Source organism: Nestor notabilis, unplaced genomic scaffold (genome assembly GCF_000696875.1).
Source record: "Nestor notabilis isolate BGI_N333 unplaced genomic scaffold, ASM69687v1 scaffold9199, whole genome shotgun sequence".
In the NCBI taxonomy this organism is placed as follows: Eukaryota; Metazoa; Chordata; class Aves; order Psittaciformes; family Psittacidae; genus Nestor; species Nestor notabilis.
Window position 1 is genome coordinate 1 of NW_009943225.1, and position 72,089 is coordinate 72,089.

Sequence of the window (72,089 nt, forward strand, 5' to 3'; positions counted from 1 at the left end):
GGGCGACGCCTGGGGACAGCCAAGCAGGATAGGGCCCTTGGATAACGTGGCCATGGAACTCGGATCCCACTTGCTTCAGGTAGTGAACCCCTTCTCTCTTCTCGTCTTGGAAATCTGGTGTTGCGGTGTGATCAACATCCCACCTCTCCTCTTCCTCTCAGCACCACGAGAGGAAGCTGGGTAAAGCCTTCCTCTTACTCCCGATCCTCACACCGGCTGGGGGGGGAGAAAAAACAAGACACCAACCACTTCAATTATTATATCCCTTCCGCCTCTCCGCCTTTGGTATATAGTAGAGGTTACAGCTTTCCGTGGCACTGATCGGCTTTCTGTGCACACAGTGTCCCCCAGCCGCAAAAGCGATAACCAGACCCCTCCGAGCTACTGAGGATGTCCCGCCGGCAGCCCCCGACCAGTGGCAACAGGGAGCGCGTTTTAGGCTGGAAGGCTGTTGGACACGCGGGAACGGGATCGCCGTTCTCCGCCGATGGCTTAGGAGAGGAAATCCGTGAGGGAGGGCAGGGCTCCCAGGCGGGGGGCGAGCGTCGGGGTGAGATTCCCCGTGGGAGTCAGCACCTGAACATATCGCTGTTCGCAACCCCGCTGATCTGCTCTGGAATTCCTTTGAGTTTCCCCACGCACACGCCGCTGAGTTCCCCCCAACACTCCGCATAGGAGAGTTTAGGAAGTGGTAGCCAGGGAAAAAAGGTAAAATACGTTTAGCTCCATTTATTTATATGTGACCTTCATACAGCAATGGTCCTTCACCCCCGATTTTAAAGACCTAGTAAACCGTAACCATTTAAAGGCTGTTTTTGTTGTAGGAGGTTAATTCCTGGTCACAGAGCTTCAGCTGTTGTAGCTTCTCACTCTGCTGGGGATACAAACCTCAACACAAGCCCCGCTTGGGCTCTGTGGCCGTTCCCCATTCCCCAGGGTCGCGAGCAAGCCGGGAATGCCGGCGGAGCTAAAAAGGTGGCCGGGTGGGCTATACCGGGACCTGGCTGTGCAAGGTCCTCCGGCATTTGAAATTAGTTGTTATGCAGCCCTGCAAAATATCGCCCCTTCTCCTGCGCTTTCGGCAGCGTGATGTGAAGCATACGTTACTGACCACATACAGTCCATGGAAACCGATAAAGTTCAAAGTTACCTCATGTGGAGGTATTCAGAGCCTTGAAAATGTTGTTGTAAGTAGCTGTTGTCCCACCAGCCGTTTCAGAATCACTAGTCTACCTAGAAAATAAATATCTAGCTATATCGTAACTGTTGTCATGCTTGTGCCTCCTCCCTGTCAGCTATTTCACATTCTGGCTGGCATTAAGTGAACTTCAGTAACATTATATGCTAATCACCTGTAATACTCATTTTACAGTTCAGTTATTTCTGAATTATGAATGCTTCACATTTTAATAAACCCACATTTGCCATAAACTTCTTTTAAGGGTTTTTAGAATGAAACCTTACATGCAAAGTTTCAGCTTCAACGTGCTTTTCTGCATAGGCAAGTTAGAGACCTACTGCATCATGTAACGCAGTAATGGAAGCATTGACACGATTTTAGTTATGATACTGGGTAGCGCAATTGCAAAATGACTGTTTAAAAGCAAAGTTATGGCTAAAGGTGCAATAATTTATTTCCCATTATAATACTTCTACAAAACTTAATTTATGTTCAAAAAACAAGCAAAAAAAAAAAAAAAAGAAAAAAGAAAATGCAAGGAGTAATCTGTTTTCAATTACATGCTGTAGAATGGTTAGTAGGCCAGAGAATAATTTGGAATATTTTCTTATTGGGGCAGCACTGTAGAAGCATGAAGCATACAGGATTTTACTGCTTCTCTCCTGGTTCTGTAATTTAAACGACAAATTGAAATAGGCATTTGTTTTATCTGTGTACTGTAAAAATTATTTTCTCATCCAAATATATTTTCCAGTAATGTTCCTATGTATGTTAATCAGAGCTTCCTGAACTGGTTAGAGATAATGGATACTTTTTGACTGAGGAAATAAGATACTTCCAAAAAAATGCCTCAAATTGGGCCCTGAAAAGCAAGGTACTCCCAAACTGAAAGTTTGTATGTCCAAATCATGACCAGTTTTGCCTAACCTGTACTATTTGCATCCTATTATTTTTCTTGTATGGATCATATAAAACTTCAAATTAAACTTCAGTTTTTACTCACACAAGTAATAATCACCTTCCAGTCAATATCCCATCAATAAGAATTAGAAGGATTGGATCTCAAGTCTACATTGTGTGTAACCTATCTTTAGTCCAGATTCACAGAGTGTATGGATATACCTTAATGAGCATAAATATCTCTCTTCAAGTGTGATAAGTTTTGAATGCTTATTTATTTTACTCTCTTTTTCTAAGTTCACATAGTTACATAGCAGATAGGCCTCTGTTCAGAGAGCCATTATTGAAAATATAGTCAAAGAAATTTAAAGCATTGCTTGCAGTATCACTAAATATTGCAAATAGTGATAAGCTGTGTCTGCCAATTATACCATAAAAAAATGGCTTGTGTAGTACTAGACTTTCCCTTAAGTACCACATAGCTCAGGATTTGTGCTAAGTACTAAAATAGCTAGAATCAACAGGAGAATGTTAACTTAAAGTGAAGCAGTAAAGCTAGCATCTGCAGGGGGAATGAACTGGGTTTTACAATGTGTGCGTGTGTCACAGTGTTTGTAGGAACAGCATCAGATAAAGGTTTCTGTTCCTTAAATTTTGCTGCTATTTGCTGCTATTGAAGTTGGATGGCAATCTCCCTCCAAAAGACTTCAAAACCTTTTTTCACTGTAAATGGTTTAAACAGAGTGCTTGCTTTTTAACCTACATATTTTGTTTTTCTTTCAGACTTTAGATGGCTTTGTTTTCGTGGTAGCATCAGATGGCAAAATAATGTACATCTCAGAAACAGCATCTGTACATCTTGGTTTATCTCAGGTATGAGTGATTTATACTGTTCATCTATTAAATACAGATATTAGATTTGGAACCTAACACTGGTATGTTGTCATGTATATAATGACATTGTTTTCTAGGTGTATTTGAAGGTTCAACTTTATTCTCTGACAAATGGCCTTACTTAAATATTCAAGTTTCCTTTACTTACAACCACATCATGACTGTCTTTATATCTTTTCTTGTTCATTGTATTTTACTCCTCATTACCTTTAAGAAGGGTAATAAATAATATGATATTGCAAATTGCAGATATACACAGAGCTTGAAATCCAAACCTATTGCCTGCGTGGTAACGCTATACGTCTGAAATAAAGTTTAGAATTCAAGTCTATATGTTTTAGATTGTGTAAGATATTGAGACTTGCTATGAAGTAGAGAGGAAATCTGATGTGGAACATGAGTTTTATGGTATATGTGCTTTAGGAGAAAAAGAAAGGGGGGGGGGCAGATTTATGAGTGTTCACATGGAATTCAGGGTAGTTTTTCCTGAGTTTTTCCAGCTCAGTGGTCTTTTCAGTAAAGCGTTTTATATGGTTGTGATAGAACTCATAAAACTCAGTTTACTACTGTTCTGCACAAGAAGTATAAGGGGGTTTTATTGTGGGTTTTTTTTTTTTTTTTTTTTTTAGAAGGACATTTCTTATTTTTTGCCTTTTTGGGATAGGCACAAGGGCAAATAGCTTGAATTTATTGCAGAGTGCAAGTTTCCATATCTTTGTGCGTAAATGTATTGCACAAATTCATTGGCAGCACCTGACAGAAAGCTTGCCGAAGTCCAATAAAAAAGCTTCTAATTAATTTCACTGGGCCCTGGATGAGACTTGCAAGAAACAAAAGTGTTTCTTCAGAACCCATCATAGCTCAAACACTTCCCCCAAAAAAAAAGTGAAATAAAGACTTGCTAGCAGGGGAAAGGAGGAGATGAAGGTGACAGAGAGCAGGATGTTCTGAAAATGTCTGGGGAATATAACTTGTGGTTCTTCAATAAACAGAGAAGGGTCTGAGTTGTGGAGATTATGTGTGTACTTCAACTTTGGTAGGAAGTAATATTTTTTTAGTTTAGAAAAACTGTGAAGTCCTTTGGATGTGTGTTTGTAATAGTGATATTAGGATTAGTACCTGTGAGAAAAATAGAACTCTAAATACCTAGAAAATGCAAGTATGTAATCTCATAAACACTACTTCTAATGTCAAGTAAAGTCCCTGTTTTTGTAATCTCTTATAGAAAAAGTAATTTGGAGAACCTATATTCTGTGTGGATACTTTTTTTCTGCCAACTTTAAAAAATGTGTCCAGGGAACATTCTTAGTCCAAGCAGTTTGCTCAGCTGCGTCTGTTACAGTATAGTATTAGTTTTTTCATAACATTTAATGCATGTTCAAATTACTTTGAATATTGCTTTGTTTTGGAACAAATTGTCCTATAGAGTGGCTGTGTTTTCTACTCTGAATCAACAGCCTTATTAAGAGTTCTTCTCGCCCTAACTTTTTGAAAAGATCCACCACACTGCTGGTGGCTAGAATAGATTCATTTAGTCAGTACAATTGTTCCAAAGCACCAAGTGTTCCCATCTGTCCTTGCTGAAGTAGAGTCTCATTGTCCCATGCTGCTTGCTGTTTGAAGTGCTAACTGATCTTCCAGGTTTTGTCCTGAAATTGTTTCTTTCTTTTCTTTCCTTTTGAGGAACATCAAATCATCAGATCTTGTAGGTCTCAGTATTATCCAGTGATTTGGTAAAATTAAAGAACTATGGGATCAGTAGGGCACTAAACAGACTTTGCCACGTTCAACGAGAGGGGACTGAAAGCATCATACAGGATTTAGCCATGTTTAGCCCTCATGCCCTTCTGGCTATTTGCACAGACTGAATTCCATGTGCATTGCATATGTAAATACCTATAAATCCTCAGTGCAAGAAGTGCTGAAAATTAGAGGATTTGGTCATATTGCTTATTGAAGTCAGTTTTATAAGGAAAATCACAAATATTTTACTTTAGCGGAGATTTGTAAATGAATGGGCTGTATCCTTGAACTCCCCAGAGAGCTATAGATCAGGAAGGACAGAGGGATGTTAAATTTAAGGACATGTTTTAGACTCTCAAAACACCAAGTTCTCCAGCAGTTTCACAGTACATAGTTTCTGATTTATAAATACAAAACCCCAGCTAAACAAGGCAGTGGGTTTCTCCCCCCGTCCCTTTCCTCAGACTGTTTTATCATCGTACCTCTTCTTGCTGTGTCTCAATGTTCTATTTTTGAAGGGACAATTTTGCTTTAAATAGTACTAGCATTAATACTAGGCTACTCATAAGTACTAGGATATTAAAACATTAACACTACGATATTCCTGTAAGCTTCCCAGGGCTCTAAATGAGTTCTTGTTCCCACTTCTTTGGAAATCACTGGGAGTTTTGCCACTGCCATCAACAAGAATGAGATTGGCCTGTAGGAGCAAATTCTACAAGTCTCTCTCACCAAGTCATAATCCCACACTATATTCTCAACAAGTGCTCTCATAGAGCTCCAGCCAATACAAGCTGAGACCAGAGTGATGATGATTGTAGAAAATCTTTCAGGGTGTGCATAGAAAGGCCCTTTTATTAAATAATTTGACAATTAACTAGTCCATGCACCAATTTCCAGTTAAAGTGCAATTTGTTTAAAAATACGTATTTAAACTAAATTAAAAAAAATCCATTTAAAAATATTTTGCAGGATATCTTTGGAGACCTATAACAGTAGTCTTTATCTTCTAGTTGATCTTGAATTTAACTTCAGCAGAAAGAAATTAGAGCTTCTGAATAACCTTTCACCAGCTGGTGTAGTTAAGCTAGTTTAGAATTCAAAAACAACATTAAGGATTGTTTTTCAGCACTGCTTTGCTCACTTCTGTCTCCAGCATCAGAGAATCAGAAACAATACTGAATAGGCTGCATCTTCACTTGTGGAACTATCACTTAATTTGTGGCTTTGGATTTTGATCTGCTGTTGCTCTCAGCTGTAATGATAAATATGGTAAATACTGATAGTTAGGACCCACTCCTCCGTCGAAATTTAATTGGCCTCAGACTAGTGTTGAACTGACTTACACTGGCTGAGAGTGCCAATTCCTTCTCTCTTTTTTTTCCATGGATAACAAATAGGTTCAAATTCCCCAAATATTTTTTCCCCTTAGGGTCCAAAGACACAGAATGGAGAGGAAAATCCTCTTAGGAAGCAATGGTGAAAGATATATACTTACATATATCTATATCTATATCTATATATCTATATCTTAATTTGAAAGTCTGAAGCTTATTCCAGCCATTTTCCGGGTCCATGAGTAAGCCAACCTTATCTTTGACTTCTGATAAGTCTTGAAATATTTAACCACAAACATCTGAACTTTTCAAAAGTTTATTTTTCTTTCATCAAGTAAGTATATGAAAGGCAAAATATGTAATTATTTGCTCTAGAATCCATCTACTTGGTCCTCTGTGTTTATTATGAATCATTTCTTGGCAGGAAAAAAATGTGCAGCTGAGTTACACATAAAAAACCTCTCAGTAGGAAACAGCGATATTTGGTAGTAAGCAGGTATTTACAGATATTAAAAAGCTGCATCAAGGAAGCTGGTTTAATAAGCCTGAGGTTTATGAATTCAACCATATAATTTATTTTTGTAAGTTTTCAGTGTTTCATTGTAGGCTTTAAAAGAGCATGCATGCACCATGCGTAACAGGAGACTGCGGTCAGCTTCCAAATTATGTATACATATCTTGGTTATTTGACTCTTACGTAGCCCCCATCTCTTCGCTGACGGCTTTATGTTTCCACTCACATTTTTACAGTCAATTTTGGTTTCAGTGTTGTATGTTCACCTCCCGCTGATTTTGCTGGGGTTGCAAATGTATACATCAGAGTAGAAAATATTTCTATGTGTGTAATGAGAAAACTAGTCATTAGTTTAACAAAGCACTTTAGTTCTGAAATTTAGATATAAGCCCTGGAATACAAATTACAGTTTGGATAAAACTGTGACCTTGGGTTCAGTCCATGAATGTTTGGATTTTTTTGGAAGCTGTATTCTCTGACACAACTGTTTTAATTTCAAAGGCAAAACATACACTTCAGCAAAAATCACTATTAGCCATAGATAAAGTAAAAAGAATACGGTGATAAACGATACTCCTTTTGGTTTGAAAATTGACCACAGCCTTACTTTTTTCAATGATCATTTTTTTCCTGTTCTGGTTTACCAAGCATCCAGGCCATTGAAATGTGCGTCACCATTAGAATTATTAGAACCTTTTTTTTTTTTTTTAATTGGGTTTATGTCTCTGTAGGTGATTATGATATTTATGGGAAAGCCATGGACATTCACCATATGTTTTTCCCATGTTGTTAAAAACAAACAGAAGCATTGAGAAGCATGACTCACAGTGAGATTGTATATTCTTCTTCTTCCCCTTCCAGTAAAGTTTGAATATGAGGCGTTACTATAACAGGTCCCCACCTGCTACAGTCCTGAAAAGGAACAGCCAGTGCTTTTTAAAGAGAACTTCTAGAGAAAATTATATAAATGAAGCAAAGTAGATAATCCTTTCCTTTTCCTTTTCTCTTTGATAATCCGTTCCTTTTCCTTTTATCTTTCCCTTTCCCTTTCCTTTCTCCTTTCTCCTCTTCCCTCCTCTCTTCTCCTTTTTCCCCTTCTGTCTCTCTCCTCTCTCTCTCCCTTTCTTTTCTTCCCATCTCTCTTTATCTTTCTTCACATCTTTGTCTTTTTTCTTTCTTTCTTTTTCTCTCCATCTCTCCATTTCAATTTTTTTCCTCATTCTCTCTCTGCCCCCCCTTCCCTTCCCCCTTACATAGTGAAATTTTATTTTGGTTAGACTATCAAATCAGTGTTGGTATTTCTGGTTTTGCAGGGAGGATGTGTTGGAGAGAAGCACTGGGGAATAGGTGGCTAGAAAAAGAAGTTAGTTTGCATAGTCTTGGGAAGAGACATTCCATGAATAATGCAGAAAATGGAACGATGAGAAACATTTTCGGAAAAAGATTGCTTTGTGTGGTAGACAACTTCATTTATTCCAAAGAAAAGGCAACTCACACATCTTAGCAAATCAGTAGGATTGGCTGAGAATAATAGGTTAAATTACTTCACTTCTCAGCTGTCTCTGATCTTGGGGGCCCAAGGCACATCAGGCCACACGGAACAATTGGGCAGCCTGACACTAATTTAAAACACAGGCTCAAAGTGTTGGTTCACTCCTTAAATCAATTCTTGTGTCTATCTGGAGACTTTTGTTGGTGAGTTTTATACGTGGCAAATAGAGTTAGCAAAAAAGACATATGGTGCGCGTCATTCATTTTTTTGTGTAACAGTTATTATGGGTACTACAGCGGGAAAGACAGAAATACATTCTTGTGTGAACAATGTTCAAGTGAGAAGAGGGAATACACAGATATTTAAGACAGATCTAGTCTTTACTGAGCATGTTTGTTTAAAGCAGCAAAGGCTCAATCCAGTGCCCATGAAAATCTATGGAAGTCTGCCTTTTGAATTCACTGGCTACTGTTCTGAGCCCTTCGCACTACCATGGATTGAATGTGGTGGATCATCTTTGAAAACACACAAAGGAATTGTGTGAGTAGTGGTTTGGCTCTGAAATCTCAGCTGCCAGCTGAATGCAGGTGATAGTCTCTGGGAACCTGTAGAAACTTCTTTTTTTTTACATGTCTTTCTTCTCAAGAAACATTAATACCATTCACAGAGATTTTATCCAATTTTGAAGCAATCTAACATTTCGGCAGCTGCTCTAGTTTATCACTTCATTTGCCAGCTCTCCCTAATAGCACCTTTTCTGTATCTGGATCATCACCAGAAATCCCCACAGAAGCCCCTTTAATATTAGTTACTGCTGAAAAAGGAATTAATTTAGTTTAATGTGTATAATTAGGAACATGGTTTTGGTACTTTGAACTTATGTTTTAAGAATGGTGTGTAGTTACCCAGATGTGGTGTATGCAGGTTACTTAAGAACACTTTTGGGATAGGAAAAAAAAAAATCAGCCAGCTGCACTGCTTCATGTGTTACATGTTTCTTCACAGGTGGAGCTTACTGGTAATAGCATTTATGAGTACATACATCCTTCCGATCACGATGAGATGACAGCTGTTCTTACTGCTCACCAGCCTCTTCATCCTCACCTCTTACAAGGTACTTGTGTGATCTGTGATCAACCTACCACTGAAAAACTAAAAAAAGTTATAACCCGAGGCTGAAATGTGACAAGTTCATATTTATTCAGTATGAAGCTATGTACATGACTGGAGGAGGAGCATGAACTTGAAACTGTGACCCAGGATTTTAGTTCATTGTAGTAAAGGGAATAAGGTATCCTAGATTAAATAATGCTTTTCATGCCATGCACTCCATGCAGTTTTAAACAGGTTTTTAGATTTTGGTCAGTGGTCATTTCATCTCTTTTATTTTGTCATCACTGCTGAGGTTGCAGGAATGTTGCGAAGGTCTAGCTGTGCACAGCTGCAGCTGTGTGGTCTTAGAGGGAAAAAAAAAGACCATTTGGGAAATTGGGAAGAAAAAGGACACTTTTAATGTTTTAAAAACAACTGTTTAATTCTAAGCTTGGACAAAAAGCCAGACCTAATACACTCCACTGTAGGAAGAGCAAAAATGGGTTTTGTAAAAGACCCATTTACAAAATGGGTAGATTCAGAAACTCTCATAAAAGGCGATCTCTCCAGGAAAATAATGTCCTCTTGCCTTGATACTGGATCACTGATTCACCAAGCCTCTTCACACATCCTGTTCAGGTGCTGCAGGTGATTCACCCACGCGTACCCATACAGTATGATGCTAAGCTGGATGAAGTGTCAGGGAAGACAGCAGAGCTCTTATTGATTATGTGAACGTCTGGATCAGTTTGTCCACCCTGGCTGTGCTCAGCCACCACACATAAATATTAACATAACCCTTTGTGTATTACATTGTTACCTCAGTGTTGTAACTACTATATAACTAACAAACATATGCTCATCTTTGCACTATCTATTTCAGTAGCTTTTGTTTCCTTGGGGCAATTCTTTGAACTTTAAAATATCAAAAATAATCTAGCTCCATCATGTAAAATGTGTTTTCACATCGGGGCTCACATCCTGCTAGGTTTTACTGGCCTTCTTGTGCAAAAGTTTAATGTGCCTGGAAGCAGCTGTACTGCTCTGAGTGGTGTAAATGGTAGAATTATTTTAGCAGCCTCTTCCCTTCTTCCTCCCCAAAAAGGTTGTCTTGTGTACCCTTGGTATCTTGAGAACCAAACTCTAATTTTTCTTGGACTCTTTGATTCTAGTTGTTACTTGGTTATTTCATAGTTTGCCTCATTCCTCTGTCAGGGAGTTTGTTGGGGTTTTTTTAATTTTTGACTTAAAAAAACCCCAAACAAGCCCAGCATTTTTTCCCTTTTTCCTACCTTACTGATAAGCAGAGCTGACACTTCTGGTATGTATCTGTAACTTTTCATGCAGTTCTGCTGATACATACTCACTGTCTTGCCAATGGCAACAGCCTTCTGGTTTTATTACAATTAAAAAAAGAATTTAATTGGATATTTTTTACAAATTTGAAGTCGTGGGCAAGTGATCAGAATTAATTAATTTCTGTGTCGAATGCACATAAGCTTGAGGCTCTTCCTGTTCTCTGTTTAGTATCATGACTCTGGTTTGCTAGAAGCAGTGAGATATCACACTAGTACTTCATTTCCAGAAGGTTTTGGGTTTTTTGTCCAGAACTGGGTACTGCCTTTTTCTTGCTTGCATTTGGATGTCTCTGAACGCTTATCTTGCCTGTTAGCATTCGTTTTCTGAAACAGTCGCGTCTCTCTCATTTTTGCTACCTATGGTCAAATTCCTTATTTCTTAGCAAATCCTCATCTCTGCGAAGTGTAATTCTGTTCTGGTTGTGTTTGAAAAGACTTTACACACAGTTTAAACTGTTAAATTCAGTTTACTTTCAACTGTTTCCGTCTGAAGCTCTGCTGATGGTATAATTAGCACCAGATATATGCCTCATTCTCTGTAGCTTTACCTCATTCTACATAGATGCTGTTTGTTATTAACATCAAACTCTGGTTTCTCAATAGTGCAAAGGTACAGGAAAATTCACTTTGAAATGTGACCCATTTACATATGTTTTGTTTTCTGTAAAATTTTGAGTAGCAGAGGAAATTGATAAAAACCTCAGAAGAACAGCATCTTATTTGGATTCCTAGACTTGGGGAAGATAAATAAAGGAGTTAAGCTGTGTTCTGGTTTGTTTAGGGATTATTTTATGCAAATCTTCTGCGTGTCTGTTCCCCACACGATGCATGTGTGTGTGAGTGTGTTAAAATACCCAGAATCCATAGCTAAATCTTTTTAAAATGAACAATGACCAAAGATTTATTTATATTTGTCTTCCCTATGCCAGTAGTTCCTTTTTTTTTTTTTTTGCAGGATATACATTTTATATATACATATCTGGAGGTATAACCTGAAACTACCTGGCCTGTGAAACTCAAAGCAGGTTTCCTATTTTTCTTCAGTGAAGCCCTGAAACCTATTTAGTAAATGACAGGAATGAAGCAACTTCTGTCTGTATCTTAATAGGTATTTTGAATATTTAAATGAAACATGGAGTTCTACAAATAACTTATGACAGAGGGAAGTTGAGTGAAAGTGGCTTTGTTTTCTAATAAAAAGGAAACCAGACTTTTTAAAGAGTATTTTTCTGGTCATTTTTATCTCTTCTAATATTTTAAAACACGTATAAATCATCAAGTCACTGGGTCTAATAAAAACTTTCCTTTTATAACTTTATTATGTTATAGATCTCTCCAATCTGTGCTATTACTCAGGAGTTGTCTGTGTCTGCAGGGCAGTATTCATTTGTCTATAACACAAATTTACAGCTTGGCTCATGCAACTTTACTTGCTCAAGATGCGTTCTCAGCTAATTCTCAGATACGTATACACATTTCTAGTTCAGTTGCTGTTTCAGCAGTTGTAGCTAGATGAGATCTGTTATGATAGAAATAAAATCACAGACATGAACATACATATCTATACTTTGTGATATTCTGTTATTGGTACTGAATAACGCAGAGTACAGGTTATTTTTGACCTCCAGTTTTACAATCTTTGTAAAGTTTGATGCCGTCCCTTTACTGATTTTTTCACTTACTTTTAATCTTCCTCATTGTCCTTCATTATTCTCTTCAGACCTTCCCTTGTAGTCTGGTGCTTCATCAGTTCCATAGAAGCTTTCCTGAAAGACCAAATCTGAAAGTCATGAGAAAGGTAGAAGCCTTGCAGCTGTTGAGCTCTATAAAGCTTATCTGTATGAGTTTTATTTCTCAGGGAAATGCAAATTATTTCTCACTGCATAAAATCAGACATAGTGTGGGTTTCTCTGTTTTCCTTCAGATAACTGAGTCTGGGACTCAAAAAAGATGCATTAGTTTAAAAGGCAAAAGTCTTCTTAAATTATAACTTTCATGATTTTTTTTTCATTTGCCTTGGAAATCCTAATATTCCAGGTACAACAAAGCACATCTGCAAGCACAGAGATCAGATACTTTTTTTTTTTTTAAGGACAGTAAAAATTCCTGAATAATCATATGCTTTCAGACTTCATAGGGATATTAAATGCAATAAAATTTGGGAAAATGAATGTTGGTGAACTGGCTGTTGAGTCATCACTCTTTAGATGAGTCCAGTGTGGTGTTGTGGCAAGTTACGCTGAGGAAAGATTTTGGGGCAAGAAATTGGAAGGCAGTGATGCTGAGAAGCATTTTAAAGTCATACAGGACAAACAGCTTGGTGTGAGCTCCTGTTGTGAAGCTGTGGCAAAAAGGGGATCAGGAAATCCTTGGTCATAGAAACAGGGGAATAGTGATCAGGAATAGCAAGGATGAATAATTGTAATTTTGAATGGAATGAATAACAGTATTAGTGAAATGGACACTGGATTTTTCTGTATAATTCTGTTGTCTGCTTTAAAAAAAGAAAAGGCAAGTTGGAGGAAGTCCAGAAGAGAGCCACAAAAATGATTGAAGGACTGGAAAGGCTTATAATGAGAGATGAAAGAACACCATCTGTTTGGCTTATCAAGAAGAAGACTGGGAGGTGACTTGATTACTGTGTATGCATACTTCCAAGGGAAGAAAATACTGGGAACTAAAGGACTGTTTTAGAAGAAAAAAACATATCAAGGGCCAATGTCTGTGAACTGAAACCACAAAAGCTCAAAGTAGAATAATGCATACATTTATAACTAGGAGTTTGATTAACCACAGGAACAAAATACTGAAGGAAGCAATGGTTTCTTCCTCTTTTGATGTCTTCAGATCAAGGCTGTATGTCTTTATAGAAGATATGCTTAAGGCAAACAGAAGTTACTGAGCTCAGCACAGGAGTAACAGACTGAAGTTTAGTAAACTTCAGTGTACAGGTTTACACGTATGATCTAATACTTCTTTCTGGCCTTTAAAGTGTGCAAGCTATGATGCAATGAAGCCATAAGCCCCATGAACTGTGGAGGCTTTGGAGAATTTCAGCTGTAACTTGCAAAGTCTTTAAACTGCCTTTTTACTTGCATGACCAGCATTGAAAATGTAAAGCAATATGTACTGATCCCTTGCTATGAAAGAAACCAACAGCTGGACTCTCTTTCTGAGGGGATCTGGAGTTGGGAAAAAGAATAATCTCTCTCACACAGACATTAAAGGTAGAGTACGCCTTAGCGAATCACCTCATATGAGACTTTAGGCCAACTTTGCACCAGTTGTAACAAAATTAATCCATTAGATTCAACTCAGATGGACTAGTAAGGGGGAAAAAAAAAAAGAAAATAATTTGATCTTTTCCAAATGATGTGAATGATACGTACTTGCTGTGCTCAGATCGCAGATGACTTCGTTGGCCCTTCGTACCTTTCCAAACATTGCTTAATGAATTTCTGGTGTGTAGCATTTTAGTGTCTTCTGGCTTAGTTTTGTACCTGTGAAGCCTTACACCTCAGTTTTCCACTCCCTATACCATCTTTATGTGCTGCATAGGCTGATATCAGGTTTCTTGCATATCCTAAGATATGCAACACTTAGCTAACAGGAATGTGGGAATTGTTCCATGGTGTAGGGCTGAGAAACTGGTTTCTTAGGATGTAGAGAAGCTGTGGTGACATATGCTGTCTCTCCTTGTGCACTTGCAACTCTGAAAGATTTTCTTTTTTTGTTTCTTCAAGAAAAAGCAAACTGAGTCCACTGGATGTGATTCTCCTGCTGGGGCAGAAGATGATAGTCATCCACCAGGGTGGTTGGGCTCCAAAACGTGGGGATGGTGAGATAACAGTAGTTTCTGAATCGTAGTTTCTGAATCTTGGAAGACTGCAAGGCTACACTTATGACTGACTGTGGAGACTCAGTGCATGCTGCACATCTCCCCTGCTTAGTGTAGGAGACCTAGTGGGTTGTGGTGTCATGCAAAATTCTGCCTAGCCAACAATTGCTCCAGAACTTCCTGGAGGCATGTGAGGAGTTTACCATTGACCTGACCTCACCTCACCCCACCTGCAGCATACGACTAAATGTCTGTCAGGCTAGTAAGTCTAAGCTGCTACAGCTCAGCAGCAAAGAATTTTGGTACTAGCATGGTAGGGGGAAAAATGCTGACAGAGGATTGTGAAGCAACTGTTACAAAGTGCTTTGTCCAGAGCTGATAAGCATTTTGAATGTGTCTGAAAAAGTGGCTGGTTTTCAGGGACTGAATGTTGAGGACCATACTAGGATTACTGACTTTGCCCAGCTCCCCCTAGCATGCTCTTTAGAGGAAACAACATACTGACGCAAGCTGGGATGCACATACTATGAAAAGTCACGATCTTAAGAACTCAAATGATGATGCTGTCAAAAGTGTGTCTGTAACAATATTTTAGCAGAATTTTTTCTTTAACCGCAGCATAGAGTGGTAGGCTTGTAGCAGCAACATTTACGAAACCTTCTGGAGGTTACCAGAAAATGCTGTACCTCCCGGACCATATCTATAAGAATAAATAAGGAAACTTTAGTATGGAATATCAGGGTAGTGCAAGCTGGGTCTGACTAGTCAGTCCATCTGTTGTCATTGCAGCTGAGTACAAGCAACCAAACAAGCGAAATAAGAGATACTTGTACTGCAAGTTAACTGAGACAAGCAATGAAGCAGTGCTGAGAGGGATTCAGCATTGTGTGCTGCTCTTCCATGTATGTATTTGGAGTCAGACATTGTGTGTCTTTTTTATTAGTTTCATATGCTTTTTCTGAGATTTCAATCCTTTAAAATGCCTATAGCTTCCCTTGACTTGCACGTCAAGGCAAGGTATACTAAAAGCAGTATGTATTAACATTCCCCAGAGCAAAAACGTAGTGATTGTAGACATCCCAACCGTCTGCAACTGACTTGATAATTCTTATATGATTAGTTATAAGCCTAATGTAAGTTACACAAGAAATGTGGCATACATTGTGGCAGGCTTTCCCGCTCTGGGTGGTGCATAAAGGGCTCCATTTCAGCCAGCGAAGAAGTAAATGCCAGTGCACACTTTTCCTCTCCAGGAAGAACCTCTTCCATACATGCATTCTGTTCAGTATTAAAAAAAGGCAGTAGAAAATTGTACATCTGGAAAGTTATTTTTTTATCCTAAGTTTAAAAAAAAAATTCAAAAGACAAATGTTGATAAGAATATTCGTTTTAATTATTTTAAAAATATTTTATAGGAGAACCATTATTGAAAGAAATGGTTCAACATCATGATTTTGTTACCACTATTTGTTAGTGCTATTTTAAACTAGAAAAACCTAGAAAGCACTATTTTGAATGTTCAGAAGTGGAAAAGAGTGCAGACTCTGGCACCCCATTATTTTATTTTTCTCCATTGGTAATTAACAGTAAAATATACCAAAGAGAGCGGAGTGTCTCAGATTGCAAAAGCTGTTCTTTTCCTTTCTGCCTACTGTCCTGTTAAGTTTCTTCACTAAGAAAAGTTTGGAAGCATCACTTACAGGAGTTAAGGAAAATTCGGGCAAATACTAGCAAATGGCTGAATTTGGATGACAGGGATGACATAAGAGACAATTTACCCTCTGCAGCACCGACAGGATTCTGCGTACAGTCACAACACAGAACAAACTGTACAAATGGGGAGGATATTTGGGCAGCTCGTGCAAGCTTGGAACTCTAGGACACAGGCTAACAAGAGAACTGATTGCTTTCCTATCGCACCAAGAGCATTTCTAGGGTAAACCAACTCAGCCCACAAACCCGTTTTCTATTTAATGTGTGCATAGGAACTTGCTCTATCTCTACATATAATTTGCAGTTTTGCCATGTAAGGCATTTATATTTTATCATTCAACTCATGCCACCCATTTGCTAAAAAGATGAGTATTCTCGAATACTTACGCCTGAAGCCTGCATGTGTATGTATGATGCTGCAATGTAATAGGGAGAAGGAAAAGGATGTCTAACTATGTTTTGTTTCTTCTCTCTTACTTGTATTCAATTTTGACCACACGTACCAAGGAAGGATAGGGGAATGTTGTTTTCATATATCTCTTTGCATGCAGTATTTAACATTGAAGAATAGTTTCAGTTACAACCTCACTTTTGCCCTGTTCTTTCTGGCATAGCAATAATAAAGATGGTCAGTATGCACCAGGCTATCTTGGGTTCAGCTACAGCAGTCATTTTTTCTCCTCCTTAGTAGCTGGGGCAGTGCTGTGTTTTTGACTTTCAGTCTGGGAACAATGCTGATAACACCGATGTTTTTAGTTGTTGCTCAGTAATGTTTACTCTGACCAAGGACTTTCTCAGTCTCATGCTCTGCCAGGGAGGAGGGGAAGCCGGGAGGAAGCAGAGACAGGACACCTGACCCAAACTGGCCAAAGGGCTATTCCATACCACAGCACGTCATGCCCAGTATATAAACTGGGGAGAGTTACCCGGAAGGCCCAGATCGCTGCTCGGGTCGGGCTGGGTATCGGTTGGCGGGTGGTGAGTGGTTGTGTCCTTTTCCCTTGTTATTCCTCTTATCATTACTATTGGTAGCAGTAGTGGTTTGTATTATACCTTAGTTACTGGAGAGCTGTTATCTCAACTCGTGGGAGTTACATTCCTCCGATTCTCCTCCCCATCCCTCCAGGAGCAGGGGAAGGAAGAAGTGGGAGAGTGAGTAAGTGAGTGAGTGGCTGCGTGGTTCTGAGTGACCAGCTGGGCTTAAACCGTGACACAGGCTTACAGGTCCAACTCCTCATTTTCTACCAACTCACCTCCAGGCCTGCTTCTGAACTTGTCATAAAGAAAGTCTGCCAAAGGCATTTGCAAGCCCCTTGTCACACTGGCCCTGTTGATCAATCCTGGATTCCCAGCTTTAAGGACTACCTTAAAGCTGTATATGCTAACATGCAAGCATTTCTTTTGTATGCGCCATACAGCGCTCTTACCTCTTACTTGTTATAGAAGTCGGTGTCACCATCATTCTGAATTAAGGGAGAGAAGTTGTGGCAGCCTTGTTATGCTTACAAGAGACCAGCCAAGATACTCACATGCTCTTCTAGTCACTGATATGCTGTGTGGGACACACATGCTCTGCAGATTAAACAAGAATAAGAGTAGAACATGTGCGACTTCATAGTATAGAGGAGGTAAGATGAAAATAACCAACTGAAAGGGCAAAAACATGCAGAGTGTTTGGGGGATGAGCCATAAAGCGTTATACAGACATGAACTTGTGGTATCTGTGTTTCCACCCTGTAAAACAGTCCAGCAGGGACACAGAGTGCAGTTTATCACACATGCGTGCCTTGTCTCCAGAGGAATGCACTAGCTTGAGGCAGGGACATGTCTCCACACAAGTTGGACTGGAGGGAAGGTAGAAGCAGGTGACCACATGCACAGTTCTTTGGTCTAAATGTGCCCTTTGTGAATAGGTTTCATCTCCCATAGTACAGCTGAAATTTGACATTGCACCCGAGCGGCTATGTAGAGTGAACATGAATTATTAACTGCGCCAAGAGATCCCAATTTTAAAGCCGCTTTGTATCTTTTGTAGTCACACATGAGACATGCATTCTTAAAGCAGCTACTGTCAAAAGTTGGGAGCTTTGGGAAAGAAACATAAAATAGTAGTTTTACCTTAGAGAAAATAAAGGCATGAGAATTGAAGCTGTAGAAAAAACTACAATGATCTTTTCTGTCAGTCCACTGTTCAAGCAGCATGCAAACCACAGAATTTTGTGACTGTTTTCTTTCAAAAGAGATGAAAGATGTACTGGAAAGCAAAGATGGATTTCATAGTTGTACCCCCAGGGATGGACAACTCTGGCTTCCATAAAGCTTACTGTAATTTCACAGAAATGCTTGGAGAATCCTGTTTGGCAGTTATGTGCAATATGAGTCAAGAAATGCACAAATTCTTTATCCAAAATAGCAAGAATAATTTTTTTTACTGTGAGATTTATTCTGGTATGAGAGTAAGAAAATACAAATCTGTAAAATATAAACAGGCTATTTCTTTCTTGACTAGCGCTTGCAGTCAAACTGTGCTGCATGATACAGTAAGCTAAGAAAGAAAAAGGGATTGGTGGAGAAGGTATACTTTGTAGAAATGGTACTCAGTGATGTGAGAAAGACATCCAACTTACATATGTCCATAGACAGCAGTGCTTTTCTATGTTCTCATTCACAGGTTGCTGTGTTTCAGCTTTGTGAGGATATTAACATGTGGATAAGTCTGGGCTAGAATTTGAATTAAGCCATTTGCTCTCTGCCTCATTTATAGCTTTTACTGAATCTTCTCAATAATATTGTAGCAGTGCTTCAGGGAGGAATCCTCTATATGGTGATCAGGTAACACAGTAATAGTAGAACAGAAAAACTTCTCTGCATCTGATAGGAAAAACATAGAGTTTGGCTAAAAAATAAACCGTGATTTCTTTGGAATGGGCATCTTGAACATGGATATGGACTCTGACTTTCAGCGCCTCCCCCTATAAAACTCATTACAAGTAGCATGTCAATTTTATTAAAATATCTGCTAGCACACATACTGAAAAAGTCAGAATCTCAGTAACCTCAGTTATACCCTTCCAAAGAAGAGCAGCAGAAGAGATAGAGAAATCTGCTCAAAGAATATAATCATGTTGATCAAAACTAGCATTTTACTTGCATCAGTTTTCATTTCCTACTATTACCAATCACCCAGTTGAGGAAAAATGGAAAATTGGACTTCCAGAATGAAAACCGAGAATCTCACCAGTCATTCTTGAAAAGATTTCAATAAAAGTTTGTGGAGCAGTGGGAAAAGGACAATCACTTTCAAATTTTAGACACTGATACAGGAAAAAAAGAACCAGAAATGTGCTATCATTAGTAAAGCCAAGTTATAACAAATATTGGATATGTCTGGAATTGAAAAATAGACCTGTGATCATGTTCCACATAACTGGATAAAGAAAAACACTATGCCAAAATTGGGAGGGTAAACATTTAGAAAGAACCCTAAAGCTCTGCTTTTCATCTCTAATTCCTGTAGTAAACACAACGTCAATAAGTTCTGGTAAATGTTAAGAGCTTTACTAAGATGGTTGGTCTGCTTTTCAAGAAGCTATCATCAGAGCCTTTCAAGATACTTAGTAATTTAGAAGTGGAGCCGGAGGTTTCTTTTTAACTATAACATTTTCTTGACTCATCTTCTGAAAAAAAGCTTGAACAGAAGAATGTACAAACTTTGAAATTTATACAACTCACTTCTGAAAAGAAGGATCAGTTTCCCAATTATTTTGATATTTTTTGGGAGAGGGAAACAAGTCACGTTTAGGTAAAGAGGGAAAATGTTTGCTCGCACAGAAAGTAATGGGGAAGATGGGAAAAGCAGATCCATTCTGCAATACTTACATACTTAAAGGAGAACTTCATTAAAACCCTTCTTAGCAATACACAGCTGTTTGTCAGAATTACAGATAGCTATGGCAAATGCTAGAGAAGGTGCAATTAAATGGACAATTTTTGTCATATGTGGTGGAGTTGCTGGAAGAGTGGGTATTTCAGAGAAATAGTGTTGAATAAGAGCTACAACAACAGTGAAATTTAGCATGATTTGCCGTAAAATTGGCCATCTCCATGTGGTGACTGCTCACTTTTTTGAAACCTGGGGTGGCTGGAAATCAGCCCTGCAGAAAGGGGTCTGGGCGTGCTGGTTGATGCTAACCTGGGTATGGCTTTGGCAGTCAAAAGGGCAAACTGCATTCCAGGTTTCATCAAACACAGTATAACCAGCCAGCTAAAACAGGCAATTATCCCCCTGTATTTGGAATTGGTGCGGCCTGACCTTGAGTGCTGTGTGCATTGCTGGGCCCTACAATTTATGAAGGATGTGAAAGTCCTTGAATGCATCCAGAGGAGGGGAACAAAGCTGGTGGAAGGGCTGGAAGGAATGTCCTGTGAGGAACAGCTAAGGACTTGGGTTTGTCTAGTTTGGAGAAAAGGAGGCTGAGGGGCAATCCCATTGCTCTCTACAGTTTTCTGAGGAGGCGATATGGAGAGGGAGGTGCTGAGCTCTTCTCCCTGGTATCTGATGATAGTATGTGTGGGAACGGTTCAAAGGGGAGGTTTAGACTGGACATTAGGAAGTATTTCTTTACCAAGAGGGTGGTCAAACACTGGAACAGAGAGGTGGTTGATGCCCCAAGCCTGTCAGTGTTTAATCTACAGTCTTTAATTGCTTAAGAACTGGTAGAACTTAACTGGTTTCCTCTCTGTTTCAAACCTCTTTTACCTTCTTGATAGCCTAAGATTCTGTTATTTATATGTGCTGTGCTTACACATTTGCTTGGAAGAACACCAGCAATATCAATAATTACATTACTATATCTATATGCTTTATGTTGTTATATTTTTGAATTTTTTCAAACTTAATTCTGATTGATAAAATCACTTAACTCCTGAGAATTGGTTACATTCACCTTTTAGTTAAGCCTGGAGTCGTTGTTTTACATTTACTGGGTTTTTATCTTCTTTAATTTGAGAGTTTTCTACATCCCTGGACATCTTCAGTCATTCTGCTTTTACAGCAGGTGCTGGCTATTTATGCTACAGGTTTTTTGTCCTGCTTTATAACTGAGCTTTCATGCCTAATATCTCCCCACAATTTTGTGATTAACCTCTGCAGCAGGACAACATGCATTAGTAATCACTATTCTCACAGCTCATCTGATTTCTCTTATTTGAATATTCAGCATTTCCCTCTTGGCTTGCTAAACCTTTAAGTACCTCATTTTCTTTCTACATTCTTTTCATCAGAGTAGACCATCTTAATTCCATCAGGTACAGCCTGGATGTGATATTTTAAGTTTTGCATTATATCGATGGATGTGTTAGCATCCAGCAGGACGTCGGGGTCTCTTTATCTCCCAATCAGCTTTACAATTACAGATTTACTTTAGTTCTTTTTTGCTTTGCTACCCCCTTCTGCTATTTTGCAGGTTATTGGGGAGTCACAGTGGCAAAGGTGTCAGTTAATATGAATACTAATTCACACAGTTCACAGCCTTGCACATCTAGGCTCGCTATGTGAGAATTTCTGTCTTACTGCTTCTTTGTGTTTTGCAATCTCTTGGTAAGGTCTGGAGATGGTTTTATTCCCAGTAGGTGCACACAAACGCACATGTACACAGAGCCCACCAATGATAGATCACCACAGGCAGAAGAACAGTGCTTTTACAGGCACCACATACACACTAATGGCACTCACATAAGCATGAACAATATGAATGGCCTGGTCCTGCTTTTCCTTGCCAGCGAGTCAGTCTCAAAGCTTGCTAGTAGATTTTATACATTCACACACACATAATGATCTCTCTCTGGTAGGTTTTGTGTTCTTCAGCTCCAATCCTGCAAACAAGATGCCAGACGTCATGTAGCACCTGCACATTATTCATTGGGCACCTTGACACAACCATGAGCCTTAACCAGACATTGTAACAATCCCAGCTGTAACACTCTGCATCCACCTGCACTGTGGACACTCTGCATCACTAAATAACTGCTCTAACAGTTCTCATGGCCTCAGACCATCTGTGAATGGTCAGTCTTTCTTCTTCTCCCTTAAGCAATTTCTGTTGCCCTCCTCCCCAATGTGGGGAGGCAACTCTCACAGCATCACTGAGCTCCCACACAAACACAATCAATCACCATTAATACACATAGGAGAAGGAACACTTGTCATCATGTATACATTACTTTGGCCAGTTCAGGTAAAAAGGCAGTATGTCACTTAGGGCACAGATTCTATTTGGCCACATGGACCATCTCGTCTTTTGCTTGCTTAAGGATTTTTCATATCAGCTAGATAAAGCCTCAAAAATGGAAGCTCCCAGATGAGTCCCAAGTTACCTCATGGGTAAATTTTCCCTTTTTAGATTGCAGGTGTATGATGAGTTGACTAGTGTTTGTTGGTTCAGCAACACACTACTAAACCCCTATTAATTCAATGATCAATAATTAATAAACACATCATTATCAAATTACAGTTACAGATTTTTGCACTTGGTTGCACATAACAACAAAGCTACTGAATAGTTTCTATCTATTGGATTACAATTCTATCAACCTTCCCTCCCCACACCACTTAGAAGTAGGGGGCAACTCTCGTGCTATATACTCTGTCCTCCTACACCACTTTTAAACACTCTACTGTCTTCCTAGAGAGCCTGTAGCTAGTTACAAGGATTGGTGTTCCAGGGGACCTCTTGCTTACAATCTACCATAATGAAATCAGAGACACAAGATCTCTTCTTAGATAATTAAATAATGGCCATTTTTCAATAATAAAAGTAAAATATTATCCTACAGTGTAGGTACTACTCTAGTTTTATACATGCCTAAAAACCACTCTGTGTTTCATAACCTATTCCTGGTGGAAGAATGAAGTTAGAGCTGAGTGTTTCTAGTAGCAGTGCACTAGTCTGCAGTAACATTAAAAATGAAGTAAACAACGAATAGAAGGCTAATGAATAAGGTGTCTGGAAGGAGTTTGTCACTGAAAGAGAACCTTTTAGGTCTTGTGACCAGACATATGAGAAGTTTAAGGCATTGCTTCCATTTCCACTAATCATCTCTTTTTATAGAAGAACAAAAGTCATTAAAAATGCTAGCAACTGAGTGTGAAGATGGTCTTATTTTTCTCCCTTGCCCCCTTGAAGGGAGAAAGTTACCTTTATTTTGTGTGCATGGGACTGTGGCAAAAAGTGAGCAAGAACTAGCGTTAGGTCATACAGAAAATCTGTATTGAAGCCATGAATTGCACGTTCCCAACTCTCAAATCCATTCTTTACTTGTGAGATCATGCTTCAGCAATAGTAGTCTGTACTGTATGGCTTCCTCCCACCAAACTGTATACATTTGTGTTTAAAGCTCTCGTAGATATGCCAGTTAATCTAAGTGCCTGTTTTTCCCCATATGGATCTAATTTGCATTAGGAAGATAAATGGAAAATTCAAATACTCAGGAAGGCTGATACTAGTTGGGATGCACTACATATCACATTTCTCTCTTCACTAAATCCTTTTTCTATGGTTGTATCTTCAGACCTTTAAACTCAGAACTTAATATTGAGTTTATCAGCTTCCAGGCAGTGGTCTGAGGCTCAAACCACTGCAGATGTGTGGCTAAGAGGTGTTAATTGGGTGATGGATGCACAAAAATCAGGAACACAACTCAACAATTAAATCAAATTGAAGCAAGACTCAAGCTGATTACAGTGGACTTTGGATCAAACCCTGTGGGGAGTTAGGATGTAACACGTATTGCAACAAATTTGAATACCCCTCTGCTTCCCTGATTTTTCTGTTCACAAATGTACCAAATGAGTTTTCTTTTCCTGATACAGGTATGTTCTGCAAAACTGCAACTTTCAGTAAAAAACCTGAACTACTTAATGATGTCTGAATGGTTATTGAGAATGATTAATGTTAAAAAGAACAGTAACTTATTCTTAGCAGAAAATAAGTGTGTACCTGAGCAATATTTAACTGAAATATGTCTGGAGGTTATCCGTGAAGACATTTGTTTAAAAGCCATCTACTAAGATGGTTTTGGAAGTCAACAAAACAGGGAATAATATTGCATATGGAGGTCAGAAGTTCACCAGTCTGGGCATGACTGTCAACATATACTCAAATTATTGTAAAACCAATGAATTTTCTTGTCTCACATTCTGCTGTTTTGGAGAGTGCCTTCATTTACCTGCACTCCAAAGGACACGTTTCCTTACCTTTACCAATTTGGGCTGGTACCTAGATGTTCAGAAACAAGGTGATTGCCTTGTGAATGGTGATAAAACCAGACATTTGGAGACCTAGTCATGCTGACTTGTACAGCTTTCACAGGGAATCCTAACACGAAGGTGAAATAAATTCTGAGGGCGGAGGTTGAGCAGGAAAGTAGAATGGCTGACTTCTACTGCTGCCAAAGGCTGAGAATTAAACACATCTGTTAAATAATGAAAGACAATGTTATGGACAGTTTTGAAATCTTCAGTAATAAATAATCAGTGCTGTTTGTGCTTTCAGAATATGAAATTGAGAGGTCATTTTTCCTGAGAATGAAGTGTGTCCTAGCCAAGAGGAATGCAGGATTGACATGCAGTGGCTACAAGGTAATGTATATAAGCTTTGCATCCCACCTCTTGGCCCCTACTCCCAAGTATTCAACAATTGACAAGTTTATTTATGTAGGATTTTTTACCTATGTGTAGCTGAAAGGAAAATCTGTGATGGAAACATTCGGAACAGGTAAAAAAATTGCCACTGCTGATTGCAGATTCCCTTAGTAATGCAAGCCTAGGCTCTCACAGTGTGTTAGAGTTTGCTTTGTGGCACATTCCCACTTAGTGATTCCTGATTTTCAAGACCAGGGAACTGCCTGGAGCACAGCCACAGACATGCAAGGAGAGCACACAGCTGGGTATTATTCTGCTATGGAACTGGAGGCAGGTGAGCCAGGAACTTGGAAGTCTTCCCACATCCCTCTGCCTTGGTGTTACTGTGCTCTGGCTGAGCAGCCACCCTGTCATACTAGTTGCTTCATTGGCCTGACCAGAATTACTTCAAGATTAATGAGACTGTAATGTTACCCCAAACAATCATTACTATCAACTTGGGGTTGAATTATACTAAATCACCAAATTTGTTTATAAATCTTAGCAATTTGTGTTTTCTATTTATTACATTAAATGAGAAGCGACAGCAAATACTGAGATTCTATAATAACTCCTGCTATTCAGGTAGTTCTTATTTTCAGCTTCACAGTGTGCATTTGCTGCTCTTTGAGCTACACAGTATAATTCTATTACTTAAGCATCAGGAGAGAAGGATACTTCATATGCAGTCTAGTGAGGATTCATTTTGTTCAGGTCATTCAAAAACAAAAAGGAAGCATGCAAGAGAAGCAGAGCTCTTTAAAGGAATGTGTTCAAGGTCCAGGCATATATCTGTCTATTTACACTGCTATCTACCTGGTTAGACTGATAATTCTTCATTACATGGACTCATGTTTGCTCAGCTGCTTCCCAATAAGAATGATTCTGTCCCAAAGCTGAATTGGAAATCAGGTAAAAGAGCCTGTAATGGTGGTATCTGTATTTCTGTGAGTGGGTTTTTTTCTGCTGGTTTGGGTTTTGAGTTTTTTTGGTTTTTGTTTGTTTGTTTTTTGTTTGCTTGGTTGGTTTGGTTTTTGTTTGGGATTTTTTTGGGGGGTTTTATTGTTGTGTTGTTTTTTTTTTTTTTAATGTCCATTTATGACACAGGGATCATCTTCTTTCTTCTTTTGCTCACTATTAGAAGTTTACACAGTGAAACATTTAAGGATATATTTATCTAGAGAGAAGTTGGCCCAAATTTATTCTCTGACAGTACTTGAAGTTAGGACTTAATAATTTTGAAAATATCATCTGATTAGCTGAAGCACAAGAAAAACTCATAAATCAAATAATATGGGAATGAGTAGGATCTTCAGAGAAATCTTAAATAAGTTTTGCTACAGTATTTTTGCTAAATATACTGATCACTTGGTGATTAGTAGGAGAGGAGGAGGAAGGTTGTACAGAAGGAGCCCATTTATAGGTGACTATTTAGTAGATTGGTCAGGCGTACTAAATTCAGTAGAAATTAATTCATTTCCATTGGACACATTAAAAGACAAAAAAATACAGAATAAAGCTGAATGATATGTAATATGCTTGCTGTTTGGACTAGAAAATTGGCAGAATCACAAATGGTTTCTAAACACCACCACTACATTAAATAAATCTTACGTTCTGGTACAGACCCCAGGTTAGAATTTTACCCTCTGTTTAGATGACATTGTGAATTTTTACAGTCTAACACTGAAGTTATCACTCCTGTGATTAGGAATTGTATGTGGGGATTCAAAAACCTGCTCTCAAGACCCTGGGCTTGGTCATATATCAAAAGAATGTCACTTGAACTTTACTGGAGAACTTAAAACTCACTTCTAGTGCATTTACACATACAGCAGTTAGTTTTTTATAAATGTGATGCATTAATCTCCACTGGATTTTTAAAGTGTCTGTTTTTCATCAGAATAATAACTCATTAAGATATAAATGCTTATATATACCTCTGTGTGTGTGAGAGTGAAAGAGTGAGCCGTTTGAAAAACAACTTCCAGATTTTTTGATTAATGAACAGGAATTCTGACTGCATCTATGAGAAATCTATATCAAAGAGAGTTTAAAGTATTAACTAGAAAGCAGTTGAGATAGTCGCCAAAGAGCATGTGCTTTAATACTGGATTAATCATGTTGGCAGTAAACACAAGACCTTCATTTACTGTGTTTTAGTCTCCATTTATAAATAAACTGCACTTCTGAAGCCTTAACAGACTATGCAGTATGTAAGTGTTACAAGGGTGTATTGCTTTATAACCTCATTGAAACTGGGTGGTCAGCTGACTTGTAGCCTCTTCCATTGCCATCAGATATTGAGTGTGTTTTCTTCTCATGCCAGGTGATCCACTGCAGTGGCTATTTGAAGATACGGCAGTATATGCTAGATATGTCTTTGTATGACTCCTGTTACCAAATCGTTGGACTGGTGGCTGTAGGTCAATCTTTACCTCCCAGTGCAATCACTGAGATCAAACTTCACAGTAACATGTTTATGTTCAGAGCAAGTTTGGACTTAAAATTAATATTCCTAGATTCCAGGTAAGCAGCTATTTCATTTCCAACATAAAATGTTTTCAAAATCAAGTGTTATCATAAGCTTCAATGGTTTCCAAACAGACCAAAATATTCATGAAAAAATAAAGCAATCCAAAATAGATCCATGACACAAAGACCATATGGGTCTTCAAAGCCCCCCAGGTATTTGGATAGACCATATTTTGTCTTGAGTGCCAGCATATAAAAGCCTGTACAGTTTAAGCTATACTTACTTACAGTTTCAGAAAGTCAGCTAAAGCCTTCTTGATGTAATTGGTAGATGAGTAGAAATACATTTTTACCTTAAAGAACATACAAAGCTAGCAAAATGAATGAGGATGTACCAACACCCCAAAGCAAAACAAAGCAACAAACAAATAAACAAACAAGCAAAAGCCCAAAACAAACACAACTGAAGGGCTTGCTGGGGTCATCCAGAAAGCTTTTGATGGAGCAGTAAGAAAAGTCTTCTTGCACTTCAATGCAGCCTTAACAACAAAACCAACCCTGCTAATGGGGTTAGAATAAAAATGATTTGGCTACTACATGAAAACACTGCCTTCTTAAACAAAACTTGTCAAAGTGGCTATTGCTGAGGAGAGAGAACCCTGTCTTCACTCTCAGCTGATGTAGTTCACATACCAGCTAAGAAGAGCACAAAACCAGAACTGAAGGAATTGTGAAATGGTTCATTCCCCTCTTTTTCAAACATGGTATCTTTTAGAATACAATGATACTTTATACAGTGCAGTTCCAGATAACTTGAGGGGAAAAGCCCAATTCCCGCACAATATAACAGATTTGACTATTGACAAGATAATCGTTCTTCAAAAATTCCTGCAATATGGAGCAGTATGTCACATAGTCTGTCATTTCTTTGGCATGCTGGATTTGCAAGAAGCAGAAATTATATTCATACATAGCAGTGAAAAAGAGTCTGTATCCAGTGGGGAAATATTGCATGTCAGGTCAACCATGGAAGAGCATGCTCTTTCACCATGCTAAGTCAACAAGATAGTGGGCCATCAGCTGCTATAATACAAAGAACTAGTTGTTTCTGGAATCCTTCCTTTTTGTGGCATGCTTTACTTAATGTAACAGCTACAAAGCAGCACAAGGGGGTTAGCAACATGTCTTTGCATGCAGAAAAAATGAAATTATGTGCCTAAGAGGAACTGCCTGGAGACATAGTGTCTTCAGAGGAAACAGTATAACTAGAGGTGTTGACAGGAGCACAGAAAGAACCAGTACTGTTGAATATAGCTGGGTTTACCAAAGAGCAGATGAATGTCGTCTGCACATGGGACAATCAGGGGTATTAAGCATTACCAAAGCCCTTTGCTCTTCCAGCTGAGCAAACCAAATTATATTTGCTCAGAGCAGGAACATATCAGGAATAAGACAAAACTGTTTTCAGGCTTGCTCCTGGTACCCATACAAGGAAAACTGTTGCTATATCTTTAGAGGTAACAGTCACAGCAGACAGGCCAGTATGAAAGCTATTGGAAGGAGCAGTTAAATAAGCCTTTCTAGACACTTGAAACATGCAAGAGTTCGTTTATCCAGGTCAATAGGAAACGCTTCCCTCCAAAGTGATCTGCTGCTTCTGAGTTTCATGGTGCAGCCTGTGCATTCACTGCTATATGGTTTGCAAAGGCTTTAAAGAACTCTAGAGGACAGAACTAATCACTGGGGCAAGTTTCCTTCTGTGTGCCCTGTCACATGCAAAGAACAATCTTTAGAGCCGAGGCTCCCTAGAGTGGCTTATTGAGGGGCTAGGTTTGTGCTAAGGAAGTTGAGCAGCTGAGCTTATTTCTAGATTCAAAGTTCTCAAAAGTTTGGGTGTCCCAAAACAGTTAATGATGTGGCTTTTGGCCCACGGGAAAACCAGCTCCAAAGTGAGGCTGTGCCTCCAGAAAAATTAACACTTGGCTTAGGCCTAATTAACACCTAGGTTTGTGGCATTTTGTTTGGTTTTGGGTTAGCTGTTTCTGTATGCACCAATTGAGTAGGATGAAACTGCTACCTTTGTTTTAATTGCACTGAAGTCAGAAGGAGCACTGAAACCTAATAAAGACCTTTCCCCAGTATTTTACCATGCTGATAGGCTTAACTGAGAATTTGGGCCTCTAGAACTGTAAGCCACACTTACAAGGGACAGCAGACACTGTAGAGTAGAAACACAAGTGTATATTCACATATCCTGCTGCAGAAAGGGACCACATGTGCTCACTCCACGGTGGCAGTCCCTGACTGAGGCTAAGATATGCAAGAGTTTCCCAGATGAAGGCATATGTGGGGAGGTATGGATGTAAATGTACTTTATTTATAATAAATCAGACCACAAAGGCATTGGTTTTTTTCCTGTTTTTTTCCATTTTCCTGTGGAAGAATCTCTCCCCCTCAATGCCCTCTCTCAGGTAGAATGTAAAGTCCCCAGCCTCCGTGGGGCCCACATAATTGCTTAGGGCGAGGGTATGAGTAAACAGGATGCATAATAATTGCTAAAAAATAATTTAAAAAGTAAGCAAAGTTCACATTGTCTGGTGCCCCCCAAGGACACATGTTGCTCGAGACCCATATACTCATTTCTGTAGATACTACTGTGTTATGCTCTGAAACGGTGTATCTCAGTGTTTCAGACCTGTGAATGTCCTGACCATCCCCACTCATTGCACTACAGTTACGAAGAGGCCTTAGGCACATGAACTGGATTCCTTCTGGTGAATCTAACCTGGAGTACAGCCTCCACGAGCATGTCTAAGGCACTCCAAACTTTCAGTCCATAGGTCTAGGCTAATGCTAGACCCAAGAAAAAGTCCCAAGATTTAAATATGCAGAGGCACCTGCTGCTGCAGCAGTAGATCCTCAGCAGCAGAAAACTTACTCTACAGATAGCCTGCTAATGGACTGTGTTGCTTATTGTAGACATGCCTTTGCATGTTCTGCTCTGTTCTGCCTTTTTAGGTGAAGAAAACCCAGGACAGCATAAAACACCCCCAGCAACACTAGGTAAACAAGCCACATTATGGCTGAGTTGCACTTTGTACTTTAAAGGGTTTTTTTTTCTCAAGCAGCTATGCTAAATAAACAAAAGTCCATTTTGAACCATGAAGTTTGATTCTTCAGGTCTGACCCAGTGTAAGGCCAGCCAGTGTAGTCTGATTGTTTAACATCCGCAGAGATGCTGCTCTTTCAAATTTGTTCCATTATTCTATCTTTCATCATAGGATGTTTTTCTGAAGTCTAACTTCAGCCTTCCTTTTCTTAGCTTGTGATCTTCACAACTCCTTGTCTTTCCACATTCTCAGCTGGAATAAGCTCCTGCTTCCTTCTTCTGTTAGGTGTTAGCCTGAACTTATTTATAGATCATGATCACAACTTCTATGGATTAACATATATGCTACATTTGTATGTTTGCAAAAGCAAATGAAAATGCATCAGCAGCCTACAAGAGTAGTTTTATTGTTTCATGAATGACTCCTCAACTGGATCTTTGTGCAAAGGATCATGCATGGCAGTGGCAAAAGCCCAAAGTGGAAATAAGTAAAAGAACTTTTTCCTGCCTGTGTGTAAGGCTGGCCAGGGAATTAGCTGCACCTTGTTTTGGCTGGGTTGAGAGGGTTTATTTTCTTATAAAGATGAGAATTCTCTTTCCAAAGCTAACATTTTGTCCTGCCGTTTTTAGACACCTGATTTGTTGGCACAATCAAATGTTAGGTTAATGAAATTGAATATTCCTAGAGATTTTGCTTATTATGGAACCTTCCTTTTCCAGGGTGACTGAATTAACTGGATATGAGCCCCAAGACCTGATAGAAAAAACCCTCTACCACCATGTTCATGGCTGTGATGTGTTCCATTTACGATATGCTCATCATTTGTGTAAGTAAAATTAATGCTAGACTGAAATATATTAAGTAGAGTGAGAAGTTTCGCAGAGAACAAGCACTATGTTGGAAAGAAGAGAAAGCTTTCCAAATCTTGACTATAGATACATTTTCAGAAGTGCTGGGCTGTCACTTAAGGAAACCATTAGTTTTGTAAATAAGCAAGATACTCAATATGCTGTGCTTTGGCAGGGGTAGGGGGTGGGGGTGGGGTTGGTGTGTTTGGAATAAAAAGAAAAAGTATATCTGGCCACTTTTATCTGTCAACTTAAAAGATCTGGGCTCTTTTGAGAATTTGGGCTTGATTCTGGGTGGTGAACTTCTGAAGGGAAAAAACAAAAGAGTAAGTGAGTGAATGAGAGGGGAAAATCTGAGTTTTCCTACCTTCTGTTGTTAAAATAAACATTATGCAACAGCTCCCCATGCCTCTGAAATATTTTATTAATGATCATCCCTTGTTTGAAGTGAATTGCAAACCCAGAGGTTCCTTAGACTATTATTCATTAATAGCATGTGAGTGAGGTTCGGAGAATGGAGTGTCAGGAAAAAAAATACACATTTAATAATTTCCCATCTTCCAACAGAGACACTAATAATATTCAAATTCAAACATCTGGATCTGGGAAGTAGTTCATTCAGTAGCACATTTATTTGAGAACCAAATTGAGGGAATAGCTGAACTCTGGATTTGGCTCAGTCTACCGCAGCCCATATGATGCAAAGATGACATCCAAAAACCAATGTCAGTGAATTTTTGTTCCAGAATGCTCCTGTAGGCTGAAAGCAGTCAGAGTCAAATCATTCTTTTAGGCTCCCTGAAGGAGAAAGTAGTCAGTTCTTCACCTTAGTATGTGCTATTCATAAGGATCTGGAATATAAAGGAAGTTGTAGCTGTATTTGGCAAGTCAGTGCTGAAATTCCAAATGCCAAATTCTGCTGATGGCAGTGTGTGTTACACCTGGGAAAGCAGAAGCTGGTCTTCACAGCAAGTTCATATTTACCAGAACACTGTTGAATACTCTGGGCTATTAGAATGACTAGGGTACATGATAACGTCCTGTTGGGGTCGTTCTCTTTCTAGTGTTACTGGCTCCATCTGGATGTGACTGTTGACCTGTATAAAATACCACTCACTATCTTCACAAGACTCTGAAATACCTATGTTAACCAATATAGAGATGATACCGTTATAATCACAATCATCTCTGGAAAAGAGTTTTCCATTTTAGAACAGAATGGTGAATAATTCTGTGTGTGTGGTAGAAGACTTGTACTTTGGCTGCCAGTTTGATCCATGTACAACTGGAGTTTTAAATAAAGAGACAAAACATGCTTACTGAATTACACCTTCCCCCCAAGCAAAAGAAACCCTCAACGAGACAGAACAACTAAAAGCCATTCTATAGATACTTTATCTGAATTACAAAGATAAATGATTGTAAGTTTAAAAACAGAAGAAAAATGTGAGCCATATGCATGGAAATTTATGGAAGTTTCAAAGCAAATAAATGCCAAGAAGCAAAAAATAATGGCTAATGCTTGGGCAACAGTGGGAACAGTGTAGAATCATGGTTAGAATACCAAGTAATGGGAATTATTAAAACAGATGTAAAATGTACAGATTTCCTCTGGGGACCACTCTTATAACTCCCCCACCATCCATCAGTTAAATGTCTTAGGAACGTGCACAGTAAAAGGTTGGCAAGTTTGACGTCCCGTTCTCTAAAGCGATCTGATGATTAAGTGTCATCTGATGAAGAAACCTGGAGAGAAATATCTTACACCTAATAACGTTATTAAGGGGGAAAAAAAAAAAAGAAAAATAAAGAAGGAAATCCTAAACTAGGGTAAGCAATTGCTTTTTTAAAGAGGAAAAAAAATCCCAAACTGAAGACCTAAAACAACTGAACTGTAAGTTAGGCAGTACAGAGAACAAAACAAAGGAAACAGTAAGGAGAACTAGTTAGAAGGGATATAACAGAACATCAGTCCATGAGGAAACTGTAGATGTGAATATTTGCCTAAAGGGTGCTGGTAGCACACAGTGTTTCCTGTTTTAAACATCTGATTAGCTTCCAGCTATATAAAAAAGCTTCTGGTGTTTGAACTTGTGTTATTTATTTCTATAGCACCATCAATATACACAGTGTTTGCTCTGCAACTGGGGAAATGTGGCCACACAAATAACGAGTCCCTGCCTAAGGATATTGCATTCTAATAAGACAGGATAGAAAATCTATTCCAGTACAGACAAAATATTCCTCTGTTCCAGTATAGGCAAAATACATTCCTGGCCTCAGAAATCGCTTCATTTGTACCATTATCTTTCTGTGTGGAGGATTTTGTGCACCCCACATGTTACAACATCATTGCTTTTCCCACATAACTTTCACAAGAGCCACATCTCTGTGCCTTGGCAAGGCAAGCCCAAGCCCAATCCCCAGCCCAAACCAACCAAACTGCCCCAGCTGATGTCATCACCACACAGTTTTGCTGCTTCCTGGAAGTCAACCTATGTATTTATAGAACCTATCTTATAGCAGAGCACAGTTTACACTCTGTCTGTGGCATTGTTTACTTTTACTTCCCCAGCAGTCAGACTTTCTGACAGAGCTCCACAGGTTTTTAAGAAGGCAGAAGAAGTGTAGAATCTTCTCAGGCACCATCCACTGAGCGTGCTGCTTGAGGGCTGGACTGATGACATGCCAGACTGTGTGTGCCAGGGAAGCTAAACTAGTAACTGCTGCGAGCTTGGAACCAAGAAGTCCATTTATCTTAGTTGTTTCCTTAAATGCAGACTAGGAACTCCCAGCCACATGCCCGTGAGCCTGATGGAGCATTTTAAAATAGCCATCTATGACAGATCAGAAGGACCAGCCCGGCCAGCCCAGTGCCTTTTTCAGCTTGCCTGCTAAACCAGGAGGGAACCACAACAGCGGAACACCCAGTTACAAATGGCACATTTAAAGCCAAGGCTAAAGCCACTGAATCCTCCCTATTTGATTGCAGCAGAGGCCACCAAGAAGTCTGAGCCTGCACAGACATCTTGGTAGTGAATTTACCTCACTCCCATTTCTGAGGTTTCCCAATCAGCATCAAACATGGTAATTTAACACAGAGCCAAAGGGAAATTGACCTCATTTACTGTATCGGAAGCACAGCTACTGTCCCATAGCCAAGGTCAGACTTTCCCCAGATTGCTAAAAATGCAGGAGACATGGAGTCCTCCCCTGTCCCAGGAGAAATATAGGTTTATCCATATAATTAGGAAGGAAAGCTGAACACTGTAGTCCTCAGTGGTTTTCACATCTTTTAAAATACTATCTTAACTGGAGAGCTAAACCAGGGATTTAAAAAAAAACAGTGTGAGAAAGTCAAACCTAATCCCAAAGCACATGGAAGAACTTTGTTATAGCGAGAGATCCATTACAACATTACTTTATATTTTGGAAGACTGAGTAGCAAGGCATTTCGAATTCAAGGAAAACCTGACCATTAAACTAGCATGAAGACAGTTCTGAAAATCCTAGACCACACTAAAAAAAAGCATCTGTTAGATGATCTGGGCCAAAATGTAACCATCGGTCTATTCACATTATTCACATTACTGCGGTCTTTGATTACTTTTGAAATTACAACTCCCTACTCCCCCAAGTAACAAATGAACACAAAAAAAAAAGCCAACCTCAGTGATCGATAACCATATAGTTTATTACCAAACAGTAAGTTTTACCCTTACCCCAAAGATTATGCACCCTTTAATTCTCAATTTAATATTCAATGTCCTCCTTGTCAGAAAAATCTTCTATGAATGCTATTTATAAAGGCCATGCATTTTCATTTCAGGTGGTCATTTGCTCTGCTAGAGTTGGCTTAAAGAGAAAGCTGTTGTTTGATTGCCTTATTTTTCGTCTGCTTCTGCACCAAACGTGTACAGTTAGAGAACAAAATTACAGAGGGCTTTGCTACTAAGTTCAGTCTAGTAAAAGCCCTACATTTGCAAGCAGCAATTCCATTTCTCAATAATGTATTTTAAAAAGGAATTGCTGCTATTGATCACTGGTTTTGGATATAGTTTGTGTAGCAAGATCAGCCCCTTATTTCCTACTTTAAAATAAATAACTGATTGTATAAAAGAGTAAGAAGTTGGAGTTTCCTGGGGCACACAAGAGAAGAACACCTTTGAAGGCTGGGCATTATCCGAATCATTAGATAAAGGCCTGGCACTGAACCAGAAATATCTGTGGCTATATTAAATATTTAGACATGCTACACAACCCTTATTATAGCATAGCCTTATGCCAAAACATCTTTGTTCACAGTGAACCCGAATCAGTGTATAGAGGATTAGATTTTCAGTGAAATCTATCAGGTAACTGATTCACCTCTCTGTCCTTATCTTTATTTGTGTGCTTAAGAACCAAATACCATTTTAAATTTACCCTTTTAAATCAAAGCTCAAAATGTAGAGCTTACAGAGGAAAAAGGATCATATCATAAAATACATTGAAAAATACATAATAATCTATCAACCTATGAATGACAAAATATACTGGAAAAATTCAAGCTGGTTGTGTCCACTTGAAAATACTTTTGTTGCCTTAAACTTTTGTTTTTCAGTTGGAAGACTAGAAACAGTAAGTGTTTTTGGAGTCTAAGCGTAAGTGAGCAGGGTGACCTGGAAAAGAAGGAAGACAAACCTTAATAGTTTGCAACATACTATTTGTAAGAAATAACATTATTTTCTGAAAGGGGCAGGATAGATGTCATTGCAGGGGTGCTATTTGAAGTTTGATGGGAGAATAAGGAGTTTTGAGGGAGGAAAAGCAGGGAGAAAAGTCCCTTCCTTGCAAATAAATCTCTCCAGGAAGTGGTCACAGGCCAAGCAATAAGAAATGTTTTTTTGTATTGTATTCACAGTGTTGGTGAAAGGCCAAGTCACAACCAAGTACTACCGACTACTGTCCAAACATGGAGGATGGGTTTGGGTACAGAGCTATGCTACTATAGTGCATAATAGCCGTTCATCACGGCCTCACTGCATAGTGAGTGTCAATTATGTCCTTACGTAAGTCAAAATACTTTGTACCATTACGTGTTATCAGCAATTGATTCATTTTGTGTGTTACCAGTAATTGATTCATTACTAATTAAATCCTTTAAGTTTGCTTTATTTTTGTCTTCCGGTATCATTCTGTGCTTGCATGTTATAGCCACTTTCTTCTTGTCATCTCTTCCCTTTTTTAGTTACATTATGTTAAAAAGAGCTGTTATTCCTGATGATTATCTCATACTCCATACGCTTGAATGTAATCCTACTTGTAGCTGTTTGCATTAGACATGGGCCCCAGTTCTGTAATTGGTGTCAGAACTGTGCTGGGGCTGTCTAGGCACAGTGACAGCTACTGCTACCCAGCAGAGTTTACAGTGTCAGTCTGGGAGACAGAGGTATGTTAGGAAGCATTACTTCTTTCAGGGATAGGCGAATCACTGAGGATTCCCTCACTTGCCTTGGGTTGCACAGATGTTGAGGGTAAAACTACATTCTCAAAGTGGCAAGTAGCGCCCACTGAGCTTGTGAAAGTACAGCTGTTTGGACCTGCAGTTTATGAACTTGCAGTTTCTCGTTCAACTCATGAAGGTGAAGGTGTTACAAAATTCCTATCCTGATATAAATCTGAGAGAAACAGAAATCTATATTGAATGAGAGAGATGAGTAATAGTGAAACAGACTGTGACTGAAGAGACTACTTGGTGGGGGGGATGGAGAAAAACAGGGATAGTGGGCACCCCTTGTGTTGAATAGCATAAAAGAGCAGAGAGCGGTACACTACTTTCTTTTTACTAGACTGGTCCATTTCTTATCTGGCCTGAAAGTAAGATGTGCTTGCATGATGTATGTGGTAGGATCATGTGTGTTTGCATATTACAGTGTCGTCTCTGGCAACCTGACTTTGAGCACTTAACGTGTATGAGTTAAGAACCCATAGGGTGTTTCCTTAAACTCAGTCCTAGACACACTGCCAAATGCTGCCCTCATTTCTGTACAGATGTGAAAGCCAGCAGCATGAGGGGAAGACACAGCCCTGCAACCTGCCTGAGTCCCAAGAACTGGGGCAAGTGATTTGATTAAAAAGGAGGATACTGTGACAGGGATATAATGACATATTCTTGAGTTAAATTTACTTCCAGATTATCCACCATTAAAAATGGATGGAAATGAGCTCTAGATAGAAATTAAGAAAGAAGTAGGGTTTTTCTTCTAGTTATCCTTTCAAAAATGTGCTCCACTGTTGCTACTGACAAAACCAGGGAAGACCATTTAATCATCAGAACAGTATCAAATAATATTCAAAATACAATCCACAGTCTGTTCTTGATTTGGTGTTTAGCATCTTTTGTACAAAAAATCTGCCCTGTCTGTGGGGCAGATAAGACTGAACAGAACAGAGCAGAAATGAAGGTGTAGGAAAACAACATTGCACCCCATGTGGTCTAGTTACAAGCACACCGTGCTGACAGGAGAGGAACATGGCTCCTTTGCCTTTTTCTCAGGGATAACTGTGAGAGCCAGGGCAGAGACCAGTTCCTGATAGTGGAGGAGACAGATGAATTGATCTGTGTCTTTCCATTAGCTGACATGGCTGTGATTCCAAACCGCAGGGTGCCACGGATGGCTGAGAAGTTGGCACAGCTTAGGTTCAGAGAGTGGAGACATTTAGCACAAAGACGTTAACGTGGGTCCCAGCGGAACGCTACTGATTGATAGACTTGTGTGGGGATGGGCCCAGACCATAAGATCCACTGCCTGCTGGTATCCTCAGGCTTTCACTGCTGACTCAGTGAAAAACTTGGAAGAATGAACACGAAAACATTATGAAAGCTAACGTGTATTTTCAAAGGAGTTATTTTGGAATTGTGCTGTATGTTTGAGTACATAATTTATTGGACTGTTCTTTTGCAGAGATATTGAGTATAAGGAACTTCAGTTGTCACTGGACCAGGTTACCATTTCTAAATCACAGTTTTCATGCAGAAACTCAGTATCTACCTCGCAGGAAACAAGGAAAATAGTGAAACCCAAAAGTAATAAAATGAAGGCAAAACTCAGAACAACGCCTTACCCACAACAGGTAACTTTTTCAGCAATATTTGCTTACCAATTCTTGTTGTAGAGTGCTTGAGGCAGGATAGACATCATCCAGAACTGAATTTACTGTATGAAGTGACTATAGTATGCTCTGCCACAGGAACTCCCTTGTAGCCTGTAATGCAAATTAAACCCTTTCATTCTTGGGATGGACAGCACATGTAGTACAAACCAACACTGGCAAGTGATGCAAATACAATAACTTTTGGATATGGAGTATGTAAAGTACTTCAAAACCAATGTGCTTTCTTGGTAAAAAGAAGAAAAATATGTAGTAAGAAATAGCTGTGTTGTGAAACTGTGCTGCTGTAGAATGTGTCCCATTCACTGTTGGTATGCAAGGTTCTTAGTGTCACATAGGTACTAGCAGTTTCCTTATGCTGGAGAACATGTCATAAGAATGAATCCTAGCAAACAGAGCATTGAGTGGGATTTGGAATACCTCTCTGTCACTGGATGAGCTAGGACCACATGTGAAAGGAAACTATGGAAACTAAGGAAACTACTATTACCTTAAACTAGCAGTGAGTGCAGCTAGCACATATACTGCATTCAAAACAGCGAGAGCCCAAAAAGCATTTGGAGCCTGGAGAGGAGGGTGGGAGAAAGTGGGAGGAGAAAATTGTTGTGATAGAAGCTGATCCGAAGGACAGGTTTTGTCTTCCTACCATTCTAAATCTTGACATGCCAACATATGCAAAATCATATTCACGGTCTGCTACTCCATCAATCAGTGATTTCCTGTGCTTTGTGACAAACTTCTATCCGCTGGTATTTACAAATGCCTCCACTTCGTAGCTAAATGTAACTATCAAAATTATCAAATAAACCCTTAAAATTAGGATGCAAAAATAGGGGTTTTTTGTTCCTATGTCAAGTGAAGGTAAAGTTATCATAAAGACAAGGAACTTCAAATGCACTGGTAAGCCAGTCCCTTTAGCCAGTGAGATTGCAGTTCAAAGAAACCCAGCTCTGGCTGCCTGTACGATACATTACACAGTTTCATATTAAAGTTAGTCATTTAACTCTCTTCCCCTCCCTTATTTTCTTCTTCCCCCCAGCAGTACAGCTCATTCCAAACAGACAAACTGGAATGCAGCCAGGTGGGAAACTGGCGATCCAGCCCTGCAGTGAACGCTGCCACCATTCAAGAACAAAACTTCCATTCAGAAAACAGTGAACTTTTATATGCCCCGTCATATAGCTTGCCTTTCTCTTACCATTATGGACACTTCCCTGTAGATTCTCATGTCTTCAGTAGCAAAAAGCAAATGCTGCCTTCAAAGTTTGGGCAGTCTCAAGGAGCACCTTGTGAAGTGGCTCGATTTTTCTTGAGTACGCTGCAGACAAACGGAGAATGCCAGTGGCATTATGCCAACTCCTTCGTACCCAACAGCCAGTCACCATCCAAAAATCTTCCTGATCAGCCAGTGAACATCATCCGACATAATCTTGCACAGAGTTATGAAGGTGGGTGTCACTTTAAAAAAAGAAAAGAAGAAAAGAAAAGCTGTGGGGTGTCGGGCAGAGATCTGTAATTGTAGTTTGAAAGCATTACAAGGTGTTTAGGAAAAGCAGAAAATCAGAGACAGCGAAGTGTAATGATCACTATATTTATAGTATTGACATCCCTTTTCCAGTTACCATCAGCACTTGATTAGGAATATTATCAAGGCATCAGTTGCAAAAATGCAACCACCAGAATCACTTTTCGAACAGGGCAGAAATAACACCTCCTTTGATATCAGCAGAGTTTATCTTTGGGTTTGCACTATCAGAGTTATTTAGTGGAATTGCTCCCTTAAGTCATTGCTGAAGTCAGAAAGAAACAAACGTCCTTCAGATCCTATACGGACTTTAAAATAAATGTGATCTATTTCCATAAAAATTGAAGGTTATCGTTTCTGAGCATGAAGCCATTTTGTATGTCTTTACCTTATAGTTACCACAGTGAATGAGTAAATAAAATGCAGTGTCTTCTGCTTTATTTGAAAATGTCTTTAGTGCTCCTCCCCGACCAACTGCATTATCACTCATGCAGATGGTCAGCTCAAATACTTCAAGGGAAGCACTAAAGACACTGGCTTCTCTGAGGTGACAACCTATGAGAAATGAAATAACCTCACAAAGCTGTAAAGTAACTTAACGTAACCAAGCTCAAGATACACTCTAATCTTTAGATCTCACATATATTATTACATCTATCTGCATACACAACTTTGATTAGTTAAAAAATCATTAATGAAGACTGAGCAGTTGACATACCGTTACAAAGTTAGATGGAAACACTCCTTTCTTCTAGCCTCACTGAGGATGGGGCAGAAGTAGTAGTGGAAATTTAAAATAAAAATGCTAGAAAATACAGGCTCAAGATTCTTGAGTACCAGAAGCAAGCATTTATCCACTTAGGGATGTGACATTAGATATCCTAGATTTAAAGGGAATATCTGCCCATGTTAAAAGCTGAGCTTGCTACATCAGGCAGAAGACAGTATCAGGCATTGAATATGTCTCCCACAGAGTAGCAAATAACTTCTGCCCAGGGTTTTGTCCTTCACAGGACCGTTTGACCTCAGCTAGCTGATTGACCTCACCTCACTGACTGTAGCATTTTATTTTACTGTTCTGTGTTCAGGTTGAAATGAGCAAGACTGAAGCTCTTCTTACAGTCTAGTGCAGGTTAAATGCTTTTCTTGAGCTTATGGTCCTCTAATGTGCTGGCTTTCTTTTGTTGCTGTTATGGACTGGGCGTGAAAAGGAGTAGCTTTAGTCCAAAAATAAGAAATGGTTTTGTCCTTCCTAAAGATGCTGTATCTTTGTGGAAAAGAAGAAAAGGCTACATCTTTTGAGGATATACATAAAGACTGAAATAAATCCTGCAGCTCCCCAGAAATCTGCAGGAACAAAGCTATCCTAGGTGTACAGAAATCAGCCCAGCTTTTCTTCTCTGCTTCCAGACTAGCAGATGCCATGAGATTGACCAAGAAAGTAGATCCGCCCCTTGCTGGTCAGAGGGCGCCATCAGATACACTGAGAATGGATGTGGAAAGAACAGCCTGTTCAGAGAACAGTCTGTAAAATTGGTTGTGGCCATAGTATTTGCCAGAAAAACCCAGCGAGCGTAGTAGCAGACAAGCAATTTACTGTCGGTTGGTTGATATGGGCAGATAACTCCTAGCAAACATAAAGCCAGAAGGATTCCACAGGAATACTGTTAAATATGTTAGGGTAAAAAAAATCCCAACAAAAAACTGCAAGCAACTGATATTTTTCAATTTCCTCATGAACAGGAAAATGCAGCTGTGATGCCAGTGGTTCTTACTTCTGGTTCTACTTCTACACAGATTTTGTTGCTTTAGTTGGAATATGTGGGTTCTCTTTTCAGTATGGATGTATTATTTTAATGGATGTTTACCTATTGGACATTTGATACAAAATCACTTGTTACAATTAATTATCTGTAAAAGCAATTAAAATGTACTGTTGTGGAAGGGAAAAAGAATATGGTCAAACTCAGGCCTGGTCAGAGGTCATTGCTTGAGTTCACACAATGTTACAAGTGGGGAAAGAAAAATGGAGCCTCCACTGCAAAGAGGATTTATACATAATTGTTCCAGTTTGTTTCCTTCTGAGGTAGAACTAGCCCTGTTGTACTGAGGCTGAGGCTGGTGGCAGGGAGAAATCTGAACCTTTGGAAGTGACTTTTTGCTTTGAATTGAAAGGGGCATCTGATCTTCCTTACATTGTCAACTGCTGCTTTTTCCAGTGGTTCACTGAAAAACTGACAGCCAGTAAGCTTCAAAGCAGTGTGGATCTGCTTAGCATCATTATCTTCAATCCAAAGGCAATGCCAAATATGACATCTGGCAACCGGATTGGATGCAAGGGCTATTCCACATCACATCCATAGAAGCATCTGCCAAAAATGCCGTAGGCCAGAGACATTTTTCTCTATGGAAAATAGCTTCTTTTGGAGAGATCAGAGATTTTAAGATGATCATGCCAAGCCATCAAAGCTCTGGAAAAGCACGCAGCAGATAAAACTGCCTGCAAATCAGATGCTGCTGCCTCAGAGTCTGGTTTTGAAGCTTCTTCCACTTCTTTCCAGCTGGCCTAGTCATCAGAAAAGAAACACACTTCAGAGAAGGCAACCATATTCTTAGCCAGGGAAGTTTCCTTTGTACACTTGAATGGATACATTACTACAGTACCCACTTCTCATCAAGTTATGCTGTAGGCCAGCCTGTACTATCTGTGTGAAGCTTGGTGCCGCTAATTATGGCAAAATTCAGGAAATTATGAAGAATACTAAGAAAATCTGTGAAAAAGCCCTGGTCTATCTTCCTCCCCCAAACCAAGTCCCCAGGTTCAGCCAGTGACTACTGGAAGAAATACATGACATCTTCTCTGAAAACTGTACTCTGCTAGAGACAAAGAAGTCTTGAAGGTCATGTTGCCTTACTATTGCTCTTGGAGGGAGAATAATGGGGAACATAATAATTATACCATCAGCCTGTCAGACCAGGACAAAGCACAGATACTGAGCTAATCTAAAAAACGTTTTATTCATGGGGATGGACAGTATCGAGACCTGTTGTATCTTTGCCTTGTTTAACACGGAGGAGTATCTACATGCCTTTGTGACACAGAAGTCCATGACCTGAGCAGTACAGCTGTTCTGCTCATTGGTCCTCAGCAAAACTCAGAGTGACTGGGTAATTGCTACTCTTCTCTGAAGGCCCTTTCATACAAAGGATTAGGAAACAGGCTACATGTCAGTATTCAAGTGTTGGCATATTGTCCTTTCAAAACATACAGTAACTATCAGGAGATAAACTCTTCTGTGGTAAGCATAGATCAGAAAGCCCAAGAAAAAAAATATGTGAGACAAAGCATGCATGAAGAAGGCTTCAGCCGTATCCTAAAAAAAGGTATGGTTTTTCACAGCCAGGATGCAGAAGTCAGCTGATAAGGGCTGCACAACTGTTGCATGACAATCAGTGCTGAGTGCCAGTCTTCCTTTGCTTTAACCTGGTTCCAAGATGTCTTTCTTTCATTTGTACTTAAATATGGGCAATAAGAGAACAAGGAGCAGCTCTGCCTATTAATATCTTGGTACGGAAAGGCAAGTCTGTGAATGAAACATTTTTTCTGCAAGCTTCTTTCCCCACTGAGCACCGTCTGATCTTTGACTGCACTATTTAAAGGTGAGGAGGGAATGCTTCTCGCTGCACACTGTGGTTGACAGGGGAAAGATCACTCTAGGATGCTGTAACAATGAATAGACATGTTTTAGACAAACACCAATACCTGCTAGAGTAGCCTTTCTGTTCCCACTTAGATGATTGGATGCTGAAATCTAAGCAGGCTGCCAGGTGATGGGGCTCTTATCTCCAGGTTTTCCCTCAACTTGCCCAAGCTGCACCCTGTGTGCCAAGCAGGAAAGCAGAGCTACTTGGCAAGAATTTACAAAGACATGATGCCTGAAGGACTGAGTTTGCAGTTGCAGTTGCAGGCTGCTCTGAATGAAGTGTAAATAAGTATAAAAGGCCTTCTAGAAAGCTGCTATTGCTCTGGTATGATATATAAATGTAGATGTACAGTGTATCTACCTCACTTGGTGTGGCTGACTTGCTCTGGCAGAAGAGTGGTCCAAAAAGCAACCCAAATTAGTGCATTGTCTTCAAGGATTGTAAAGCGTTTCCAAGTGCTGGAGAAGTGCAGAATGCATGGGATCCCCATGCACCTGCTGAGGCAGGTACTCTGGCAACTGCCCACATGCCAGATGGATGGAAGCAATCCTGGAGTGCTGCCCTTCTCCAGCAATACAGAGAGCTGACCAGCTCTCTATTAACTTCTGTATGAAAAGCTCTCCAGGAGGAGTCTGTTACAGGGCATCCTTTGGTTTTTGTCTGCAAAGAAAGAGAAAAGCAGATTTGAGTTTAGCTCCAGCAACTGTTCTGATTGTGAGTGGACAGAAGTGACTATGCTGGGTTGCACTCCAGACACAACTTGCTTAACTGTCTGGTCTCACTCCACTAATGTGCTGACAACCTTAATGGAAGCCTGCAAACAATTAACCAGACGCTTACCTTCTTCCTGAACAGAAGAGATGAAAACCAGGTTTGAGAAACAGGATAGAACAAAATAGATAATATCCTGTAAATCTCCCAAGTATGCAAATTACTTCTTGGTACCAAGAAGGCAGACAACAGCCCAGCAGAATTTGAGATTACAAAAATGAAGATAACAAGACAGGGACCAACTGGTTGCTGTGATACTTCAGCTTCTTACAAGTCTGGGCTCTAAAAATGGAAAAGGAGACTCCTCTGTTCAGAGGTTAGAGAAGGGCCGTAAAGCAACAGTTACTGCAGTAAGAGAACAAACCCATCACTCCTGTGGATGTTTCAAGTGGGAAAAACACTAAAATCAGTATACCAGGTCAGTTAAGCCATATTAGTTATATGGCACTAGCTCTCAGCATGCATACTTATTTCATAGTAAAAATGCCAAACGCAGAGTTAAAATTATAGCAGTGTAATTACACTGGTAAAATTTCCAAGCTACACTCAAGTATGTGGCTGAACCCCTGTTTTGATTTGTGATCTACGAGAGCCATTTTTCAGCAGGTGATGAGAATTCAGTTTACTTAGGCCTGCATGTATTTCTTGGTACAAAATGCATACATGGAAATTAGAAAGAATAACTTGAAAGGTTGTTGTTTCTAGGAGGGTGGTGGGTTGATCAAGAAGAAATTGGATCCAGATTCCTGTTTAAATTCTGGTGTTAATTATGTGGTGTGACTCCCTCTGAAATTAATGAAGCTCTGCATATAAAAAAAGGTACAATTGAGCTATTTCTGCTTCCTCTGTTGTACATGAAGGCTTTGCCAGTCTAGTATAGCACAGGGAATATTTAATTATTAGCAGGTACACTTACATCAGCAACCACTACAGGGGAACTTCAAAACTTTTAAAATGTTGAATAAATTTTTTAGAAAAACAGAAAATCCCTTTTACAAAAGGTACTTCAATGTAGTACCTTTTTGTAATACCTTTTCTTTCACTGTAGAAAGAAAAGGGCTGTTAGTGAGTGTAGCACAGAATAGAGTTTAGGTTTAATGTGAGAAATTTGCTAAGTGCCTTATTTAACCTTTAACATATAACTTTCAAATATGCCTTGCAGGAGCAGTATAACTGCCAAACTGTTCAGATGAGACAGTGCACAAAAATGAGTGCTCACCTAATTTTAGCCATATCGTACAGGATTAAACCAGTGGCTTTCTTTCTTGCCATTTGTAGAAAGGAGTGTACAAAAAGAAAAAGCTGGGTAAGCCAAGCTGAAAATGATAAAACCAATTCAAATTGTTTCAAGAGTTCAGCTAATGCAGAAGCATGAGAGAAAACTAAGATTACTCAGTAGATTTTAGAGGAAAAGCCTGAACAGAAATCCTTGATTCACACTCTCTTGAAAATTCACGAATCTAGCTTCTGATTTTCCATGCATACGCAGGTCAGTACTCCCACATTCACACAGACATTCTCAGTGTATGTTGCAAATTAAATTTATATTACACATATAGCTTTATTGCATGATAGTTCCTTAAAAGGAGAGATACAGCATTACTCGAGAAGTATTTGTGTTGCTTTTCAATAGATGTTTTTAATGCCTGATGATAGTTTTTCAAAGGGAAAAAACAAAGGCTTTTTAACTCTAGATATTACGCATATCACATACACGTCATGAATTAGACACTGACACATCAGCACTTAGCACTGCACACTCTCTTCTTTCCTTACAAGGAAAGGATCCGGTATACTTCCAAAGTGACAGGAAGAATAAATTCTGGTTTACTCCAACCATCAAATCATCGACATGTAATTAATGCTACCCATCTTTTGGTAAATCATTCGATAAATCTCTGAGAAAAGCTTACTTAAGGTCAAGGTTTTTGATAGCAGGTGACATTTCCAAATACTTGTTTTATTTTCCTGATTAACTATGCTAATAATGATAGTTATTTATAATTATTCAGTCAAATAAACAAATGGGCACGTCACATGGAAAACCTTTTTGGAATTGATCAGCACTGTTGGCCTTTCTGAATGGGTTGGGTTTTGGGTTTTGGTTCTGGGTTTTTTTCAACTTTTCAGCACTGTCTTAAAGAGACTCACCCAAAGCCACTGAAGCAAATGGGAATGTCTCTGTCATCTTCCCTGGGGCTTGGAACTGGCCCAAACCAAATGAGTATTACAGTTCAGTCATAAAAAGTGTTAGAGTCTAACTAGTATATGAGCTTATTGTCAGTAATTAACTTATTTTCTCTTTCCTGCAAGTGCCCATATCAAACAGAAGATACAGCCAAGAAGCTCTATCCGACAACTTTACAAGCTGCGCAGCACCCATGCCAGGCAGCAGATACAAAGAAGAGATTTATGATTCTGGCATCATGAAACCCAACAAAATAGACACCAGGATCCAGCCACCTCACCACCTCATCAAAGAAGAAAACAAATTAGCTTTTAACAGAGACCTGCAAGAAAAAATGAGCATTAATGAAAGTTCTTTTTCAAACGCAATAGCCAACTCCTTGCTGCCAAAATCGGAATGTTTCCAGTCTAAAGCTATAGGACAATTAAGTCATCTCCTGCCAATGCCCTCAGTTTATGAGCAAACAAGAAGGATTTGTATGAAAGAACCCAAGTATGGGCACATTAGTCACCATGCTACAAATCTAGATGAACTGGACAATGATGAGAGAATGACTGTAAAGCTTGATCATGACTCTGAAAGTGAACGTGTGATGGATGTGAGACCCTCTGGACAAGTTCCATTTGTGCTTCTAAATTATCACCATGTTTTAGCAAAACATGGTACGTTTCAAACTTCATCATGTACAGCAACAGGACACGTAGGAGAAAATTATGGATACAATTCCGAGGAAGTAAATACATTTATTTACAAAAACCAAAGCCCCTCATCAGCTTCTTCTCCAGAAACCCACAAGGAATCTGCACTACCCCATTATATTGGAACTTCTGTAATAATAGCCAATGGAAGGTGACGGTAATAGAGGAGTATTTACATTTTATTAAGAAGCCAAAGTGTAATGATTTGCAAAAAGCATGAGAAAACATGGTTACATTTACTGAGCATAGCTGAAAGTCAGTGAGGGACAGACTCGTGTGCTCCTGGCCAGCCACAGTGTAACAGTACCTTCAAGGACAGGAAAAAAACCCTACATCTAGCTTCCATGCTTCGTTGTCACCGGTTAAGCTCTGGTGCCAGTGAGAAGACATGTTACAGATCTTATTTTTGTTATTTTATAGTGTGCAACAAAATTAAATGATAGGTGTTATATGCAGAGATTTATATGAAGAACATTCTTTTCCTTAACCCCTCCTTCTCAAAATACATTCAAGATTTTTTTATCATTGTCATAAGCTTTACACTCTAGTTCAGGTACTTTTGACAAACGGTGTGAAACCTTACATCAACTCTTCACGCATGTGCTAAACACCCTGACAAACAAACTTTGTTCAAAGAGTGGTGATTTTTAGTCTCTGTATTGCAGCTGTACTAACTAAATAGAACTCAGTTTGGAGAAAGTTTATTTATTAATTATCCAAAAGTTTTTAAACTAAGTAAATGAAATCTGAAATTGATTTATTTAACATAGATTTCACCAATCTCAGACTGTTACCACCACCATTTACCTTGACAAGGAACGATATGACAAACTAATGCCTACGAAGATACCTATTAAAGGGTTACAGGTCTTGTTATGGCAAATTGGGACAAATCATGTAGCAAGAGCTAATCATTATTCCCCATAAAATGTAATAAGAGAAAGAAATTCCAAAACATGTGTTTCACTGAGTGTTCTGGGAGAAAGCTGTGCAGATTTTCAAACCAGGTAGTCAAAAATACATCTTGATAATAGCACCAGAAATGTTTTCTTTATAGTCAAGGGAATAATGAACATTTATGCTTTATTTTAAACTTACCAGTAGAGTAGACTTCTGAAGTTTGCAAGGTTTGGCTTTTAACACACTGAGCTTCCTTAAGCATAAATCTCATTGTCAGCACAAAGGTGAGATTAATATTTGACTGATTCGTGCACTTCACAAATAATTCCAGCGGACAGTCCAAATTTGGAAGATCGAAAGTCATTGCACAGCCACAATACCCCAAGCTGAGCTTGAAGCAAAGCAGGGCTGGAGCACACCGGGGTTTGGGACTGAGCACTCTGCACATGTCTCTGTTTGTGCTCGTAAACTGTAGCGACAGAGAAGCATATAGCACACATCGACATTTTGTCCAGCCTGTTAGAAATAGATTCCCTCTTTTCCTACTTCTTTGTAAAATTTACAAGTGACATATGGATCCATATCTCCATAGACAGCCCACTTTGTTTTTCAGACACTTCCCCAGACATTGTGTGCTCTTGATATGACATCAACTCCCTATATCAGGCTGTAAATACCAACAAAAAAGGTTGTTGTAGATGCAGGTCAGCTATACTTAGCTGTTTCTTGGCCCAATTCAAGGCTAATTTACGCTTTTAAATCTTTCTCTCTTTTATCAGACTCTCTCTAAAGAGACTTCAACTGAGGAAAACGCTTACCTGGCTAGTGCAATATGGAGAAACATTTGCTCATGGATTGCACCTTGTCAGATAATAATGTAATGAAAAACACATCTCTAAATATCACGGTCTCCCTCTTTTATATGTAGCAATAATATTCAGTCACCTCTGTCTATGTATGAATATTTATTGCTATGAGTATACAAAAATACTTTAAAGACATGTTTGAAATTACCACTTTCAGTATTAGTATTGCTTCCTATTAAAAGGTTAACAGAGAAGGCTTTATTATCAAGTTCAGTTGGTGTTCATTGGAAACTCACAGCTGTCTGAATTTTTCATGTGCTGAAGAAACACGAAAAATATCTTGTGCGAAAAATATAACAAAAATACCTCATCAGCCATTATCAGAATAGAACCAAAGCAGTGCATTCACTCAGTGTAACTGAGCATTCCTTGGTTCATCTAACACTAAAGAAGTCAGCAAGTCTACAGAAATGTTACGGGTGAATAACAGAAATGTTATGAGTGAATACTATTGTCAGTCTGACTTCATACATTGAAGCAATGAGCCATAGGTTGGTTTTTACCATGGCTTTGGCTCATAGCCTTCCCAGCCAGGGCCACTAATGAATGGACCCAACTCCTTAGAAGATACAATTATGCTAAGACCTGTATGTTAATTTTGCTAAATGAAAACCATGCCCTATAAAGGAGTAACTGACATTGTTTGCATCATTAAAAAGAAACCTGATGCACAGCTCTCATGCTACACTTTTCTCTGTACCTCATTAGTGGCATTGCTGCACATAGAGTCAATCGTCTTTTTTTCTGTTCTTGCAAGTACTTCTCACTATAAAAACATGTTTTCAGGAAGGCACAAATTAGGCTTCGGTTAAAAAAATGCCATTGATATTTTTCAGTAAAATACCACAAAATATTTTTCCAGCGTCTACCTTGTTATTCACACTTCCAGGCTTTATTCAATGAGCCTGAGCAGAGGAGGTGTTCCATCATTCTCCCACAGATGTTTTATGGCATGGGATATTCAGGTACATGAACTTTCCCTATTGGGCAATAATGAAGCAATTACACATTCACATATGATAATACAGGGTAGGGTTTAGAAAAGACCTGCGATTAAAAAAGCAAATGAAATGTGTGAAACATTTTTCCTGCCACTCCAGAACAGAAACAGTAATTGCATGTTCACATCTGTAATGTGAATAAAATATATTAAGAGAAAAAAGATGACTTTTAGTCAGTTAAATTACAGATGTTCATAGCAGACTTGTAGGGCAGAATGCTGCACAGCTAGTAACAATGGCAATGTTTTTAATAATTGGAAAAAATTATGTCATGGAAGTGGAGTGTGAATTCGAATATATTATGAAAAATAACCTCATTTCTCTCTATTGCACTCATCCGAGCCACTACAGACACCTCTGTCCTGTGACTTGATAGGATTTTAACTCTTTGGGGAGTTCAGATTGAGCAAGTAAACGATAGGGAGAAAAAGAGAGAGTGAAAGATGGGATATTTTATCAAAATGTAAAGTTGGAAACATTAATCCCATGCTGAGGTTTCAAAGTTTTTATCTTATTAATAGAAACACCAGAGTGTAAATAATGTGATAAGGAAACAGACTTCTCTCCAGGTCATGGTAGCCCTGTAATCTGAAAAAGGATATTAAAGGAATTTAATGAAATGAAGCACAGCGGACAGCAGATGTAGAATAGGAGAAGGTATCACTGCGAGAAAGTACCAATGAATGGGAAACCTGCTAGAACACCAGTGTTTCTCTAAACACCACAAAACAGGACACCAAGTATATTTTTCAACCTTTCAATCATACAACACATAGAAAATGTTAAAATGTTATTATTCCATTTTTTTCTGAACATTAGATTTTGCTTTTTTTATATGATGCAGATAAAAGCTATTTGGCAAATGTAGGTGAAAAAGCACGCAAACCAAACAACCTATTAATGCTCAGAATTATATATGTATTCCCTAAAAATGTAAAGCAATTTTGCTTATTTATTATGTAAAACAAAACTGTTAAAATGTTAATAAAATCCTGTAGCCAAAGGACAAGTGAGTTGGGATTTCTTTGTTACTACAAAACACAGGGTTGCACATAATGTTGCATATATGAAAATTTATTTGAATTGCAATGCGTACTGTATTTAACAGTTATTGTACTATAAAATAGAAGGATTTTTTTTTACTTCTTGCATTTTAGCCACATTGTATTTTAAAGGCAGACTCTTGGAGAACTGAAAACATCACAGAATCACTAATGCGATGTGCTAATGCAAGAGGCTCAAACACATCAGTTCATGATTCTTCCCTGCAGTTCTTTTCTCACAGTTGTATGTTACAAGCCCACAGCCCACCACCATTTCTTGACCTCTCTTCTTTCCTCAGTCCAGATTTAATTTCTTTGGTGTCTGTTCAGTGCAGTGCATTGTGGCAGTAACTTGTGCATGCAAATGCTTTTATCAAACCAGTGACCCCCAGGTATCAGCTCTTTGCAGCACAAATCTTTTTCGTGACAGATATTAAAAAGAGCTTCAATTTTTTTGTATATACACCTACTGCATATTCCAAAGTAGTTCCAAAGAGCAATTTTTTAGACTGCTGATGACTTGCAGCTGAAGCAGAAAAAGAAATTAAAACCCCCTGTTGTACAGTGAAGCAGCAGCACAAAGAATTAAATGATGTAATATTATTTTGAGGTAATAGCCCTTGATTTGTTGGATATATTTAAAAAAACACTCTGAAGTCTTATAAAAGCTTTTACTAGAAGTGAGATGTACAGCTCGAACTCTCAAATGTGAAGTACATTATTACTTTTTCGAATCTTTGGAAACAGTATTGGCGCTGATGGGACACAACCTGCTTACTCTTCTTTCTGAACACAGATACATGCCAACACACCCAGCCTGCTCTGCAGAAGTTTTCCTATCAATAAGCAACCCTTACAAATATTTTCACAATGTGTAATGAGAAATGTTAAAGCAGAGTCCAGGAGGAAAAAAATGAAGTCACAAAAATACAGACATCATAATAAAGGGTTTTTGAAAGCACTTCATCAAGAAAATAGTTTAAGATATGACATCATCTCACAACAAAAGACGTGTTTTACTAATCTAGACAGTTGAATGAAATTAAATATTTTCAGTGCATCACTCTGGATCTGGAGTTGTCTGGTTCTCTCCATACTGATGTCCAGAGGTGCCCTATGCCACATTTGTCTGCCATACATAAAGAACAACAGTATCAATTATTCTCATACAAAAATGTTATGGCTTTCTGGGTCTGCCAAGTTTGGCAAACCAAGAGTAAGACGACTGGCTGTGCTCCCCATCTACCTTACAGTGAGCGTGGTACAGGGAGGTTCTCTGGCTGTCTCCACAGGAACAGCTGCCACTCATCAGGACCCTTGACAGCAGCTCACTACACAATGAGAATTGTCTTTGTGAAGTTCTTTGGTTCTTCCAAAGGAAAGGTCAGGTATGTAGCAAACGCTTTGTCCAACCCAAGGGTGTTTCATTGGGACAACAGGTAGTTTTATACACATAAAGCAGAAACGTTCCCACAGCAGCCAACTATCCTTCGAAGCATAGTTGCTTGGCTAGTTCTCATTTGCAGAAAGGAAGTTTAATATCAACTTTATTTCCAATGCAAAATTTTCTGGAATAATATTACAACTCACAGTGAGAATAGAACAAGCTTTTCATTAAGAAGGCTATGAAGAAATAGAAAAGGAACATTAGCATCCAGGAAATACTGCAACGTTTTACTATTAAGAATCCATCTGCCTGCTGCTCAGACACTGTGGTGGTGCAACTGATGAAGGTTTGAAGGTCTGTCCTACCGTTCAGACAGGAACATGTTTTACCGTTCTTCCCCATCATTCTTTTACAGTACTTGTCCCTCACAAAGGGAAAGCATGTTTTTAGGGAATAATTAAAGTCAAAACCTGATGTATGACCTGGTTATTTAAAGAAATTTCTACAGGCACTCATCAGTCTACCTGGAACACGAGCAAACTCAAAGGTGCTTCCTGCAGGCACACCCTACAGTACTGAAACACAGACACTGTTTTGCTACACATATCGGATTGAGGTACAGATCTAAAGTTTTGTAAAGCTCTGTGGTTGGCAAAACAGTACCAGGGCTATGCTTTCCACAGCAACCTGCAGCTGCACATTGCTTACATACTGCTTGAAAGAAAAGTAGAAAAGAAGTGAAGATGTACAAGGAAGGTGCAAGTGTGCACACACACCCACACACCATTTTTTCTATATGTATATATAAATGATTTCTTCATTTTATTTAAACTTCATTAATCAAACTCAACTTTCATTGTATTACATTACGCATCAGTATTCGATTCTGAAATAAAGGTAGTTGCCAAAAATTAACAGCCCAAAGCAGTTTTGAAAGCATCTGGTGGGAAAACCTGAAAACTGGTGTTCATGTGTATCATTTCAACTATGCCCATTAACAGCTGTCTGCACTCCACTGTCCAGTTCTATGAAATATTGGTCTGCTGTCTCATATGATACAGATCACGAAGGGAAACAAAACAGCAGGGTATGGACAACCCGGCATACTGACAAATCTGCTGTGATATGGAGAATAAAATCCTAAATGTAATAGGGACAACTTAATTTCCAACACTTGCTGCCAAACCACCTAAGCCCTAATATGTGAGGATTTCTCTAAATTACCATTACAGACTAGTTTTCTTGTTTTACAACTTCTTGACTTTGTAACTGAAACAATCTACTAGCGTGTTCAGATTGTTTATGAGGTGAACTTTAACCTAAAAACCCCATTTCTGGCTAGCAGACAGAAGCCCTTTGTGGAAACCAATTTGGCTGATCCACCTTCAGTAGGGACAAGGTAACGTAATAAGCAGTGCTGCCTACTTGAGGAAATGAAGCTGGCCACATCACACCTATGACAAACTTTTCATTTGCAGAGAGCTGTTTGAAGTGCTGTGGTGGCCAAGCCTCCTGGGGCAAATTCGCCTTGCCCGAGAGAAAAACCCGACAAGCTGCCATCATGCGGAAGCTCCCCCATGCCTGCTTCACGATGCCTTCCAGTCATGACCAAGCTGTTAGACCTAACCTGCAACTGTGCAGCCAGCCCCCAAAGCAAGCTGCTTTCAGGTCAGCAGGTGTTAAACCTCTTTCTTTTAATGATTAGCAGCAAAACCAGATGCTCTGCCTTGGGAAAGAGGGTGACAAAAGAAACAATGGAAGATAATTGGACCCAGATTAACTGCAGGTTTTCTCTTTATCTCTACTGTAGTAGTTTTTTATGGCAAGCATTTTAAGAGCTGGGTATTTTATTTTATTTATTAGCTTAACTTCATTGCTATTAGGATAGAATCATTATTAAATTCTAAACTACTGAATAGAACTTCCCCCTCCTGACATGGGATTCTACAATAACCTGGATAGGAAGGTTGCAGCTAGGTGATACAATACTCCAGTGGGCTATTCTTAAGGGGGCTAAGGCCTCTTGGAAGACTATGATTCAAAGGACATATGAGATGATCTATTTAAATCAAATTGACTAAGAAGAGCAACATACACAATTTGGATAACCAACCACAGATCTTAAGTGCTGATGGAAAACTCTCCAAAAACTCAAGGCAGCCATGAGAGAGTTGCAGACCTGAGACCAAAGCACTGGATGGCAAAATGCTGTGCAGGCCCGCATAGAGAAGAACCAAATCATCAAGACTTTACACTTAGACCTGAAGTTAAACACAGTGGTAATCCCGGTAATTCAGAAATATACGATGAGCTCTCCTAGCTCTTTCCACAGCAGAAAATGCAGAAACCAGAATTTAGTTTAAAAAACATAGTAAAAATGTAAAGATTGTATTGTGCTAAAGTACAATAAAATCACAGAAACAAAAAGAAAATAGTTAGCCACTTCAGTTTCTCAAATACAGAGTGCAAATGAAGAGAAAGTTCTGAGGCTCCTTTTAAAGAATAGATGCTTACAAAGAATGGCAACATTGATGTGTTTTAAAGTTAATACAAAAGAATAAAGGCCTTCAGCAATGAGATAATTACCTCTTCTTAACAGTTGAAGTTATCCATGTCAAAGAACAAAGATATCAGAAAATCAGAAGGAAAAACCCCCAAGCTATCAATTACCCTTCCCACCTTTAGGTTTAGCTGCTTGGTGCCAAATACTTAAGAGCCTCCCTTTGCACTGGGAGCTCAGAGGACTATTAATGCTTTGGGACTATGAGGTTTCTCAGCATGTCGAAAGAGTTGCCATCGGGGTGCACAGACTCTACACCCTTGCCTTCTTCATGAACTTGAAGGTATCCATAATCATCTATCCCAACTATCCATGCATTCGGGCCCTCCTCATTGTAGAGATGGACTTTCTTACCACTGCAAATAAAGAGAACCAGACAGTTAGAGATTAATTGGTGGACACTGCACAAACAATTAAAAATAGCTTAGAGGACTAATATCTAGCAGAATGTTTTTATTTCCTACTCCACCGGTTCTTTACAAAGAATGATTTTCAGGAGCATTTTCTGCCTGCTTGATTTCTTTCTGTGGAATTAACAGAGTTGGAGTAAATCTAAAGAGTCTACTTTTTTTTAAATAAAAGACATGAGTACAGCAGTTCACCACTAGCTTAACAAATCACTCTCAATTCCCTTTGTTTTGAGATGATACGAGTAAAATACCTAGAATCATTTTTTAACTCATGCTAGACATCCTATGGGGGAGTATATTTTAATTACTAATCATTAGAATTGAAGGCAATCTAGTAAAAAAAGAAGAAAAAGACAAAGTATCAATGAGTTATTTCCAACTTCCTTAGAGGAAAGTTCGAGAAGAACATTAATCTTACCTGTGTACCCAGTACTTGTAATAACTTGGAAGAACTCCGTTGGGCCCTTCGTCCTGAAAAATATCTATAAGCCTCTCTAGCACAGTTACAGTTCTTGCAATAAGACAGTCTGCAGTTAAAGGCTTCAGATTTTTCCCCTCTTCCTTATTAAATTTTGTGATGAGATCATTGATGCATATGGTAGGGTTGCTGTTATTCACATTGAATCCAAAGCCTGAAGAAGACAAACCAAAAGAAGAGGACAGGATCTGTAAACACTAGCACTTTGTTACTGCCAGAAAGTTAGCACTTTATTCAACTACTTGATACAATTATCTCTCAGGATGTTTCCAGTAGCTCTTTTTCTTCAGTCTTTTACACCTTTAAATCTTACTTCTGGGAAGTCCAGATTTTACTTTGCCTTTGCCCTTAAAATGCCTCCTCAGAATTGTAGAAGCAAATCCACTGCAGTCTTTCAATGACACACCATCCTGCCAATGAGGGTTGGGAAGATGTGGTAATTTGCACATTGGTTACAATAACATTAAAGTGAGAAATTATTTCACTCCCTGGATCCTGACAAGTCATTAGCTAATGGTGAGTAAATCATCTATCATACTTTAAGAGATTAATCTTTAATTCTAAAATTTCTGTTTACTGCAGTCAGCTGGTTGCATTTTCTAAAAGTTAAGCTTTTTTACTCTGCTGATAAGCCTTGTTTGGCTTGCTCTGAAAAGCCCAGAAGATCTAACTTTGCCGTGTAAGACTCCAGTTTGCTTAATCTATCTTATCACAGCATATCCTTTAGAAGCCTTAAGTCTCTCACTGAATTTCTCCAGCTAGAATAATGTTGGTAGAATGCCTTTTTTATTTAAATATGGCTCTTGGGGCCTTTTTTGCAGCCTGCTGAAACAGGCTTCGAGGCATGTAAAGAAATATATTGTATTACCTGTTTATTTTTTTCTCCTAATAATTTGGATTTGTCTTTCCTCAGACATTTGGGATAAAACCCCTCTCTGTCAATCAGGTTTAGGCATGATACATTTCCATTGGCAAGAAGGTCCAGAGGCACAGTTCTGTAAATTTGCTATTAATGAGACTATTCATATATGGAAGTAATTTGTATTAACTGTTAGAAGGATCTCTTCTGTGAAAAGGGTTTTTTGACTTTTAACTATTTGAAGAATGCATGCAAAGAAAGTCACAATGATACCAGTACCATAGATCCTGTGGAACTTAGGTGAAATGTATTATCGTAAAGACACAAAGGAAAATGAACTGGAAGATAAAATGTGCCATGCCAGCAAAAACTAACTCAGCTGTTTATGCTCAGATACAGTACAAGTGAAGAGAGAGTGACCGTGGCCATCAAGCTGTGATTGGTACTGTCACAGTGCATAACGGGGCCTTGGAGTCCATCTGCTGGCTCAGAGCACTCAGTCTTACATATATGAAGACACCACTTAGCAATCCAAAAATTGAAGCAAACATCAGGGACATACTGAGATGATGAGCTCAGCTGAGGCAGAACCTCAGGGGATAAACACCATGGCAAAAATTTAGCCAGTTAATTTGAAAAATACCAGGTGCTGAGGACTCTTACGGCATCTCTGCCCATGTGGGAAGACTGAAAAAGAAACATTCAGCACTGATCGTGCAGTGTGCTGATGTGGCTAACACATCTTCCAGTTCTAGAGCTAGCCCTGCCTTCAGCAGCTGTGCACTGTTTGGATATGCCTTAGCTGCACAGAGGCAGACAGAGCTTTTGCAGGTCAAGGACATTGGCTGTTCCTTGCATTCCACTTGTGTTTGGCTACTGATGTCTGTTCAGAGTCTGGCCCTTACATTAACAAAGTATGTTCTGCAGAACTCTTCTTCCAAAAGGCCTGCAACAAGTAAGTTCTTAAAAAAAAAAAAAAAAAAACCAACCAAAAAACTCCCCACAAAACTCACAACAAAACAAAGTCCCTGATTTTTTAAAAACCATGTTTAAAAGTACAAACATGAACTGTGTCATCTATGAAGCCTTGAACACATGGCACAGGTGAAAAGGCAGGTTTGTCTTTCACCTTATTCTTCACAGCAGTAAAGTTATGTAGATGATCTTTGCTTTTCATCATTACACTCATATACGGGATACTCTTCATGAATGTCATGTCAACAGTGATGTCTAGGTAAGGGATCAGCATGGGTGTAGAAAGGGGATGATGCATGCTTACCTTTCCTGCTGTGAAAGTTTGATCTCATTGCTACTACTAATACAGGAAGTTATGAGTCACCCCTGTTACTGTCAGTGACATACATCACTGAAATGATGTAAAGATCCTTGACTTGAAGTGGCAAATAAGTTTCAATATTAGAAGCTTCCAGGTGGAAGAAAGTTGATGAAAATGTACACCTTTGTATATACTCAGACCTATCACCACTAAGATGACTCCTATGGACATCATAGAAAATGAATACAGAAAGTTTCCTGTATTTGAATGTTTTGGTGTTTAGGGTAAGAAACAGAAGGTAAAACAAGTATGTATTGTGCAAAGAGATATTTGAAAAGATTAACTATTTCTGGAGCCATTTTTGCTCATCTTGTGTTAACCAGAACAGGCTCTGGAAAAACTTACGGAAGCAGTAAATGGTTGACAGGGCACAGAGAAGTTTTTTAAGTGTCACAGTGCAACTTCCATTCTGCACAGGTAGATTATTTACAGAAAGAGGATATAACAATTGAACAGAAAATTTAATGGTTGGACATGTTTCACAGAAGGAGGTGATGACTACTTCAATTGTTTTGATTGTTCACGCCTTGAAATTTATAGCACCTTGACAGAATTGATACCATGGCCATACTCTCTTTGCAAGATACGTTACTTATCTCCTGCGTTACATTCAAATATAAACCAAATATTATCATCTTCTTTAACCTTTATGACTTGCTAGGGAACTTTCATTTAATTTTTTAAACATAGCAGAGAGAATTACTTTTGGAACCAGAACTTAGAGCTCTGCTGGCAGGTTTCTAAGCTTGTCTGACAGATCTCTGCTGCCGCTGGTTGGGGGAAAAAAATTCCTCAACAAATAGCAGGATGATTATCAGACTTAAAATGATAAAAATATCTCAGTACTTATTTGTGCACCTAAATGTCTTCCCTGTTACAGCACAGGGACTTGCTGGAAAATACATGTACAATCTTTCTTAAATTGTCTCTGCTACCTTTTTGGAACCAGCTGTCCAGGTAGACTGTTTGTCTTACAATGAACTAACAGATTGTCGCTCTTTGCTTCCTGACCCAGCCTTCCCAAATACTTTTTGAGGGAACTAAATAAAGTAGTTAATTGATGGAATCATTACTTCAGCTCTGCTTCACTAGCAATATTCCAGTTTCTAGAAAGATATCAACAGGAACAAGTTATGAATAAATTTTTAAAGGCGAAATGAAAGCATTATGCATACATAGCTCTTTTTCTCCTGATTTAAAAGGCATATTCTTTATTTAACTATTTGTCATGTTGAAAAAATAAAAAAGAAAGAAAATTGATAAAAATGGACAAATTTTTCAGCATTCAATATTCTAGTTTTGCAATAGATCAAGGAGGACATTTTCCCTCTTTCCTGAAATGCTCTTTCTTTGAACTCCCCTACATCAGCCCAGATGCTTGCATTTATGTTTTTCTTGTAAAGCATGTGGAATTATTAAGAAGAATGAAAAATATTTACTTTTTGTGCTTCCTTCTGATTTAATATTGTGCTTTATTTCCTTATGGCTGCTGTTATTATATGTTCTTGTCCTTATCATTTGAACTCATAATAACAAATTTCTTCAGAAAAAAACCAGCAAAGAAAAGCTTGAAAATAGACATTTACCAATAACTATATGAAATGTTGTTTCAATAAGTGTAGAGTTTACCAGAACTCCACCAAGCTTAATAAGATCGCTGTAGTAGATATCATTTGGCCATTTTACTCGCAGATCAATATCCTAAAGAAACAAAAAACATACATTAAGAAACACTTTGCCCTTCGATACTGATTATAAGAACACAGGTCATTCATCACTCCAGATTCTATCATTTCTGTACCTCTTCGTCACACTGAATGTGATACTGCCAACTGCTCTTCATAATGAGAACCTATTTAAGTACTTCACAAATGTTACTGAAAAGGTCATAGTAACATGGTTACATGGTTTACTAAGGAGGTTGGCAGCTGTCAGAGAAAAGTATCTATTTCTTAAGAAAAAGAAAAAAGAAAACGGCTTAGAGCAACCAAAAGGGGCTCTAAGGATACTAGAGATTTTTAATCCCAAAATTGTGAGGGTTTTTAGAATTCATTTCCTTCAGCCATGAGTGCCTATTAAAGATTTAGAAGATCTGTTCAAGAAGGATGCAAACTGCAGCAGCCACTGTGGCTCACTGCTGATAAACAACCAGGGTAAGCCTACAAAAACATGAACACGGTATTTGAGAATTCTTGCAGAAACCAGACAAGGAGACAGTGACATCCTGAATTTCAGAAAGGAGAAATTCCAGTTCACAACTATGTAAATACTTCAGTAACGTCCTAAACATATTCACGCTTTCAGCAGCTATGCTCAAGCAACACCCTGGAGCTGGAAACACAAACTGTGCTGTGTGACACCATTCCAGCGCAATAGAGAAGTTTTTGTTGAAACCACAGAACTGAACTGAACTTTGCACCGGCTACTTAAACACAAAAAGAAAGCAAATGTGCTTCCTGCAGTTTGAAAAACTGCATATGACTGTATCCCCAGAGGCAAATTATGGGAGGTGCTCCAGGACTACAAGAGTCGCATTCCCTCCTATTGTAGATTATGAAATCCCTTTACAGGATGTGTGAAAACTGCACCTGGGTCCATGTCTACTTTCCTGACAGATTTAAAAGGCCAGAGGGGAGTCCATTACACATACATTGACAGGAAATACTACCTGATTTTGCTATCAAAGCATTCTAAGAGAGAGTATCACCAATTCATATTCATTATGGAAAATGACTTTGCACTGGGAAAAGATTTATAGAAAACTCTTGAGACATGCAAAGTATGACATAGTTAAACAGTATTATCAGTGTTAAGAGATCTTCCGAAGAGCTATTCATTAGGTCTTACTTAAGAAAAACATACACCTGTAAGAAAACCAGACACTAGAGCTCTGCAAAATGACAGCAAGCAAGTCAACTGGGTATTCTCACAGTGTAAACCACAGAGCAAAGACTTTGCCACAAAATGGAGTTATAAGGTACTGCACAACTACCCACGTGTCAAAGAAACAATAGGTGTTACAAAATATGCTGGAAATAGAGCACTTGCTTATCATTACTTACTAGAGAGAGGTGTTTGCTATTCTCAGAATGGGAAAGCAAAGCACTCTCTTGATATAAGGCTCATTTGCATTTGCAGCACTAACATCTGACGTAAAACTTCCAACTGAGTGGTCAGATTTTTTCCATGAGGAATCAGCACAAAGGCCTCAGTTGCTGCCTGTTTAGCACAGTCAACATTCATGGCAAACCTAAAAATGATGACTGAGACACAGGTGTTTCAGTATTTATTTTTAATAGAAACCCTAAAATGGACTTCAAGCATAGCAAACAACATCAGGGTGCTAAAATATTATTAAGATTCTGACATACAACCACAAAGGTATGGAAATTTCGAGGGAGAATGAAAGCTCTCCTATAGATTAGCCCATTGTTTCCAGCTACTGCCATTTGCATGGCATGGATGGTCATGTGACATAAAGAAAAGCCCTGCATTACCTAAGTCGAAAGGGAAAATTTAAGCATTGAATTCCCAATAAATCTTTGAATTTCCTTGCTTTAATATGTTTGAGTCCAGACCCTTAACACTGGTTATTCAGTAACTTGGTCTTGGTCAAAGCGAGCTATGTTTTGTACATGTGCTATGTACAGCACATGAATTATTGGTACACACTATTTTTATATTCATATTTAGTACTTCAGTCTAAACCTCTAACCTTTTTCTTCTTGAATGGAATAAAACAAAAAATGCCATAGTATACTAGGGTAGGCATAAAGAAGCAAAATGACCTCCATTCATAAATTAACTCCTTCCCCAGTCAGACTCATATTTTATAAAACTAAATCTTGCCCTTCTATTTTTAAATGGTTAAATTATTCACTCCAGCCAAATATTTTATATTGCAAATATCTGCCTGAAGCATTTTGTTTTTATAGTCAAGTTATGAAGCACTGAAGTTAGAAGGTTTTAATAGAAAGGCTGACAGACCCTAAACTACAGCAAAGCTACTGGGTGCCGCTATAATAAAGTTCATGTGTAAATGTGTATAAGTCATTGATTTTCTGTAATATAGGAAACATATGCTTTAGTTAACTACTTCTGTAAAATACCAAAGTTTTATAGTTAGCAAATATTAGGAAATGGTAACATTAAAAAGGAGATATATGAGGTGATGAAGAAGACTGGTTCTTCATTTTAATACTGATGACAGGACACTTGATTCCCTCTTGAGAGCAATACTCCTAAGTTCTTGCTTTAGAAATCAGTTTTTGACCTTAAACAAGGGTTGGAAAAATCCTTTAAAAGGGATAAAGTGACCACTGAAACAACACCACCAAAAAAAAACCCAGAAAAGGATTTGTCAGTTTTATTCATTTTCTCCTTCTCCTTCTTCCCCACCTTCTTAAAAATCAAAACAAACTAATTCAATTGTCAGACAAACAAAATTGACATTATCTTTACTGCTGAAGACTGAGTCTTAAGTTTCATAAGACTGAGTGAAATGAGTGCAGTATACTTAATCAGCTCAGTAAAAGACAGTATTCATCATATGTATACTAGATTTCCTAAAACACATAAATAATCAAGCATGTATGAAGGCTAAGTTTACCACTATATTAGTGCTGAAAAAACTGTATTATGCATTCAGTTATTCTACACATAAGACATAGTTAAAATCTGAATTTAATGAAAATGGAAACAGGAATTTTGAGATAAATTAGAATGACATACCTCGTATTCTGGTATTGATCTAACTGACTCTACTACTGCCAAGGACACCAGGTGTTGAATAAAAGAAATTCTCTGGCCCAGGTTGGAATGTAGAGGAACGGTGATATGTAAAGTGGATAGTGCACAGCCCACAGGACTGAGCCAAACATTTCCACCACGACCTGGGAAGGGAGAAGAAAAAAGTTGACTTCAACTCAAGAAAATAATATTTATTAAAAAGATCACTGTGTTAATGTGGACAACTACAAAAGAGAAAGACTTAATAGTATCCATCCAAGAATCTACTGTAAGTCCTGTAATGGAGTTTCAAAACTAATTTTGAAAGAAAAATGGTTAACATGCAAACCTTCTTTTAAAAAAAAAACAGCAGGTTGTTTAATATGCATGCTGCTACCCAAATTCCTAGAATGTCCCAAATGACCAGCTTCCAGGATTTTCCTGGTATCTCGTAACATACACATTCCAAAAGATCTTGCTTTGTTATCTGCAGAAGTGTTTGAGAAGATGCTCTGTGTGCACCTAGAAATCCACCTACATTGTGAATCAACTTGGCCCAAGCTAGATCTGTACCAAAAGCCAGGTAACCACCTTCATGTAGATCTATGCTCTGAAGAGCTTATTAGGCTGGATGCTGTGTTCTTCTAATAAAATGAATACTGCTTTTAAATCAGTGTAAGCACCCTCCCGGGAAAAGGACAGAACTTGCAAAAGACTCTGAAAGCCCACCTTCAGGCAAATCCTGCAGACTCCAGGAACCTCTATCTCAGAGCAAGTCAAGACCCAGTCTTGTTCCAGTTAAGTCAAAAAGGAGTTCTGATTTGCAAGTCTGACTTGTATTACACTAAATGTAGTAATGGCAGTTTCCATGACTGGGAAGACTTTTTGACAGAAACTAGACCATTAAATCATTTCTGCAAAAGCCACCAAACATCCTGAAAATGTTTACTTTGGTCTCTATTAACTTACGGTTTGAGTTTGAATCCGCAGTTCAAGTGAGAAGAGAAGAGGACACGATTATTCTGTAGATGATATTGTCAAAAATACTCACAATGTATCTTTAAGGCTAGGTGACAGTAAAATGTCCTATTTTATATACTTAATACATATTTATTAGCACTAGAAGGAAACTTACATACCTTTCCCTTGTGTTTGGCGAACAGCAATTGCTATTAAACCCATCTCCTCAGGCAACTCGAACATTAACCTGCCAATTAGGAAAAAAAACCCCATGCTTATCAGCTGAAACACTAAGCTACATTCATGAAAATCTAGGCTTAAATATCAGGTAATATTTTATGTTAACATTGCACTACCATTTATCCATTTTCAGTTAACATTTATTCTTGACCAAAAAGCATTAGAATATTAAAAAAAGATTAACTGAAAAACGATAATGTAAAACATTACTATATCTATTACTCTGGAAAAAGTTATAGCCCTAGGTCATTTAAGGTGCCTTCTGATAACATACGTTTTGTATTTCTTCACATTTTCTTGAAGTGCTTATTTTTTGCATGTCACTATCTTCAGTAAGTGACAACTAGCAATTCTAGACATTTGTTTCTACTTACAGCAAATTTTTGTTCATACTACAGAATATAAGACCAGCAGTTTCTGATTATTTAGAAAACCAATATGGTGGCAATAAAGCAGTTTAAAAGATACACTATCCCCTGAGAACTAATTATGATTTAACTACAGTAAATAAATCTACACCTTCTGAGAACTCTAGAGAACACTGGCTTATTTTAGGCTTGTGTTCTGCTTTTAAAATAGTTTCACTTAAAAGAATACTAACTTTCCTCTGGGGATAAGTAGAAAGTGCACTTTAACACCACCAAATGAGTCAATGCTAGACTTAAAAAAAAAAAGAAGAAAAAACCCTACTGTGAGAACTTCATTCAAGCCACTTTAAAACAGATTTGAACTGTGCTGTGATCCTCCTCCATTTTCAGGAAGAGTTATATAACAGATAAAACATATTCAAGATGTTGCTAGCAAGGTAAACACAGAAAGTGATGTATAGTCTAAAAGTCTGCTTCTAACATGGCACAAATATAACATTGTTCATTCATATAAAAGCAATCTTGTCTTGGAGGTAAGTGCAGTCCAGGTCAGCAAAGAGTTCAAACTTATTTCCTCTGAATTTCAGATATGTATGAAAGGTGTTTCAACATCTGCAATCAAGCAAGTATCCCTGGGCAGCTAAGACCAGCTGCAAGCAGAACTGTCCCCCTGCTGCCCACAGGCACACACCTATATATGCAGATGACAAACTAAGTAACTATCCATCCCTCCGGCTTCGTGGGTTGAAAAGCAGGGCTTTGGTAACTCTTGGGACTGTGTAGGTAGTAAAACGCAAGAAGGATCCCTAAGGTTTCAGAATATCTTTTAAATGGGTGACTTGTTTTCATGATGATCAGAATGGAAGGTTATTGGAGGGCCCAAGCAAATTCTGGACCACAAATGCCTTTGCTAATTAGAAATAATTGAACCCAAACTGGCAGAAGCTGTCACAGGTTCCACAATGTTTTTCCACACTACTCCTCAGTTACTGAGATGCTGTCAAAGAGCAATAGCCTGCTGTCTTTGCCAGTCCCCTTCCAGTTCACATGAAATACAGCTCAATAATTCTTTCTTTTGGACTCTACAGATTACACACTGATAGAAGGCTCACCTATCTACCTCCAACCTTTAACATTAAAAATACACCTCTTCCTATGCTGGCACCTGAGGAAAATCCTCCACAGCTCATGAGGCTTCAGCCCTGTCTTCTGGGAACAGTGTGATTTCAGTTACAACACAAGTTCATGGTTTTGTAACAAGAAAATCTAATTTAAATTTGGAAGTACAGTTAGAAAGAGATTACACTGGTTTCTGTTACTTCTCCATTTACAGATTTGTTTTTAAATAGGTAAAAAAAAAAGAGCCATGTGCTGCCATGATGGGAGGAAAATAATCAGAGCAGGAAAAAAAACTTAATTATGAATCCAAAACACAGGCTTCTAGAACAAAGAGATATGATTAACAGAACATATGAATGTAACTATTAGAGGCTTGGCAGCAGGTAAGAACATATTAAATGCAGAGACTTTTAAGGGTCAGGAAGAAATTCTTTAATGGACACAATGTGGGGAAGTTAATACCCAGACTGATACAGCAAGAGACAGATAGATTTATTTTTACTACTTCTTGCGATTGTGCTGGAATTACCATGAAGACTATGATGATAAAAGCCCCCACACAACTGTCCCCCCTCCAACCTCCCAACTTCAGAGCTTTGTAAATTTTGTGTGCTTGTTAGTTTTATTCTAGGAGAAACAACTTGGATTTCCCTTACCAGAAAGAGTAACTGTACGTGCACTTCTTTACATATCGACTTCCCTTCTTTTCTTTCAACTTAATCAGTTGCAGATTTAACAATTTAATTTTTCTGCAGAGTGACTTAATCACAGTGCTCACCACATTTCCCCCACGAAATTTTTTCCTTCAAGAAATTCTCTGTTCTTTTTTTGGCTCTTTAACTAACTTGCTCTACATATTAAGTCACAAGACCACACTGAGATACGAGAGTAGGGGAACATGAAATGTCTGAAGACAAATTTACCCATCAGGAAGAATATCAGATGGCACCTACATGACTGTAGAAGATGATACTAGAATTTTATGTAATTTTTACTTTTCTGCTTTGAGCATTTTTGTGGTATTTTCCAAAACGTGAGCAAGGCACTTTTGGTATTCAAGAATATTCAACCAGTTGAAATACTGAGAGAGCTTCTTGCACTATTTTTTATACAAATGTCCTTCCCTTGCCTGTAGTGCATACTATGAATGCTGTTGAGTAATAAACAATACTTAATTGTTTTATAGAAATTGTCAAGTCTAAGGAGGACTCTGTCTTCATGGCTAATCAACACAATGACTTTTCTTCCTACATGAACGTAAAATGGGAATTGAAACCACAAAAACTATGTTTGAATAATGTTAAAGGCCTGACAACTATAAATTTCATTGATGTTGTGGGTTTAAGATTGAAACTCTCATTAATGCATCCTGCTGTGTTACAGTATTGCAGAGGTATTACAACAGGCAGCATTACGTTCCAGATGTTGACATACCTGGGCACAAGAGAGTAAGTTATGAACAGATTTATCCCTTTAAGTCTGAAAATCTCACTCTCAAATAGCTTGTTTATAGAGTATTATAAAAGCAACATAAAAAAAACCCTTACAATTTTTAGTCAAACAGTAAGAAATACACCTTTTGATCAGTTTCTTGTATTATTTTGGACAAAAAGGTGCCTGAACACTTGCTTTACTACTTTATATCTACTGTTTCTGACCATTATGTCCAATTTGAAAATGAGCAGTTTGTCTACTCTTTCTCCTAAACTCTCCTTCATTGCCCTCCATTTCCTTTTCATAGCCCTCAACTACATGATGCTATGTCTGACTGCAAGCTCTGTGTGCTGAATGGCCTGCCAGAGGGCATGCTGGCCAAGCAGAATAGGTAGCTCTCAAGTCCATGCTACAGACTCCTTGCTAGCAGCACTGATCCGTGTCTTTCTCTCCTACTTGGTAGCCTGTATTCATAAGAACACAAATACCTAAAGGAGCTCAAAGATATGGAAGTCTTCTGTAAAATGGGCAGTAGACTCACTGAGAACTGGGGGGCCACGATCAGAGGAGAAGCCACCAAGACTGACATCATGGTGTGAGTCTGTTGCAGACCACCTAATCAGAAGGAGGAAGTGGAAGCAGTCTTTTTGGGCTACTGGAGGACATATGCAGATCACAGATCCTGATTCCTATGGAGAGACTCCCATCTCCCAATATCTGCTAAAAGACAAACGATGGGATGCAAGCAATCCAGCTGACTTGTGGAGGATGCTAGGGACAAGCTCTTAACACAAATATCAGATGATCAACTCAAGTGATCAACTTGATCTGCTACAAACAAGAGAGAGCTGACTGGGGAGGCGATATTCTGTTACAGCTTTGGCCATAGCAACCATGAACCAATTCTGTTCAGGATCTTGAGAAGAATGAAGAAGGCAAGTAACACAGTACAAACCCTGGATTTCACAAGAGCAGAATTCAGTTTATTTAGGGACCTGATAGATGGGATCTTATGCAAGGCAGCTCTGAAGGACAAGTGAGCTGAACAGACCTCATCTTCAAAGACAATCTCCCACAGACAAAATAGCAGTCCACCACAATACTGAGGAAAATAAGCAGATGAACAGTCTGGTTTGGCTAAACAGGGAATTCATGACTGTAGAAAGAATGTTCAAAAGAGACGGAAGCATGGAGAAATGCTACCAAAAAAAAAAAAAAAGAGCAGCAGAAACATTGTCCAGGCAAGCAAGGATGATGTTAGGAAAGCCGAAGCTCAGCTGCAGTAGAGATTGTCAAGAAACAGCAACAAGAACTTCTACTGCTGTATGATAAGAATAAACAAGGAAAATGTGGGTTTGCAACTGACTGACGCAAAAGCACAGTGGACACATACAACACTGAGTTACTCAATGCATTCTTTACCCCAGTCTTTAACAACAAGGTCTCCCAGGCCTTTACACATACTGACAGAGTTCAAGGAGAAGAGAAAATACCAAGAGTAGAAAAAGACTGATTTCATAAAACTCTTCTGAAATCTTGTCTCATACAAGTCCACAAAAGCAGACGGGGTGCACCTGAGAATGCTGAGAGAGCTGGCTGATGGCGCATCAAGGCTGTTTTCTATCATTGTGGTCATGGAGATCAGAGTAAGTCCCAGACGAATAGAGAAGGGCAAATATTGCAGCCATGTTCAAGATGATCTTTCACAACACCTTGTATCCACATTTGGCCATCGTAGTCTAGAGGAATGCACCACCAAACCAGCAAAAAAGTGACTGGATTCTGGGATTGAAAAATAGGGGTTTATAACCTACCTTTAGGCTGGATACAACTGCAGTTCCTCAGGGATTTATCCTGAGACCTATCCTACAACTATCTTAATATCTCTACCAATGACCTGTAGGAGGAAATGGCATGCATGTTAATCAAGTTTGTGAATAACAGTGAACTATGAGGATAACTATGCATTGAAATAGGGTGCCCAGAGAGGCTGTAGAGTATTTCTGTCCCTGGAGATTTTCAGGATCTGAGCTGAAAAAGCCCTGAACAAGCTGGTCTGAATACGCTGCTAATCCCACTTGAAAGGAAGAGTTTGGACTAGAGACCTTGGGGTATACCTTCCAATCTGAGTGATTCTTTGACTCCAGGAAATGTACAGAAACTTGGTATTTCTGGGGTTCCTAGCTGTCCTTTAAGCTTGGCTGAAATCCGTCAGAAACTAGCCATGAGTGACTAATTACTAAATTAGCAATTTAGGCCAAAGGTTGTTCACTGGAATCCCATTCCCTATCCCAAGTAGGATCCTAGGTTAAAGTAATTTTCAGACTCTTGTATGGCCTAAATATTTAGTTTTATTCATCTTCTACTTTCCATGGAGTATTTTATACACGATCAGGTGCAATATGCAAGATTGACTCCCACAACTGAGACAGGTAGAACAACACCTAAACTGTTAATCCTTCTGAGGCTCATTTAAATGATAGGAATCTTACTGCTCTGCACTATTATAACTTTGCCTATATACAGCAGGCAAAATATGTGCCAGAATATACTATTACATGAATGCGCTCTTCTGTTCCACTGCAAAAATTCACAGCTTCTTTGACTTTATAGTGGGTTTCCTTACAGCAATGTTAGTATAGAAAGGAGCCTTTAGTGTCAAATTCTGTTAGAATTCCTTAGACACATTAAAGTCCTACATCAGTGAGAAAAACGATGAAGGATGTCCTGGTTTCACCTGTAATAGTAATTTTTTTTTCCTTCCTAGTGGCTGGTGCAGTGCCATGTTTTGGCTTCAGCCTGAGAACAATGCTGATAATGCACTGATGTTTTAGATGTTGCTGAGCAGCACTTGCCCTGATCAATGACTTTTCAGTCTCTCATGTTCTGCCAGTGAGGAGGGACACAAGAAGTTGGGAGGAAGCACAGACAGGACACCTTACCCGAACTAGCCAAAGCGGTATTCCACACCACAGCACGTCATGCCCAGTATATAAACTGGTGGGAGTTAGCCAGAAGGGCAGATTGCTACTTGGGTCAGGCTGGGTATTTGTCAGTGAGTGGTGAGCAATTGCATTCCTTTCCCGTTTTAGTTTTATGTTCTCTCTCCTTGTTATTTCCCTTATCATTATTATTATTAATATTAGTAGTAGTATTATACCATACTTTAGTTATTGGACTGTTATCTCAACCCATGGGGTTTACATTCTTTCAGTTCTCCTCCCTGTCCCGCCTGGAGGTGTGTGGGGAAAGGGGGCAGTGAGTGAGCGGCTGTGCGGTTCTGACTTACCAGCTGGGCTTAAACCATGACAAAGGGTTACAGTGCCCCAGACCTCTGAAAAGCTAACAGACTTCTGGAACCTTGGATTGCTAGTTTCTTCTACCTTACTTCAATAAATACTACAAAAAGAAGATTGTCCTATACCAGTCATGACATTTTCAGCAAGGAATAATCTTATCGATAATCGGAATAACATAGTAGGAATTTACATATACTTCAGTTAGTTGGTTAGTCTTTGAGAGCAGTGCACTAATAACAGTATTGCTTCAACTAAACTGCAGGACATAGGAAGACTGTAAGTACAGCAAAGTCATGCCAGCTACTTTTCAGCTGGATCAATGCTCTAATCTGGCTCAACATAAATGAACACTGTTGGCAAAAGGGAAGCAACAGTAAAAGAGGCCAGAGGATAAGAGAGAAGACTAAACCACCCCTTTCTTACCACCCACATACTTATGTTTGATTTAAATTACTGTATTATGGCCTTGGAATAGTGCATGCTTTGCTTGTGGAATTGCTTTGAGAATCCGGCACACTGAACAGGCAGGGTAAAACACTACCATTAAACGCTCATTTTTAATGCTCACTGCATTTTTCAGCTGGTAATTTTCTTGTGTCTCTATTTTTATACCAGGTATTTTATAATTAGTCCTTTGTATATGTTTATAGGCTTTTCCTCTTAAAAAAAGAAAAAGAGAATTTTAAAACACAGTACCATACAGCCAAAGGTGTCAGGAAACATACCCAAATAAGAAAGGACTCCAAAAAATTGGTTTGCCAACAAAATGCCAGTAAAATTTGAAACCTGGGTTCAGACACACTGGTAATGTTCCAAAACTGAAAACTTAAAGAACTTCTTTATTCAGTAAATCAGCTTCTCTGTGAATATCATCAAGACCACAAACTTACAGTAAAAGAGGGAGTTTCCAAGGGAGATGTGAGGAGAGTTTAGGAGTTTAAGTTTTTCAATTTTTAATTTGAAAAGCAAAAACCTCTACTGTTTTGAACAGTTTATTTATTTTTTTCCTATAGTAAGTAATCTTTTAAATTTATTACCTTTATTTGAAAAAGCTACCTGAAGCATACTGAAAAGCTAACATAGGACAAATGGAAATAAAAAAAATTCATTAAAAAAATAAACTCCAATGCCAAGATTTAAGAAACAGAATGGTTACTGAAATGCAGTGAAACATATTTATCATAACATGTTAGAATAGAATCTTCACAGTGGAATAAAAAGAGAAAACATATTGATCAAAACCAGATCTAACCACTTTTGTCCAAAGCAAGGCATAGTATGGATGCTATAAAAAATTTAAAACATAGAGATCAATGCAGCCTGTAATGATGTCACTTTTAACAGTAATTTCATCACACTTCATTAGATACACAAACGCGAGAAGTGGGCCCGTGTGAAACTCATGAGGTTCAACAAGGCCAACTGCAAGGTTCTGCATCTGCGTTAGGGCAAACCCCAGTATTGATACAGGCTGGGAGATGAGAGGATTAAGAGCAGCCCTATGGAAAAGGACTTGGTGGTACTGGTGGATGAAAAGCTGGATGTCAGCTGGCAGTGTGCGCTCGCAGTCCAGAAAGCCAGCTGGCTGCATCAAAAGAAATGTGACCAGCAGGCCAAGGGAGGTGATTTTACCCCTCTGCTCCACCCTTGTGAGACCCTACTTGGAGTACTGCATTCAGCTCTGGGGCACTCAACGTAAGACAGATGTGGACCTGTTGGAGCAGGTTCAAAGGAGAGGCACAAAAATGACCAGAAGAATGTAACACCTCTCCTGTGGGGACAGGCTGAGAGAGTTGGGATTGTTCAGCTGGGAGAAGAGAAGGCTCAAGTGAGACCTTATATCAGACTTACAGTACTTAAAAGAGGCTATAAGAAAGATGGAAAA

The 72,089-nt window shown here is 38.8% G+C and overlaps 2 protein-coding genes across 2 annotated transcripts; one reads left to right on the forward strand and one right to left on the reverse strand.

The window, feature by feature from the left end:
• Positions 1-4: 4 nt before the first annotated feature.
• LOC104400439 (single-minded homolog 2-like) lies at positions 5-47,371 on the forward strand (the record flags this gene model as incomplete). The annotated part of the gene is made up of 10 exons (XM_010021819.1): positions 5-79; positions 2,864-2,953; positions 9,066-9,174; positions 24,614-24,699; positions 27,071-27,270; positions 31,046-31,152; positions 36,078-36,225; positions 38,122-38,290; positions 39,369-39,777; positions 46,644-47,371. Coding segments are annotated over 10 exons (2,121 nt in total), but the record flags the coding sequence as incomplete, so codon positions are not given.
• Positions 47,372-55,160: 7,789 nt separating this feature from the next.
• On the reverse strand, positions 55,161-63,991 carry LOC104399576 (biotin--protein ligase-like; the record flags this gene model as incomplete). The annotated part of the gene is made up of 5 exons (XM_010021820.1): positions 55,161-55,329; positions 55,802-56,015; positions 59,643-59,757; positions 62,788-62,948; positions 63,924-63,991. Coding segments are annotated over 5 exons (727 nt in total), but the record flags the coding sequence as incomplete, so codon positions are not given.
• Positions 63,992-72,089: the final 8,098 nt, after the last annotated feature.